We start from the raw sequence: 72,089 nt of genomic DNA on the forward strand, positions 1-72,089 counted from the left end.
GGGAAGAAGCAGGCAGCTGGTATTCTATCTGTAATGGAGTGGCCAGCGCAGTCACCAGATCTCAACCCCATTGAGCTGTTGTGGGAGCAGCTTGACCTTATGGTATGCAAAAAGTTCCCATCAAGCCAATCCAACTTGTGGGAGGGGCTTCAGGAAGCATGGGGTGAAACTTCTCAAGATTACCTCAGCAAATTAACAGCTAGAATGCCAAAGGTCTGCAATGCTGGAATTGCTGCAAAGGGAGCATTCTTTGACGAAAGCAAAGTTTGAAGGAGAAAATTATTCTTTCAAATAAAAATCATTATTTCTAACCTTGTCAATGTCTGGACTATATTTTCTATTCATTTTGCAACTCATTTTATAAATAAAGGTATGAGTTTTCATGGAAAACACAAAATTGTCTGGGTGACCCCAAACTTTTGAACGGTAGTGTACATGGAATGGGGGAAACAGCATATATACATGGAATGGGGGAGGGAACAGCATATATTAATGGAATGGGGGGCAGCATATATACATGGAATGGGGGGCAGCATATATATACAGTATAGGGAATGGGGGGAAAGTGCATATATACATGGAAAGGGGGGGAAAGAGCATATATACATGGAATGGGGGGGAAACAGCATATATACATGGAATGGGGGGACAGCGTATATACATGGAATGGGGGGAAACAGCATATATACATGGAATGGGGGGAAACAGCATAAATACATGGATTGGGGAGGGCAGCCATATATACATGGATTGGGAGAGGGCAGCCATATATACATGGATAGGGGCATATAACAAGATGGGGGTGAGCACATTCTTTATTTCTGCAGTCTCATACCCCTGGTTCTTTCTGTGGCTGCTCTATGCTACCCTTGTCTGCTCTCTGTATGAGTTGTTTTTTCTAAACTAAAACCTCAGTATTCCGGTTAATTTGCCGTGTTGGCACTTGGCGATAAATAAGTGGGTTTTTGATTGCAGTTTGGGCACTCGGTCCGTAAAACGTTCGCCATCACTGTCCGATGGGAATAAACAGGCTAGAAATAGGAGGAAACCACTATGGCTAAATAGAGCTGTAAGGGGCGCAATAAGTGACAAAAAGAAAGCATTTAGAGAACTAAAGCAAGTAGGTAGTGATGAGGCATTAAATAAATACAGAAAATTAAATAAATTCTGTAAAAACCAAATCAAGGCAGCAAAGATTGAGACATAGAGACTCATTGCCTAAGAAAGTAAAAATAATCCCAAAATATTCTTTAACTACATAAATAGTAAAAAACTAAAACATGATAGTGTTGGCCCCCTTAAAAATAGTCTGGGTGAAATGGTGGATGAGGATGAGGGAAAAGCCAATATGCTAAATGATTTTTTTTCAACCGTATTTACACAAGAAAATCATATGACAGAAAACATGATTAGTGATGACAAAAATTCTCCATTAAATGTCACTTGCTTAACCCAGCAAGAAGTACGGCGGCATCTAAAAATTACTAAAGTTGACAAATCCCCGGGCCCGGATGGGATACACCCGCGAGTACTGCAGGAATTAAGTAACGTCATAGATAGACCATTATTTTTAATCTTTAAAGATTTCATAATAACAGGGTCTGTACCACAGGACTGGCGTATAGAAAATGTGGTGCCAATATTCAAAAAGGGGATGAAAATCGAACATGGAAATTATAGGCCAGTAAGCTTAACCTCTACTGTGGGTAAAATCCTGGAAGGTTTCCTAAGAGATGCTATACTAGAGTATCTGAAGAAGAATAACCTCATGACCCAGTATCAACATGGGTTTACGAGGGACCGTTCCTGTCAAACTAATCTGATCACCTTCTATGAGGAGGCAAGTTCCGGACTGGACCAAGGAAATGCAGTGGATGTTGTGTATATGGACTTTTCAAAAGGTTTTGAAACGGTTCCACACAAAAGGTTGCTACATAAAATGGGAACAATGGGGATAGGGGAAAATATATGTATGTGGGTTAAGAACTAGCTCAGTGATAGGAAACAAAGGGTCGTTATTAATGGAACACACCCAGACTGGGTCTCAGTTACCAGTGGGGTACCACAGGGGTCAGTATTGGGCCCGCTTCTTTTTAACATATTTATTAATGACCTTGTAGGGGTCATACAGAGTAATATTTCAATATTTGCAGATGACACTAAACTCCGCAGGGTAATCAATACAGAGAGGACAATTTTATATTACAGGAGGATCTATGTAAACTAGAAGCTTGGGCTGATAAATGGCAAATGAACTTTAATGGGGATAAATGTAAGGTAATGCACTTGGGCAGAGGAAATAAAATGTATAATTACATGCTTATTGAAAAACACTGGGCAAAACTTTAACTAAAAAAGACCTGGGTGTATTGGTGGATGAGAAGCTCACGTTTGGTGGCCAGTGTCAGGCAGCTGATGCAAAGGCAAATAAAATAATGGGATGAATTAAAAGAGGCATAGATGCTCATGAGGAGAACATAATTTTACCTCTATACAAGTCACTGGTGCAACCACACTTAGAATACTGTGTACAGTTCTAGTCTCCGGTGTATAAGAAAGACATAGCTGAACTAGAGCGGGTGCAGAGAAGAGTGACCAAAGTTATTAAAGGACTTGGGGGTCTGCAATACCAGGACAGATTATTACACTTGGAGTTATTTACTTTGGAAAAACGAAGGCTTAGGGGTGATCTTATTACTATGTACAAGTATATGAGGGGACAGTACAAAGACCTTTCTACTGATCTTTTTACTCTGAGGCCTGAGACGGGGACAAGGGGGCATCTTCTACATCTGAAGGAAAGAAGGTTTAATCATAATCACAGACGCGGATTCTTTACTGTAAGAGCAGTGAGACTATGGAACTCTTTGCCGCATGATGTTGTAATGAGTGATTCACTACTAAAATTTATGTGGCGACTAGTGATGAGCGCAAGTGCACGCAAGTATCGCGGGTGCTCAAGTGACATGCTCGAGTCTCCGCCCCATATGCTTCGCAGCCAAAAAAACCTTGCGGGTATTGCCTGCCATGCACGAGCTATCCCCACATGTTTTTTTTTGGGTGTCTAATAACCACGAAACATGCGGGTGGGGACTCGAGCATGTCACTTCAGCACGCGCGATACATGGTGCATACCTGAGCACCCCATGCAAACTCAAGTAGCGAGCATTTACGCTCAAGACTAATGACAACTAATACAATATGATGACCTAATGTTATCAAATTCTGTGTCGTACATCTGGGTTCAAAATGTTCACTATACCCCCTGATAAAATCCTTGAGGGGTGTAGTTTCCAAAATGAGGTCACTTGTGGGGGGTTTCTACTATTTAGGCACATCAGGGGCTCTCCAAACGCGACATGGCGTCCGCTCTCGATTCCAGCCAATTTTGCGTTCAAAAAGTCACACAGTGCTCCTTCCCTTTTGAACTCTGCCCAGCGCCAAAACACTGTATTTTCCCCACATATTGGCGTACTCAGGAGAAATTGCACAAAAGTTTTTGGGGTCCATTTTCTCCTCTTACCCTTGCGGAAATAAAAAAATTGGGGCTAAAACATCATTTTTGTGGAAAAAGTTAGATTTTTTTTATTTTCACGCCTCCATGTTATAAACTTCTGTAAAGCATTTGGGGGTTCAGGGTGCTCCCCACAAATCTAGATAAGTTCCCTGAGGGGTCTAGTTTCCAAAATGGTGTCACTTGTGGGGAGTTTCCACTGTTTAGGCACACCAAGGGCTCTCCAAACACAACATGGCATCCGCTAATTATTCAAGCAAATTTTACAATCAAAAAGTCAAATGGCGCTCCTTTCCTTCTGAACCCTGCCGTGCACCCAACCAGTGGTTTTTCCCCACATATGGGGTATCTGCTTAATCAGGAGAAATTGCACAACAAATTGCATGGTGCAATTTCTCCTGTTACCCTTATGAAAATGCAAAATTGGGGGCTGAAAAAACATTTTTGTGGGAAAAATGTTATAAACTTCTATGAAGCACCTTGGGGTTCAAGGTGCTCACCACACATCAATATAAGTTCCCTGAGGGGTCTAGTTTCCAAAATGGTGTCGCTTGTGGGGGGTTTCCACTGTTTAGGCACATCAGGGGCTCTCCAAATGCAACATGGCGTCCGCTAATTATTCAAGCAAATTTTTACAATCAAAAAGTCAAATGGCGCTCCTTCCATTCCGAACCCTGCCTTGCGCCCAAACAGTAGTTTTCCCCCACATATGGGGTATCTGTGTGCTCAGAGGAAACTGCACAACAAATTTTGGGGTCCATTTTTTCCTGTTACCCCTGCAAAAATAAAAAAAATTGGGTCTAAAGTAACATTTTTGTGAAAAAAGTTAAATGTTAATTTTTTTCTTCCACATTCCAAAAATTCCTGTGAAGCACCTGAAGGGTTAATAAAGTTCTTGAATGTGGTTTTGAGCACCTTGAGGGTGTTTTTAGAATGGTGTCACTTTTGGGTATTTTCTGTCATAAAGACCCCTCAAAGTGACTTCAAATGTGATGTGGTCCCTAAAAAAATGGTTTTGTAAATTTTGTTGGAAAAATGAGAAATCACTTGTCAACTTTTAATCCTTATAGCTCCCTAATAAAAAAAAATTTTGGTTCCAAAATTATGCTGATGTAAAGTAGACATGTGGGAAATGTTATTTATTAACTATTTTGTGTGACATATCTCTCTGATTTAAGGTCATAAAAATTCAAATTTTGAAAATTGCAAAATTTTCAACATTTTTGCCAAATTTCCATTTTATTTCACAAATAAACGCAAGTGACATCGAAGAAATTTTACCACAATCATGAAGTACAATATGTCACGAAAAAAAAGTCTCAAAATCAGTGGGATCCGTTGAAGCGTTCCAGAGTAATTACCTCATAAAGTGACAGTGGTCAGAATTGTAAAAATTGGCCTGGTCATTAACGTGCAAATCACCTTGGGGACTAAAGGGGTTAATGGAGGCCAGAAATGGCAGTATTTTCTGAAAACGTATATGTGATCCGTGTGACGGAGAAAACACAGTTTTAAATACCTGGCCTGTAGGTAACTATTTTGAACAGCAAACTGGTGTCAATTGCTTCACTGACACACTGAAACAAATTTTTAATGGAGGCCAGAAATGTCAGTATTTTCTGAAAACGTATATGTGATCCGTGTGACGGACAAACCACAGTTTTAAATAGCTGGATTTTTAGTGCTGTAATATGGAAAGGACCTGGCTGTACTCTGCAGTGCCAACAAGCAAAAGAAAAACGGTGTTCTCTGGATTGCTTTTTAAGCAAATAATGATTAAGATCCAATTAAAAATTATTCCTGGCCCTTGAGAACTGGTGCTATTTCTAGAAATATCTAACAGCAGCTGCAGACAAAACTGGAATGGAGCCTCTTATGCTATGTGCACTGGAGTCTGCTATATACCCTGCCTACCTAAATACACTGCCTGCCTGATATCTCTGCAGATGGCTTAGTCCTCAGAAGGACTGTTTGTTCAGATGGATATGTGTCTCTAATATACACGGCTCAAAAAAATAAAGGGAACACTTAAACAACAACACTTAAACAAGTAAATCAAACTTCTGTGAAATTATCAAGACACCCGCAATAAAGGAGTGGTTCTGCGGGGGGGGGGGGGGGGGCACAGACCTCATCTCAGTACCAATGCTTTCTGGCTGATGTTTTGGTCACTTTTGAATGTTGGTTGTGCTTTCACACTCGTGGTAGCATGAGACGGACTCTACAAACCACAGAAGTAGTGCAGCTGATCCAGGATGGCACATCAATGCAAGCTGCTTTGTCTGTTAGCGTAGTGTCCAGAGGCTGGAGGCGCTACCAGGAGAGAGGCCAGTACACCAGGAGACGTGGAGGGGGCCGTAGGAGGGCAACAACCCAGCAGCAGGACCTCCGCCTTTGTGCAAGGAGGAACAGGAGGAGCACTACCAGAGCCCTGCAAAATGACCTCCAGCAGGACACAAATGTGTATGTGTCTGCACAAAAAGTTAGAAACCGACTCCATGAGGGTGGTATGAGGGCCCGACGTTCACAGATGGGGGTTGTGCTCACAGCACAACACTGTGCAGGATGCTTGGCATTTGCCACAGAACACCAGGATTAGCAAAGTGGTCACTGGCGCCCTGTGCTCTTCACAAATGAAAGCAGGTTCACACTGAGTACATGTGACAGATGTGACAGAGTCTGGAGACGCCGTGGAGAGCGATCTGCTGCATGCAACATCCTTCAGCATGACCGCTTTGGCAGTGGGTCAGTAATGGTGTGGGGTGGCATTTCTTTGGAGGGTCGCACAGCCCTCCATGTGCTCGCCAGAGGTAGCTTGACTGCCATTAGGTACCGAGATGAGATCCTCAGACCCCTTGTGAGGCCATATGCTGGTGCGGTTGGCCCTGGGTTCCTCCTAATGCAGGACAATGCCAGACCTCATGTGGCTGGAGTGTGTCAGCAGTTCCTGCAAGATTAAGGTATTGAAGCTATGGACTGGCCCGCCCGTTCCCATGTCTCGCTCCATCCACTGTCCAGGAGTTGGCGGATGCTTTAGTCCAGGTCTGCGAGGAGATCCCACAGGAGACCATCCGCAACCTCATCAGGAGCATGCCCAGGCATTGTAGGGAGGTCATACAGGCACGTGGAGGCCACACACAATACTGAGCCTCATTTTGACTTATTTAAAGGACATTACATCAAAGTTGAATCAGCCTGTAGTGTTTTTTTCCACTTTAAATTTGGGGGTGACTCCAAATCCAGGCCTCCATTGTTTAATAAATTTGATTTCCATTGATGATTTTTGTGTGATTTTGTTGTCAGCACATTCAACTTTGTAGAGAACAAAGTATTCAATGAGAATATTTCATTCATTCAGATCTAGGATGTGTTATTTGAGTGTTCCCTTTATTTTTTTGAGCAGTGTAGTTTGGTACATCTACACTAATGAGAAACAAGCAAATCTCTCCGTAGCTCAGCAGCATCTCTCCCTACACTGTCTGATTCCGGAGTGACTGTGATGAGCATGGCGGCGCCAGGTCTGATATAGACCTGATGACGCTGTGCGGCCAGCCAATCACTGTAATGCCACAACCAACATGGCTACGGCATTACAGTGAGTGGCAGGAAATCCCTGCATGTTCATTAGCTCTGTAAAGAGCGCCAAACATGCAGGGAGGAGACCCGAGCTCCCGCCGAGCAACCCTGGAAATACTCGGCAGTGAGATGCTCGGGTGAGCACCGAGCAGTAGCGAGCATGCTCGCTCATCACTAATTATTAGGTTATTAAACATTGCTATACAACTCAGCCAGTTGATGACGGGATCATGTATTGCTGTTGTACATATAATCCTTCCATTTTCCGTTTCCCATCCCTTGGTTGAACTTGATGGACACTTGTCTTTTATCAACCATGTTAACTATGTAACAGGTAAAGGTAATTCTCTGTTTGATACTAAGCACAATTCTTGTGATTTTACTCTACTGACTCTAACCCATTGCTCTGTTTATGCATGGTTTCATCCAGGATCATGTTGTTGCTCCAGCATTCCGGAGCCAACTAGTGGCTACTCTGGTAATCCTCAGTTTGGCCAACACTAGACCACACACTCAAAACCACATATATTCAGTGACAGTAATCCACGCTGAATACTCAAATAAAAGAGTACCTATTATCAGTTTTTGCCTGTCCTCTTTTTAAGAAAACAATGGGCAGCCAAAAGGCTGACAATTTTATTAGGTAACATTACCAAAAATGCTGACAAGTGCCCTAATGTCAGACTAAAGGACCCAGCTTTATAGCAAAAATCAAGTTCCGACCTTCCAAGTTCTAGAACCCCAGCATGTAGAGTGGGATACCACAACCCTCCATAACCATCCTCACTGTAAAAGTGTGAGATCTTGAGTGTTATTGAGAAATCTCATACTTTAAACTAAACCAGCATGCCTGTGTCCTTTTCCAAGCAATCACTGAGTAGTAACATTATTAGTAGTGTTGAGCCACCCCCGTAGTGTTCGAGTTCGGTTCGGTTCGTCGAACACCCGTGTGTTCGCCGAACTGTTCGTCGAACTGTTCGTCGAACACCTTCGAACACCGTTAAAACCAATGGCAGGCAAACAAAAACACATAGAAACACATAGAAAACACCTTCAAAGGTGTCCAAAAGCTGACAAACTGCTCAGAAGACATAACTAACACATGGAAAAGTGACAAGTACATATAGTCATGCGAAAATAAAAGAGGTGGAGGAGTAAAAGGAGGGGGAGACACAGATATAGGCATGTCATGCCCTTCTAAAATCCAAAAAGTGAGAAGCCGACACGGCCAGTCCGCTCCTGCCCGTGCCACCTCCGTGTCGCCGGGTTTGTGCCAGAGCCGCGGTGAACCCTGACGGCCAGCCCCCCTCTCCCAATACTGGTGCCTGTCCGCTGGTGGGTCGAGCGAGCCCCCCTGTGGTGGAGGCAGCTCTAAGCTTTTTAATTTAAATTGTCTCTCTAATTTGAATGAATACACTTTAAATCCATTTACAAGGATCTATTGGAGGGCAAGTCTCATGCCAGCAGCCGCGGTAATTCCAGCTCCAGTAGCGTCCACTAAAGCTGCTGCAGTTAAAAAGCTTTTATAAGGATCGAGCTCGGCTGTCCACCGCAAGGCATCCTACTGCCAGTCCCAGCCCCTATGCCTTGGGGTGCCTCCTGATGCTCTTCACTAAGTATCCCATGGTCCCGAAGCATTTCCTTTGAAAAAATTAAGTGTCTAAACTACAGGTGGTGCAGCTTGCTTAACAGCCGGGATAATCCGCTCACTAGCAGACACTGCTACTAGGCACAAAGTATTTCCTGGGCTAGATGCAGTTAAAAATTTGTAATTAGATACTCTCGTTGGATGCTGAGAAAGCATTCCATAGAGTCTCCTGGCACGCCATATATGATTCTCTTAAAAAGCTTGGGGTAGGGGTCTAGGGGACCCTTTTATAGCCAAAATCACGGCCCTGTATCGCAATACGTCACCTAGGCTGAAGATAAATGGAACTGTAGCACCCTGAGGGCTCGGTTGCTACAGACGTATTGCACCTCACCCAGAGGTGTGATATCTCACTCTCAGGTAAGGATGGAGTGTGGATCAGGACCCGACACCTGCATGCATTACACCACATTGCCGTGAGGCAGGGCGACCAATTTGCCCCTGAGATGGGCACGACAGTCCCTGTCCCTGGCTGGAGTGGGGGGAGGGAACACTGAGGAAGGGGAACCCTGTAGTGCAGGAGCAGGGAGGAAGCAGTTCCTGGGTGCATTGAGAAGGGAGTATAAAAGGTGGGCACCATCTTAGTTCAGTGCAGAGAAATCTGAGCAGAAGTGGCAGGGAGCAGGGGCTCTGCATGAGCTCTGCTCCGGAGGCGGGCCTAGTAACAGAGGCCCAGGCCTGGAAGAGGGAGAAGGAAGGAAGAGGAGCGGAGAAGGCTCCAGGAACGAGGAATGAAGGGATCCCAGGGGTGCGGACGGGCGAGTCGCCACCGCACGCCCGAATCCACCTGCGTGGAGGGGTCAGGCCAAAGGGGGAGACCGGTCCCCGAACAAGTGGAGGCAGGAAACACCCTCAGCTAGAAACCGGAGGCTCTGACATTTTATGTGGCGCAGCCCATCGCTACACCCGCTAGGAAGGCACCACATAGGGTCAGGGAAACTGGCGCCAAGTTTACCAAGAGGAGGCCCGAGGCAGCCGGACAGAAGTGTTGGTAAGAAAGGCCAGACAAAGGACACACAAAGGGGGTCCTGTGAAGTGCTCCAAAGTTATCTGGGAGTTGTCTGAGCCCCTCATCTGGTGAGCACAGTACGACGTGGGCAGCCGTTACCTGCAGACGTGGTCTGGATAATAAGAACTGTGAGTAAAGGCCCTGAACTGCATCACTGACTCCGTGTCGTTACTGCTGCTGCCCTGCACCATCACCCCCATCCTCCGCATACACTGCCCTGAGGCTATACTCCTCCCGTGGGGAGTTATGCTACGCTCTGCTGCACCCACAACACCAGCCTCAGTGGTCTGCCCTGTAGCGGCGGTTCACTCTGACCGCAATCCACGGGTGGCGTAGTCGGACATTTAAACATGAAAACCACATAAATAGTTCCGCCACTGGTTTGACCACCCTGAGCCACGGAACTGGGTCGCCGCCACGAAGACTACAACCACCAGCATCCACCAAAAAGGGTCCGGCTCCGGGTGTCCCAAGGCCCAGGGGGTGCGTCAGAACATTTTCATCACCTTTCACAATCAGCAATGGGACAAGGCAGTGATGTCCTCTGTCCCCTCTCTTATACATCCTAGTGACGGAGCACCTGCTCTCATCAATTCGCCATAACCCCAATATTAGGTGGATTGAGGTGGGAGGCACCGAGTACAAGTGCTCTCTATTTGCTGATGATGTCCTAGTATATATCACTCAATCACATATATCCATCCATGCTGTTATGGCTGAAATAGATCACTTTGTTACATGGTAAAATTTTAAAATCAATGCAGCGAAGTCTGAGGCCCTCGATGTCTCCCTCCCCAAATCCATATAGGATTCCATCCAGTCCAACTTTCCCTTTGCCTGGCCCTCACAGGGTATCAAATACTTAGGAATTCCTATTCATAGAGACCTCTCCCATCTATGCTATCTTAATTTTGAGCCCTTTATTGAACAACTCCATACAGACCACGGTTGGCAAGTTAGAACTGTAAGATTCACTACGTGAACCACTGGTGTTTTGTGGAAAAGCACATGTACACTGCGTTCCAAATTATTATACAAAAAGTGTTTAGGAGTGATAAGGGAAGAATTTGTTTGTTTGTCAGTTAAACTCATTGATGGTGATGTGTGTCAGGGCTCTTTATATCACTGTAAGCAATTGCAGACACCTGTGCTAATTAGTTTGGCAGGTGTGTCCAATGAAAGGCAAGACTACTTAAGAAGGCTCTCTCACATTATTAAGCAGCCTACATTTTCTGCCAAAATGGGAAAGAAAAAGGATGTGTCGGCTGCTGAGAAGCAACAAATTGTGGAGTGTTTAGGTCAAGGCATGACTACAATCAACATTGTGCGATGATCAGGATGAAGTGTCTTGGCAATCAAGAAGTATGTAGCTGATTCACAGTACACACGTGTGCGTGCTGATAAGGGCAAATTGAGGACTCTTTCCTACAGGCAATTACGTCAGGTTGAAAGAGCAGCGGCAAAAAAGCCTTGTCATAGCAGCAGACAAGTTTTTGAAGCTGCTTGTGCCTCCAACGTCCCCCGAACAACAAGATGCAGGGTCCTTCAGAGGTTTGCAGCTGTGCATGCGCCATCCTGTCGACCTCCTCTATCCACTTCACACAAGCAGAAACGGCTCCAGTGGGCCAAACATTACATGAAGACTGATTTCAAAACTGTTTTGTTCACGGATGAGTGCCGTGCAGCGCTCGATGGTCCAGATGGATGGAGTGGAGGATGGCTGGTTGATAGACACCCCACGCAAACACGGCTACAGCGCCAACAAGGAGGAGGTGGAGTAATGTTTTGGGCTGGAATCATGGGGAGAGAGATTGTCGGCCCCTTTAGGATCCCTGAAGGCGCTAAAGATGAACTCCATAATGTATGTGGATTTTCTCAAACAGCACTTCCTGCCATGGTTCAAGAAGAAGAACCGTGTATTTCACAGCAAGATCATTTTTCTGCATGATAATGCACCATCTCATGCTGCACATAAAACATCTGCATCTCTGGCTGATATGGGCATAAACGGGGACAAACTTATGGTGTGACCCCCATGCTCCCCTGACCTCTACCCCATTCAGAACCTTTGGAGCATCATTAAAAGGAGTGTCTATGATGGCGGGAGGCAGTTCACATCTAAGCAACAGCTCTGGGAGGGTATTCTGTCCTCATGCAAAACAATTGAAGCAGAAACCATCCAAAACCTGACAAATTCAATGGACGAGAGAGTTCAGAAGCTCCTTTCGAACAAGGGGTCCTATGTGAAAATGTAACATCACCTAGAATAAAGTTTTGAGTTGAAAACTGTTTGATTTCAGTTTCTAACAACCTGCTAATGCTTATAATTTCAAAAATGACCATTTTTTTGGTCTTTATTAAAATGAAAAGGTTGATCGAAAAGTTTGGGGGATCTAAGAGTGTGGCAACCCAGTAGTCATGATTACTTCGAATTCTGACAATATGAGGGTCATGCTGCAGGTAGTGCAGCAAGAAGGCACTTATGTGCCTTGCGCATCTCGGAGCCCCAAAATTATTTTCCGGGCTAGATGCAGCTAAAAATTATTTTTAATTTTAAATCTGGTGAAGCTTTAGTATAGATGGCCTAATAGGATCAGTGCTGCACACTGCTACAAAGCCCAAATTATTTTCCAGTCAAGATACAGATAAACATGATTAGTAATTTGAAAGCTTAAAACGGTTGGTAGGGTGATTTTAACCAATCATCAAGCTTTTACTCTCCCCAGGATGACACAGGGGTAGAAAAGTCGTTTCGGATCCATGATTTATTCATCTTTATGAACGTGAGTCTGTCTACATTATCAGTGGAGAGCCGCGTGCGCTTATCTGTCAGCACACCACCAGCAGCGCTGAACACACGTTCAGACAGAACGCTGGCTGCGGGGCATGACAAGATCTCCAAGGCGTAAGTGGCTAGCTCCGGCCATTTATCCAGATTGGAAGCCCAAAAAGAGCAAGGGTCCAGTGACACAGTCGTGGCTTCAATGTTTACTTGGAGATACTCCTGTACCATCGTCTCTAGGCGTTGACTATGTGTCAGACTTCTTGTCTCCTGTGGCCTTGCAAAGGATGGGCTAAAAAAGTGGTGAAATGATTCCGCAAAATTGATGTTACCAGCAGATACTGTGGTTCTGTTACGGTTTGAGTGCTAAACACTTGACGGTCCCACGGTTGGCAAGTTGGAACTGTGAGATTCACTACGTGCACCACTGGTATTTTGTGGAAAAGCACATGTAAGATTCTGCAACAGTCTCTGCTGATACTCCTGCATGCGTGCATCCCTTTCTATGGCAGGAATAATTTCTGCAAATTTACTTTTGTACCGGGGATCTAACAGTGTGGCAACCCAGTAGTCAGGATTATTTCTAATTCTCACAATTCGAGGGTCATGTTGCAGGTAGTGCAGCAAGAAGGCACTCATGTGTGTTGCGCATCCAGGAGCACCAAGTCCCTGTTGTGTTGGTGGCGAGGTAACAATCATGCTTCCTTCCTCTGTCCTCTCCCCCCAACCTCGCACAACAGAAATGTGATCAAGGTCTCCCTCATCTGATGAGTCTTCCATCAGTTCGTCCTCCACTTCTTCCTGGGCTACTGCACCTTCCTCACTAGTTTGGCTGCTACCATGCGCCCTGGTAAAACCATCTCCCCCACCCTCACATGCCTGCCGCCTTGGTGCTGCCGACCATCTGGACCTTGCAGATGTTAGCCCTTCCGCATACAACTCCTCCTCCTCTACTTCCTCCACCTCCTCTTGTGCCACCACCTGACTCCGAATTCTGTTTAACATGTGCTCCAGCATGTAAATCACCGGAATAGTCATGCTGATAATGGCATCGTCAGCACTAAACATCTTCGTCGCCATTTCAAAACTGTGCAGAAGGGTGCATAGGTCCCTGATCTGAGACCACTCCTCCAGCGTGATTTGCCCCACCTCTGAATCTCGTTGGCCCAGGCTATACGTCAGAACGTACTGCACCAGGGCTTGTCGGTGCTGCCACAGTCGCTGCAACATGTGCAGAGTTGAATTCCACCGGGTAGGCACATCGCATTTTAGCCGGTGAAGTGGCAGGCCCAACGACTTCTGTAGAGATGTAAGTCGCTGAGCTGCGGGATGCGAACGGCGGAAGTGAGCACACAGCGACCGTGCCCTCTGCAGAAGGCCATCTAGTCTGGGATAGTGGGCTAAAAATTGCTGGACAACCAGGTTCAACACGTGAGCCATACAAGGCACGTGTGTGACATTGCCCCGGCGAAGGGCCGCACCCAGGTTTGCAGCATTGTCGCACACGGCCTTCCCTGGTTTCAGGTCCAGTGGAGACAACCATTCATGAAATTGGTTCTCCAGAGCTGACCACAACTCCTCAGCTGTGTGACTCACATTTCCCAGACATTTCAATGTAAAAACCGCCTGATGACGTTGAGCCCTACTGCCAGCATAGTAAGGAGGTGTGCAGGATCCCTTCTGCGCAGTTAGAAAGCTTGTGGCATGACCAGACAGGCTTTGGGTGCAGGTGGAAGACCGAGAGGAGGTTGAGGAGGCAGAAGCAGTGGAGGAACTTTGACATAAAGAGGATTGACGCACAACTCGTGGGGACGGCAAGACTTGGACAGCAGCCCCTTGTCCTGCTGTCACCATAGTTACCCAGTGCCCAGTCAGCGACATGTAACGCCCCTGTCCATGCCTACTCGTCCAAGTGTCTGTGGTGAAATGCACCCTGTCACACACAGAGTTTCTCAAAGAAGCGGTGATGTTGTGTGCGACATGCTGGTGGAGCGCAGGCACACCTTTCTTTGAGAAGTAGTGCCGACTGGGCATCTGGTACTGGGGCACTGCGACGGACATAAGGTCTCGAAAATCCTCTGTGTCCACCAGGCGGAAAGGCAGCATTTCTGTAGCCAAGAGCTTGCAGATGGTGAAATTCAACCTCTTAGCTTTCTCATGGCTAGGAGGAAATGGTCTTTTACTTGTCCACATCTGAGGGACCGAGGGCTGGCTATTGTGCTTAGACGGGGTTGATAAGGGTGTCCCCGGCAAACTGCCGGTCTGTGAGGAAGATGCAGGCGGACATGTTAGGTTGCCTTGATCCAAAGGTGGTGCTATCGATGTCGGACAGCGCTCAACACCAGCTGGTGTTACCACCTCCAAAGAAAATGATGACCTGCCAATCACGCTGGCTGTTGCGGGTAAAGAGGTGGTAGGTCTGCGCCCCAAAACAGGTGTGACTGCTGTCCCCCCAGTCACAGAGGATGAAGAGGCCGCGCATGCACAAGATATGGCAGACGGCGATTGGCCCGGCCGGCTAGGCCGCATTGTAGCACACTGAGCTTCCCACTGCAACTTATGCTTCATGTCCATGTGCCGGTTCATGCATGAAGTACTCAAACTATGTATTTTTTGGCCTCTACTTAGCTTTTGCTGACAAATGTTACAGATAACACGAGTTGGGTCATCTTTATCGATCTGAAAAAATGCCCAGGCTATGCAAGGCTTAGCACCCATGCGACCTGAAGAGCCACCACGACTTGTGGTGAGAGGCAGAGTTGTGTTTGAGGATGCAGTTGTTGACGTGCTTCCAGTACTACGTCTCTGTCCAGGAAGGCGCAACCTGACTTCGTCGTCACTAGCATCTTCCTCCACCTCCTCTGCTGACCTCATCTCTTGGCTGACTGTGGGTTGACAGTAAGTGGGATCTCCGACCTCATCATCATCACCCTGTGCGTTATCACACCCGTCGTCCTCAGAGCCAACCTGTTCCTGCCCTGACAAAAAACTAAAGTTGTCGCTCCAATCAGGTATTTGAGTCTTATCATCGTCTTCCTCATTGTCTCCACCAACAGGAGTTACAGTTTGGGAATGAGGGTCTACATTATGGTCAGAACCTTCTGCGTCTGGTCCTGGATCTGACTCATAAAGATTCTGGGCATCAGTGCAGATCATTTCCTCGTCTGGATTCACAGAAGCGCTGGAGTCGACCTCTGATTCCCAGGCTATAGTATGAGTAAACAGCTCTGCAGACTCAACCATCTGTTCTACCTCATACTCAGACGGGCAGCTGGAGATTTGGGAGCTGTGAGGAAGCAAGTGCGATTTGGGTGACACCTTTGAGGACTGGAATATTTGTGATGTTGAAGTTGATGTGGAGGAGAGCCCACTTAAAGGAGCACTTGATATCCGTTGAAGCACCTGCTGTTTTTGTGCCTCATCTGGAATTTGTAGCGATTGGCGTGGCCGTAAGAAAGGGATCTTATCACATTGTCCGCTAAAAGAAGTAGACATTTTAGTTTGGCTGGAAGATGGTCTTTCTTCTGCAGATGTTACTGTTGCTTTAACACCTACCCCACGGACACAACCTTTTTTCCCCTTCCCAACACGCCTATTCCCCTTTCCACCAGCAGCAGGCCTTTTTCCACTCATTTTGGTGGTTAACTAATTCACAACTCTGGAGTTGTTTGCACAAAAAAACAATGGATGGTAACCGAGCAGAGCTGAGTGGCCAAACTGTGGTATTAGGCCAAAACTATTGGCTGGGTGGGTTAGATGCAGAAAAAAATTATTTTGAATTTGCAACCTGATGGAGGTCAGTATAGATGGACTAATACAAATAGTCCCACACACTGCTAGAAGCCCAAATATTTTTTCAGAGGTACTGTAGATGCAGATAAAAATTATTTTTAATTTGCAACCTGATGGAGGTCAGTATAGATGGACTAATAGACCAAGTCCCACACACTGCTAGAAGCCCAAATATTTTTTCAGAGCTAGATGCAGAAAAAAATTATTTTTAATTTGCAACCTGATGGAGGTCAGTATAGATGGACTAATAGACCAAGTCCCACACACCGCTAGAAGCCCAACTATTTTTTCAGAGCTAGATGCAGAAAAAAATTATATTCAATTTGCAACCTGCTGGAGGTCAGTATAGAAGGACTAATAGAACAAGTCCCACACACTGCCAGAAGCCCAAATATTTTTTCAGAGCTAAATGAAGAAAAAAATTATTTTTAATTTGCAACCTGATGGAGGTCAGTATAGATGGACTAATAGACCAAGTCCCACACACTGCTAGAAGCCCAAATATTTTTTCAGAGCTAGATGCAGAAAAAAATTATTTTTAATTTGCAACCTGATGGAGGTCAGTATAGATGGACTAATAGACCAAGTCTCACACACTGCTAGAAGCCCAAATATTTTTTCAGAGCTAGATGCAGAAAAAAATTATTTTTAATTTGCAACCTGATGGAGGTCAGTATAGATGGACTAATAGACCAAGTCCCACACACTGCTAGAAGCCCAAATATTTTTTCAGAGCTAGATGCAGAAAAAAAATATTTTTAATTTGCAACCTGATGGAGGTCAGTATAGATGGACTAATAGACCAAGTCCCAAACACCGCTAGAAGCCCAACTATTTTTTCAGAGCTAGATGCAGAAAAAAATTATATTCAATTTGCAACCTGCTGGAGGTCAGTATAGAAGGACTAATAGAACAAGTCCCACACACTGCTAGAAGCCCAAATATTTTTTCAGAGCTAAATGAAGAAAAAAATTATTTTTAATTTGCAACCTGATGGAGGTCAGTATAGATGGACTAATAGACCAAGTCCCACACACTGCTAGAAGCCCAAATATTTTTTCAGAGCTAGATGCAGAAAAAAATTATATTCAGTTTGCAACCTGATGGAGGTCAGTATAGATGGACTAATAGAATGATGCTATGCCCAAAAGATTTTACTTCACTAGGTGCAGTAAAAAAATTGGTATTCTATACACAGGTGTTATATCTTGCAACACAGATAGGCTACTCCACTGACTAACACACTCTGCAATAGGCCAAAAAGGATTAGCTTTGCTAGATTCAGCCAAATGCTGTGAAAAAAACTTGCACAGCACTGGCACAGACCTGCCTGGCAAAAACTGATAGGAACTCATGTAACCTAGTCCTGAAAAGGACTCCAATTACAATTAGTCTTTACTCCCACAACCTATCTATTTAAGAGCACAGACCTCCCTGATAAAAGTCGTAGGAAATGCTGTAACCTAGTCCTTAAAAGGACTGCAATCACAACTACTCCCTACTCCCAAGCTATCTGTATATTTGTGCGAAAATTGGCTTGAAATTAACAAGGTATAGCGCACACAGCAACAGTGGTGCCGTCTAACACGCAGCTGCAGCAGTGAGAAAATGGTGGCGACGGGGAAAATGGCTTGGTCTTATAGGGCAAGGACATGTGACATACACTGCCAATCACACATGCCCTTGCTTGTGTGAAAAAAAGCACTTCGCTCCGTGTGTGCGCTGCTGATAGGCTGACAGATTGCACCTCCCCACTGCAAATGCGGGAAAGAGAAAAAAAAATGGAGATCTTCATTGTTCCTGCAGAGATCCATCCCCTGCCCCTCCCCCCACCCCGCTGTACACTCAAACTGCGTATTAACATTAATTTTCATCATTACTGAGAAAAAATACAGTTATGATTTTGGTGCACGAACAGTTATCGAACATAACCTCGAACAGCCGAATTTTTCTCAAATTGTTCGTGTTCGCCGAACGGCTTGAACACCGCCCAAAACAGCTCGAATTTGAGATTGGCGAACAGTTCGAGTAGAACAACGCTCATCTCTAATTATTAGCTTGATTACCAATCAATGACTAGTTAGTAAAGATGCAGCATCCCTGTTTAGTTTAAAGTATGAGATCTCATGATAAAACATGAGATCTCAGTCACTTTCGCAGTGATGGTGATTCGGAGACTTGTGGGCGCCCTCTCTGCATGCCAGGATCCCACAACTCCAAAATTTGAAGGACGCTGAATAAAATGATACCATGATATCTGAGATTGAATGTCTTATTCCAGAGAAATCCACGTTTTTATTTTATGTAAATGAGCTGTTCCAAGCTATGGGCCGGACACTGATCTATATGAGAATCTGCCTCTAGAGATTATTTTAAACTAAAAGGGGCCATCACTAGTGTTGAGCGAGCATGCTCGACACTGCTCGGTACTCGCCCGAGCATCACGCTACTCGGGATGTTCGGCGAGTACCGAGCATTACCGGGTTACTCGGGCGGAAGGGATTGCCAGCCAGTCACTATAATGCCGCAGCCATGTTGGTTGTGGGCATTACATTGATTGGCTGGCCGCACAGCGTCACCTCGAGTATTTAAAACTGGGCGCCGCCATCTCAGACACAGACGGCTGGGATCAGACAGTGTAGAGACAGCGCTGCTGATTTAGGGAGAGATCTATACTGCGAAATAGTTAGTTTAGGGTCTGTACAGGCTCCCAGATCAAACAAACAGTCCTTCTCAGGACTAATATCCATCCCAGATATCAGGCAGGCAGGCAGGCAGTACAGGAGACGCAGTGGGTATACCAGCAAACGCTGCATTACAGTCCTGTGTGATCCTGTTGCTGAAATCGCTGGACTTAGCTCCAGGTCTCGGGGGCCAGGAAAAATCCTTTTTTTTCATCTAAATCCTCTTTTTTTTTTCCTCCTTCACACTGTACAAATAACTGTCGTATTAACCTTTTGGTGTCCACCCCCCCTGCCCCCCCAAAAAAGTGTGTCTCTGATTTTTCAAATATATCTGTTGAAAATAGTTTGGTGTAGGCTACAGAAACAGAAGTGTGGTTTTGCAGTTCCACGGTTCAAACCTCTGTATTATCCTGCTTTTGGGCCATTTGTATCTAAAAAAAAAACAGTTTGAGTGTGTCGCTCACTGTTCAGCCGCAAATATATATATTTAAAAAAATCTGGTATACACCAGTAAATTATAACTGGGTTTTGCTGTTCCACGGTAAAAAATCTCTATTATCCTGCTTTTGGCATTTTTTGCCGTAAAAAAAAAACTAATAGTGTCTCCCTGATTTTTCAGACACAAATATATCTGTTGAAAATAGTCTGGTGTAGGCCCGAGAAATAGAAGTGTGGTTTTGCAGTTCCACGGGTCAAATCTCTGTATTATCCTGCTTTTGGCATTTTTTGCCGTAAAGAAAAACTAATAGTGTCTCCCTGATTTTTCAGACACAAATATATCTGTTGAAAATAGTCTGGTGTAGGCCCGAGAAATAGAAGTGTGGTTTTGCAGTTCCACGGGTCAAATCTCTGTATTATCCTGCTTTTGGCATTTTTTGCCGTAAAGAAAAAGTAATAGTGTCTCCCTGATTTTTCAGACACACATATATCTGTTGAAAATAGTCCGGTGTAGGCCAGAGAAATAGAAGTGTGGTTTTGCAGTTCCACGGTTCAAATCTCTGTATTATCCTGCTTTTGGCATTTTTTGCCGTAAAGAACAACTAATAGTGGCTCCCTGATTTTACAGACATAAATATATCTGTTGAAAATAGTCTGGTGTAGGCCCGAGAAATAGAAGTGTGTTCTTGCAGTTCCACGGGTCAAATCTCTGTATTATCCTGCTTTTGGCATTTTTTGCCAAAAAGAAAAACTAATAGTGTCTCCCTGATTTTTCAGACACACATATATCTGTTGAAAATAGTCTGGTGTAGGCCAGAGAAATAGAAGTGTGGTTTTGCAGCTCCACGGTTCAAATCTCTGTATTATCCTGCTTTTGTCATTTTTTGCCGTAAAGAACAACTAATAGTGGATCCCTGATTTTACAGACATAAATATATCTGTTGAAAATAGTCTGGTGTAGGCCAGAGAAATAGAAGTGTGGTTTTGCAGTTCCACGGTTCAAATCTCTGTATTATCCTGCTTTTGGCATTTTTTGCCGTAAAGAACAAATAATAGTGGCTCCCTGATTTTACAGACATAAATATATCTGTTGAAAATAGTCTGGTGTAGGCCCGAGAAATAGAAGTGTGTTCTTGCAGTTCCACGGGTCAAATCTCTGTATTATCCTGCTTTTGGCATTTTTTGCCATAAAGAAAAACTAATAGTGTCTCCCTGATTTTTCAGACATAAATATATCTGTTGAAAATAGTCTGGTGTAGGCCCGAGAAATAGAAGTGTGGTTTTGTAGTTCCACGGTTCAAACCTCTGTATTATCCTGCTTTTGGCAGTTTTTGCTGTAATGAAAAACTAATAGTGTCTCCCTCATTTTTCAGACACAAATATATCGGTTGAAAATAGTCTGGCGTAGGCTCGAGAAATAGAAGTGCGGTTTTACATTTTAAAGGGTTAAATCTCTGTATTATCCTGCTTTTGGCATTTTTTGCCGTAAAGAAAAACTAATAGTGTCTCCCTGATTTTTAAGACACAAATATATCTGTTGAAAATAGTCTGGTGTACGCCCGAGAAATAGAAGTGTGGTTTTGGAGTTCCATGAGTCAAATCTCTGTATTATCCTGCTTTTGGCATTTTTTGACATAAAAAAAAACTAATAGTGTCTCCCTGATTTTTCAGACACAAATATATCTGTTGAAAATAGTCTGGTGTAGGTCCGAGAAATAGAAGTGTGATTTTGCAGTTCCACGGGTCAAATCTCTGTGTTATCCTGCTTTTGGCATTTTTTGCCGTAAAGAAAAACTAATAGAGTCTCCCTGATTTTTCAGACACAAATATATCTGTCGAAAATAGTCTGGTGTAGGCCAGAGAAACAGAAGTGTAGTTTTGCAGTTCCACGGTTCAAACCTCTGTATTATCCTGCTTTTGGGCCATTTGTATCTAAAAAAAAACAGTTTGAGTGTGTCGCTCACTGTTGAGCCGCAAATATATATATTTAAAAAAGTCTGGTATACACCAGTAAATAATAACTGTGGTTTTGCTGTTTCACGGTAAAAAATGTCTATTATTCTGCTTTTGGCATTTTGTGCCGTAAAAAAAACACTAATAGTGTCTCCCTGATTTTTCAGACACAAATATATCTTTTGAAAATAATCTGGTGTAGGCCCGAGAAGGAAGTGTGGTTTTGCAGTTCCACGGGTCAAATCTCTGTATTATCCTGCTTTTGGAATTTTTTGCCGTAAAGAAAAACTAATAGTGTCTCCCTGAATTTTCAGACACAAATATATCTGTTGAATATAGTCTGGTGTAGGCCAGAGAAACAGAAGTGTAGTTTTGCAGTTCCACAGTTCAAACCACTGTATTATCCTGCTTTTGGGCCATTTGTATCTAAAAAAAAACAGTTTGCGTGTGTCGCTCACTGTTCAGCCGCAAATATATATATTTAAAAAAGTCTGGTATACACCAGTAAATTATAACTGTGGTTTAGCTGTTTCACAGTAAAAAATCTCTATTATCCTGCTTTTGGCATTTTTTGCCGTAAAAAAAAAACTAATAGTGTCTCCCTGATTTTTCAGACACAAATATATCTGTTGAAAATAGTCTGGTGTATGCCCAAGAAATAGAAGTGTGGTTTTGCAGTTCCATGGTTCAAATCTCTGTATTATCCTGCTTTTGACATTTTTTTGCCGTAAAGAAAAAGTAATAGTGTCTCCCTGATTTTTCAGACACACATATATCTGTTGAAAATAGTCTGGTGTAGGCCAGAGAAATAGAAGTGTGGTTTTGCAGTTCCACGGTTCAAATCTCTGTATTATCCTGCTTTTGGCATTTTTTGCCATAAAGAAAAACTAATAGTGTCTCCCTGATTTTTCAGACATCAATATATCTGTTGAAAATAGTCTGGTGTAGGCCTGAGAAATAGAAGTGTGGTTTTGCAGTTCCACGGTTCAAACCTCTGTATTATCCTGCTTTTGGCATTTTTTGCTGTAATGAAAAACTAATAGTGTCTCCCTCATTTTTCAGACACAAATATATCTGTTGAAAATAGTCTGGCGTAGGCTCGAGAAATAGAAGTGCGGTTTTACATTTTAAAGGGTTAAATCTCTGTATTATCCTGCTTTTGGCATTTTTTGCCGTAAAGAAAAACTAATAGTGTCTCCCTGATTTTTCAGACACAAATATATCTGTTGAAAATAGTCTGGTGTACGCCCGAGAAATAGAAGTGTGGTTTTGGAGTTCCATGAGTCAAATCTCTGTATTATCCTGCTTTTGGCATTTTTTGACATAAAAAAAAACTAATAGTGTCTCCCTGATTTTTCAGACACAAATATATCTGTTGAAAATAGTCTGGTGTAGGCCCGAGAAATAGAAGTGTGATTTTGCAGTTCCACGGGTCAAATCTCTGTGTTATCCTGCTTTTGCCATTTTTTGCCGTAAAGAAAAACTAATAGAGTCTCCCTGATTTTTCAGACACAAATATATCTGTCAAAAATAGTCTGGTGTAGGCCAGAGAAACAGAAGTGTAGTTTTGCAGTTCCACGGTTCAAACCTCTGTATTATCCTGCTTTTGGGCCATTTGTATCTAAAAAAAAACAGTTTGAGTGTGTCGCTCACTGTTGAGCCGCAAATATATATATTTAAAAAGGTCTGGTATACACCCGTAAATAATAACTGTGGTTTTGCTGTTTCACGGTAAAAAATGTCTATTATTCTGCTTTTGGCATTTTGTGCCGTAAAAAAAAAACTAATAGTGTCTCCCTGATTTTTCAGACACAAATATATCTTTTGAAAATAATCTGGTGTAGGCCCGAGAAGGAAGTGTGGTTTTGCAGTTCCACGGGTCAAATCTCTGTATTATCCTGCTTTTGGCATTTTTTACCGTAAAGAAAAACTAATAGTGTCTCCCTGAATTTTCAGACACAAATATATCTGTTGAAAATAGTCTGGTGTAGGCCAGAGAAACAGAAGTGTAGTTTTGCAGTTCCACAGTTCAAACCACTGTATTATACTGCTTTTGGGCCATTTGTATCTAAAAAAAAACTGTTTGAGTGTGTCGCTCACTGTTCAGCCCCAAATATATATATTTAAAAAAGTCTGGTATACACCAGTAAATTATAACTGTGGTTTAGCTGTTTCACAGTAAAAAATCTCTATTATCCTGCTTTTTTCATTTTTTGCCGTAAAAAAAAAACTAATAGTGTCTCCCTGATTTTTCAGACACAAATATATCTTTTGAAAATAATCTGGTGTAGGCCCGAGAAGGAAGTGTGGTTTTGCAGTTCCACGGGTCAAATCTCTGTATTATCCTGCTTTTGTCATTTTTTGCCGTAAAGAAAAACTAATAGTGTCTCCCTGAATTTTCAGACACAAATATATCTGTTGAATATAGTCTGGTGTAGGCCAGAGAAACAGAAGTGTAGTTTTGCAGTTCCACAGTTCAAACCACTGTATTATCCTGCTTTTGGGCCATTTGTATCTTAAAAAAAACAGTTTGCGTGTGTCGCTCACTGTTCAGCCGCAAATATATATATTTAAAAAAGTCTGGTATACACCAGTAAATTATAACTGTGGTTTAGCTGTTTCACAGTAAAAAAATCTCTATTATCCTGCTTTTGGCATTTTTTGCCGTAAATAAAAAACTAATAGTGTCTCCCTGATTTTTCAGACACAAATATATCTGTTGAAAATAGTCTGGTGTATGCCCAAAAAATAGAAGTGTGGTTTTGCAGTTCCATGGTTCAAATCTCTGTATTATCCTGCTTTTGACATTTTTTGCCGTAAAGAAAAAGTAATAGTGTCTCCCTGATTTTTCAGACACACATATATCTGTTGAAAATAGTCTGGTGTAGGCCCGAGAAATAGAAGTGTGGTTTTGCAGTTCCACGGTTCAAATCTCTGTATTATCCTGCTTTTGGCATTTTTTGCCGTAAAGAAAAACTAATAGTGTCTCCCTGATTTTTCAGACATAAATATATCTGTTGAAAATAGTCTGGTGTAGGCCTGAGAAATAGAAGTGTGGTTTTGCAGTTCCACGGTTCAAACCTCTGTATTATCCTCCTTTTGGCATTTTTTGCTGTAATGAAAAACTAATAGTGTCTCCCTCATTTTTCAGACACAAATATATCTGTTGAAAATAGTCTGGCGTAGGCTCGAGAAATAGAAGTGCGGTTTTACATTTTAAAGGGTTAAATCTCTGTATTATCCTGCTTTTGGCATTTTTTGCCGTAAAGAAAAACTAATAGTGTCTCCCTGATTTTTCAGACACAAATATATCTGTTGAAAATAGTCTGGTGTACGCCCGAGAAATAGAAGTGTGGTTTTGGAGTTCCATGAGTCAAATCTCTGTATTATCCTGCTTTTGGCATTTTTTGACATAAAAAAAAACTAATAGTGTCTCCCTGATTTTTCAAACACAAATATATCTGTTGAAAATAGTCTGGTGTAGGCCCGAGAAATAGAAGTGTGGTTTTGCAGTTCCACGGGTTAAATCTCTGTTTTACCCTGCTTTTCTCATTTTTTGCCGTAAAGAAAAACTAATAGTGTCTCCCTTATTTTTCAAACACAAATATATCTTTTTAAAATTGTCTGGTGTAGGCCCGAGAAATAGAAGTGTGGTTTTGCAGTTCCACGGGTCAAATGTCTGTATTATCCTGCTTTTGGCATTTTTTGCTGTAAAAAAAAAACTAATAGTGTCTCGCTGATTTTTCAGACACAAATATATCTGTTGAAAATAGTTTGGTGTAGGCCAGAGAAACAGAAGTGTGGTTTCGCAGTTCCACGGTTCAAACCTCTGTATTATCCTGCTTTTGGGCCATTTGTATCTTAAAAAAAACAGTGTGAGTGTGTCGCTCACTGTTCAGCCACAAATATACAGTACAGACCAAAAGTTTGGACACACCTTCTCATTTAAAGATTTTTCTGTATTTTCATGACTATGAAAATTGTACATTCACACTGACGGCATCAAAACTATGAATTAACACATGTGGAATTATATACCTAACAAAAAAGTGTGAAACAACTGAAAATATGTCTTATATTCTATTTTCTTCAAAGTAGCCACCTTTTGCTTTGATGACTGCTTTGCACACTCTTGGCATTTTCTTGATGAGGTTCAAGAGGTAGTCACCGGAAATTGTTTTCACTTCACAGGTGTGCCCTGTCAGGTTTAATAAGTGGGATTTCTTGCCTTATAAATGAGTGGTTTTGCAGTTCTACGGGTCAAATCTCTGTATTATCCTGCTTTTGGCATTTTTTGCCGTAAAAAAAAACTAATGGTGTCTCCCTGATTTTTTAGACACAAATATATCTGTTGAAAATATTCTGGTGTAGGCCAGAGAAACAGAAGTGTGGTTTTGCAGTTCCACGGTTCAAACCTCTGTATTATCCTGCTTTTGGGCCATTCGTATCTAAAAAAAACAGTTTGAGTGTGTCCCTCACTGTTCAGCCGCAAATATATATATTTAAAATAGTCTGGTATACACCAGTAAATTATAACTGTGGTTTTGCTGTTCAACGGTAAAAAATCTCTGTATTATCCTGCTTTTGGCATTTTTTGCTGTGAAAAAAAACTAATAGTGTCTCCCTGATTTTTCAGACACAAATATATCTTGTGAAAATAATCTAGTGTAGGCCCGAGAAATAGAAGTGTGGTTTTGCAGTTCCACGGGTCAAATCTCTGTACTATCCTGCTTTTGGCATTTTTTGCCGTAAAGAAAAACTAATAGTGTCTCCCTGATTTTTCAGACACAAATATATCTGTTGAAAATATTCTGGTGTAGACCCGAGAAATAGAAATGTGGTTTTGCAGTTCCACGGGTCAAATCACTGCATTGTCCTGCTTTTGGCATTTTTTGCCATGAAGAAAAACTAATAGTGTCGCCCTGATTTTTCAGACACAAATATATTTGTTGAAAATAGTCTGGTGTAGGCCCGAGAAATAGAAGTGTGGTTTTGAAGTTCCTTGGTTCAAATCTCGGTATTATCCTGCTTTTGGCATTTTTTGCCGTAAAGAAAAACTAATAGTGTCTCCCTGATTTTTCAGACACAAATATATCTGTTGAAAATAGTCTGGTGTATGCCCAAGAAATAGAAGTGTGGTTTTGCAGTTCCATGGTTCAAATCTCTGTATTATCCTGCTTTTGACATTTTTTGCCGTAAAGAAAAAGTAATAGTGTCTCCCTGATTTTTCAGACACACATATATCTGTTGAAAATAGTCTGGTGTAGGCCAGAGAAATAGAAGTGTGGTTTTGCAGTTCCACGGTTCAAAACTCTGTATTATCCTGCTTTTGGCATTTTTTGCCGTAAAGAAAAACTAATAGTGTCTCCCTGATTTTTCACACATAAATATATCTGTTGAAAATAGTCTGGTGTAGGCCTGAGAAATAGAAGTGTGGTTTTGCAGTTCCACGGTTCAAACCTCTGTATTATCCTGCTTTTGGCATTTTTTGCTGTAATGAAAAACTAATAGTGTCTCCCTCATTTTTCAGACACAAATATATCTGTTGAAAATAGTCTGGCGTAGGCTCGAGAAATAGAAGTGCGGTTTTACATTTTAAAGGGTTAAATCTCTGTATTATCCTGCTTTTGGCATTTTTTGCCGTAAAGAAAAACTAATAGTGTCTCCCTGATTTTTCAGACACAAATATATCTGTTGAAAATAGTCTGGTGTACGCCCGAGAAATAGAAGTGTGGTTTTGGAGTTCCATGAGTCAAATCTCTGTATTATCCTGCTTTTGGCATTTTGTGCCGTAAAAAAAAAACTAATAGTGTCTCCCTGATTTTTCAGACACAAATATATCTTTTGAAAATAATCTGGTGTAGGCCCGAGAAGGAAGTGTGGTTTTGCAGTTCCACGGGTCAAATCTCTGTATTATCCTGCTTTTGGCATTTTTTGCCGTAAAGAAAAACTAATAGTGTCTCCCTGAATTTTCAGACACAAATATATCTGTTGAAAATAGTCTGGTGTAGGCCAGAGAAACAGAAGTGTAGTTTTGCAGTTCCACAGTTCAAACCACTGTATTATCCTGCTTTTGGGCCATTTGTATCTAAAAAAAAAACAGTTTGAGTGTGTCGCTCACTGTTCAGCCGCAAATATATATATTTAAAAAAGTCTGGTATACACCAGTAAATTATAACTGTGGTTTAGCTGTTTCACAGTAAAAAATCTCTATTATCCTGCTTTTGGCATTTTTTGCCATAAAAAAAAAACTAATAGTGTCTCCCTGATTTTTCAGACACAATATATCTGTTGAAAATAGTCTGGTGTAGGCCCGAGAAATAGAAGTGTGGTTTTGCAGTTCCACGGGTCAAATCTCTGTATTATCCTGCTTTTGGCATTTTTTGCCGCAAAGAAAAACTAATAGTGTCTCCCTGATTTTTCAAACACAAATATATCTGTTGAAAATAGTCTGGTGTAGGCCCGAGAAATAGAAGTGTGGTTTTGCAGTTCCACGGGTCAAATCTCTGTTTTACCCTGCTTTTCTCATTTTTTGCCGTAAAGAAAAACTAATAGTGTCTCCCTTATTTTTCAAACACAAATATATCTTTTTAAAATTGTCTGGTGTAGGCCCGAGAAATAGAAGTGTGGTTTTGCAGTTCCACGGGTCAAATGTCTGTATTATCCTGCTTTTGGCATTTTTTGCTGTAAAAAAAAAACTAATAGTGTCTCGCTGATTTTTCAGACACAAATATATCTGTTGAAAATAGTCTGGTGTAGGCCAGAGAAACAGAAGTGTGGTTTTGCAGTTCCACGGTTCAAACCTCTGTATTATCCTGCTTTTGGGCCATTTGCATCTTAAAAAAAACAGTGTGAGTGTGTCGCTCACTGTTCAGCCACAAATATACAGTACAGACCAAAAGTTTGGACACACCTTCTCATTTAAAGATTTTTCTGTATTTTCATGACTATGAAAATTGTACATTCACACTGACGGCATCAAAACTATGAATTAACACATGTGGAATTATATACTTAACAAAAAAGTGTGAAACAACTGAAAATATGTCTTATATTCTAGGGTCTTCAAAGTAGCCACCTTTTGCTTTGATGACTGCTTTGCACACTCTTGGCATTTTCTTGATGAGGTTCAAGAGGTAGTCACCGGAAATGGTTTTCACTTCACAGGTGTGCCCTGTCAGGTTTAATAAGTGGGATTTCTTGCCTTATAAATGAGTGGTTTTGCAGTTCTACGGGTCAAATCTCTGTATTATCCTGCTTTTGGCATTTTTTGCCGTAAAAAAAAACTAATGGTGTCTCCCTGATTTTTTAGACACAAATATATCTGTTGAAAATATTCTGGTGTAGGCCAGAGAAACAGAAGTGTGGTTTTGCAGTTCCATGGTTCAAACCTCTGTATTATCCTGCTTTTGGGCCATTCGTATCTAAAAAAAACAGTTTGAGTGTGTCCCTCACTGTTCAGCCGCAAATATATATATTTAAAATAGTCTGGTATACACCAGTAAATTATAACTGTGGTTTTGCTGTTCCACGGTAAAAAATCTGTATTATCCTGCTTTTGGCATTTTTTGCTGTGAAAAAAAACTAATAGTGTCTCCCTGATTTTTCAGACACAAATATATCTGGTGAAAATAATCTAGTGTAGGCCCGAGAAATAGAAGTGTGGTTTTGCAGTTCCACGGGTCAAATCTCTGTATTATCCTGCTTTTGGCATTTTTTGCCGTAAAGAAAAACTAATAGTGTCTCCCTGATTTTTCAGACACAAATATATCTGTTGAAAATATTCTGGTGTAGACACGAGAAATAGAAATGTGGTTTTGCAGTTCCACTGGTCAAATCTCTGTATTATCCTGCTTTCGGCATTTTTTGCCGTAAAGAAAAACTAATAGTGTCTCCCTGATTTTTCAGACACAAATATATCTGTTGAAAATAGCCTGGTGTATTACCGAGAAATAGAAGTGTGGTTTTGCAGTTCCACGGGTCAAATCACTGCATTGTCCTGCTTTTGGCATTTTTTGCCATGAAGAAAAACTAATAGTGTCGCCCTGATTTTTCAGACACAAATATATTTGTTGAAAATAGTCTGGTGTAGGCCCGAGAAAAAGAAGTGTGGTTTTGAAGTTCCTTGGTTCAAATCTCGGTATTATCCTGCTTTTGGCATTTTTTGCCGTAAAGAAAAACTAATAGTGTCTCCCTGATTTTTCAGACACAAATATATCTGTTGAAAATAGTCTGGTGTAGACTCGAGAAATATAAGTGTGGTTTTGCAGTTCCACAGGTCAAATCTCTGTATTATCCTGCTTTTGGCATTTTTTGCCGTAAAGAAAAACTAATAGTGTCTCCCTGATTTTTCAGACACAAATATATCTGTTGAAAATAGTCTGGTGTTGGCCCGAGAAATAGAAGTCTGGTTTTGCAGTTCCACTGGTGAAATCTCTGTATTATCCTGCTTTTGGCATTTTTTGCCATAAAAAAAAACTAATAGTGTCTCCCTGATTTTTCAGACACAAATATATCTGTTGAAAATAGTTGAAAATAGTCTGGTGTATGCCAGAGAAACAGAAGTGTGGTTTTGCAGTTCCACGGTTTAAACCACTGTATTATCCTGCTTTTGGGCGATTTGTATCTAAAAAAAAACTGTTTGAGTGTGTCGCTCACTGTTCAGCCGCAAATATATATATTTTAAAAAGTCTGGTATACACCAGTAAATTATAACTGTGGTATTGCTGTTCCACGGTAAAAAAATCTCTATTATCTGGCTTTTGCCATTTTTTGCAGTAAAAAAAAAACTAATAGTGTCTCCTGATTGTTCAGACACAAATATATCTGTTGAAAATAGTCTGGTGTAGGCCCGAGAAATAGAAGTGTGCTTTTGCAGTTCCACGGGTCAAATCTCTGTATTATCCTGCTTTTGGCATTTTTTGCCGTAAACAAAAACTATTAGTGTCTCCTTCATTTTTCAGACAAAAATATATCTGTTGAAAATAGCCTGGTGTAGGCCCGAGGAACAGAAGTGTGGTTTTGCAGTTCCACGGGTCAAATCTCTGTATTATCCTGCTTTTGGCATTTTTTGCCGTAAAGAAAAACTAATAGTGTCTCCCTGATTTTTCAAACACAAATATATCTGTTGAAAATAGTCTGGTGTAGGCCCGAGAAAAAGAAGTGTGGTTTTACAGTTCCACGGGTCAAATCTCTGTATTATCCTGCTTTTGACATTTTTTGGCGTAAAGAGAAACTAATAGTGTCTCCCTGATTTTTCAGACACAAATATATCTGTTGAAAATAGTCTGGTGTAGGCCCGAGAAAAAGAAGTGTGGTTTTGCAGTTACACGGGTCAAATTTCTGTATTATCCTGCTTTTGACATTTTTTGACATAAAAAAAAACTAATAGTGTCTCCCTGATTTTTCAAACACAAATATATCTGTTGAAAATAGTCTGGTGTAGGCCCGAGAAATAGAAGTGTGGTTTTGCAGTTCCACGGGTTAAATCTCTGTTTTACCCTGCTTTTCTCATTTTTTGCCGTAAAGAAAAACTAATAGTGTCTCCCTTATTTTTCAAACACAAATATATCTTTTTAAAATTGTCTGGTGTAGGCCCGAGAAATAGAAGTGTGGTTTTGCAGTTCCACGGGTCAAATGTCTGTATTATCCTGCTTTTGGCATTTTTTGCTGTAAAAAAAAAACTAATAGTGTCTCGCTGATTTTTCAGACACAAATATATCTGTTGAAAATAGTTTGGTGTAGGCCAGAGAAACAGAAGTGTGGTTTCGCAGTTCCACGGTTCAAACCTCTGTATTATCCTGCTTTTGGGCCATTTGTATCTTAAAAAAAACAGTGTGAGTGTGTCGCTCACTGTTCAGCCACAAATATACAGTACAGACCAAAAGTTTGGACACACCTTCTCATTTAAAGATTTTTCTGTATTTTCATGACTATGAAAATTGTACATTCACACTGACGGCATCAAAACTATGAATTAACACATGTGGAATTATATACCTAACAAAAAAGTGTGAAACAACTGAAAATATGTCTTATATTCTATTTTCTTCAAAGTAGCCACCTTTTGCTTTGATGACTGCTTTGCACACTCTTGGCATTTTCTTGATGAGGTTCAAGAGGTAGTCACCGGAAATTGTTTTCACTTCACAGGTGTGCCCTGTCAGGTTTAATAAGTGGGATTTCTTGCCTTATAAATGAGTGGTTTTGCAGTTCTACGGGTCAAATCTCTGTATTATCCTGCTTTTGGCATTTTTTGCCGTAAAAAAAAACTAATGGTGTCTCCCTGATTTTTTAGACACAAATATATCTGTTGAAAATATTCTGGTGTAGGCCAGAGAAACAGAAGTGTGGTTTTGCAGTTCCACGGTTCAAACCTCTGTATTATCCTGCTTTTGGGCCATTCGTATCTAAAAAAAACAGTTTGAGTGTGTCCCTCACTGTTCAGCCGCAAATATATATATTTAAAATAGTCTGGTATACACCAGTAAATTATAACTGTGGTTTTGCTGTTCAACGGTAAAAAATCTCTGTATTATCCTGCTTTTGGCATTTTTTGCTGTGAAAAAAAACTAATAGTGTCTCCCTGATTTTTCAGACACAAATATATCTTGTGAAAATAATCTAGTGTAGGCCCGAGAAATAGAAGTGTGGTTTTGCAGTTCCACGGGTCAAATCTCTGTATTATCCTGCTTTTGGCATTTTTTGCCGTAAAGAAAAACTAATAGTGTCTCCCTGATTTTTCAGACACAAATATATCTGTTGAAAATATTCTGGTGTAGACCCGAGAAATAGAAATGTGGTTTTGCAGTTCCACGGGTCAAATCACTGCATTGTCCTGCTTTTGGCATTTTTTGCCATGAAGAAAAACTAATAGTGTCGCCCTGATTTTTCAGACACAAATATATTTGTTGAAAATAGTCTGGTGTAGGCCCGAGAAATAGAAGTGTGGTTTTGAAGTTCCTTGGTTCAAATCTCGGTATTATCCTGCTTTTGGCATTTTTTGCCGTAAAGAAAAACTAATAGTGTCTCCCTGATTTTTCAGACACAAATATATCTGTTGAAAATAGTCTGGTGTATGCCCAAGAAATAGAAGTGTGGTTTTGCAGTTCCATGGTTCAAATCTCTGTATTATCCTGCTTTTGACATTTTTTGCCGTAAAGAAAAAGTAATAGTGTCTCCCTGATTTTTCAGACACACATATATCTGTTGAAAATAGTCTGGTGTAGGCCAGAGAAATAGAAGTGTGGTTTTGCAGTTCCACGGTTCAAAACTCTGTATTATCCTGCTTTTGGCATTTTTTGCCGTAAAGAAAAACTAATAGTGTCTCCCTGATTTTTCACACATAAATATATCTGTTGAAAATAGTCTGGTGTAGGCCTGAGAAATAGAAGTGTGGTTTTGCAGTTCCACGGTTCAAACCTCTGTATTATCCTGCTTTTGGCATTTTTTGCTGTAATGAAAAACTAATAGTGTCTCCCTCATTTTTCAGACACAAATATATCTGTTGAAAATAGTCTGGCGTAGGCTCGAGAAATAGAAGTGCGGTTTTACATTTTAAAGGGTTAAATCTCTGTATTATCCTGCTTTTGGCATTTTTTGCCGTAAAGAAAAACTAATAGTGTCTCCCTGATTTTTCAGACACAAATATATCTGTTGAAAATAGTCTGGTGTACGCCCGAGAAATAGAAGTGTGGTTTTGGAGTTCCATGAGTCAAATCTCTGTATTATCCTGCTTTTGGCATTTTGTGCCGTAAAAAAAAAACTAATAGTGTCTCCCTGATTTTTCAGACACAAATATATCTTTTGAAAATAATCTGGTGTAGGCCCGAGAAGGAAGTGTGGTTTTGCAGTTCCACGGGTCAAATCTCTGTATTATCCTGCTTTTGGCATTTTTTGCCGTAAAGAAAAACTAATAGTGTCTCCCTGAATTTTCAGACACAAATATATCTGTTGAAAATAGTCTGGTGTAGGCCAGAGAAACAGAAGTGTAGTTTTGCAGTTCCACAGTTCAAACCACTGTATTATCCTGCTTTTGGGCCATTTGTATCTAAAAAAAAAACAGTTTGAGTGTGTCGCTCACTGTTCAGCCGCAAATATATATATTTAAAAAAGTCTGGTATACACCAGTAAATTATAACTGTGGTTTAGCTGTTTCACAGTAAAAAATCTCTATTATCCTGCTTTTGGCATTTTTTGCCATAAAAAAAAAACTAATAGTGTCTCCCTGATTTTTCAAACACAAATATATCTGTTGAAAATAGTCTGGTGTAGGCCCGAGAAATAGAAGTGTGGTTTTGCAGTTCCACGGGTCAAATCTCTGTATTATCCTGCTTTTGGCATTTTTTGCCGCAAAGAAAAACTAATAGTGTCTCCCTGATTTTTCAAACACAAATATATCTGTTGAAAATAGTCTGGTGTAGGCCCGAGAAATAGAAGTGTGGTTTTGCAGTTCCACGGGTCAAATCTCTGTTTTACCCTGCTTTTCTCATTTTTTGCCGTAAAGAAAAACTAATAGTGTCTCCCTTATTTTTCAAACACAAATATATCTTTTTAAAATTGTCTGGTGTAGGCCCGAGAAATAGAAGTGTGGTTTTGCAGTTCCACGGGTCAAATGTCTGTATTATCCTGCTTTTGGCATTTTTTGCTGTAAAAAAAAAACTAATAGTGTCTCGCTGATTTTTCAGACACAAATATATCTGTTGAAAATAGTCTGGTGTAGGCCAGAGAAACAGAAGTGTGGTTTTGCAGTTCCACGGTTCAAACCTCTGTATTATCCTGCTTTTGGGCCATTTGCATCTTAAAAAAAACAGTGTGAGTGTGTCGCTCACTGTTCAGCCACAAATATACAGTACAGACCAAAAGTTTGGACACACCTTCTCATTTAAAGATTTTTCTGTATTTTCATGACTATGAAAATTGTACATTCACACTGACGGCATCAAAACTATGAATTAACACATGTGGAATTATATACTTAACAAAAAAGTGTGAAACAACTGAAAATATGTCTTATATTCTAGGTTCTTCAAAGTAGCCACCTTTTGCTTTGATGACTGCTTTGCACACTCTTGGCATTTTCTTGATGAGGTTCAAGAGGTAGTCACCGGAAATGGTTTTCACTTCACAGGTGTGCCCTGTCAGGTTTAATAAGTGGGATTTCTTGCCTTATAAATGAGTGGTTTTGCAGTTCTACGGGTCAAATCTCTGTATTATCCTGCTTTTGGCATTTTTTGCCGTAAAAAAAAACTAATGGTGTCTCCCTGATTTTTTAGACACAAATATATCTGTTGAAAATATTCTGGTGTAGGCCAGAGAAACAGAAGTGTGGTTTTGCAGTTCCATGGTTCAAACCTCTGTATTATCCTGCTTTTGGGCCATTCGTATCTAAAAAAAACAGTTTGAGTGTGTCCCTCACTGTTCAGCCGCAAATATATATATTTAAAATAGTCTGGTATACACCAGTAAATTATAACTGTGGTTTTGCTGTTCCACGGTAAAAAATCTGTATTATCCTGCTTTTGGCATTTTTTGCTGTGAAAAAAAACTAATAGTGTCTCCCTGATTTTTCAGACACAAATATATCTGGTGAAAATAATCTAGTGTAGGCCCGAGAAATAGAAGTGTGGTTTTGCAGTTCCACGGGTCAAATCTCTGTATTATCCTGCTTTTGGCATTTTTTGCCGTAAAGAAAAACTAATAGTGTCTCCCTGATTTTTCAGACACAAATATATCTGTTGAAAATATTCTGGTGTAGACACGAGAAATAGAAATGTGGTTTTGCAGTTCCACTGGTCAAATCTCTGTATTATCCTGCTTTCGGCATTTTTTGCCGTAAAGAAAAACTAATAGTGTCTCCCTGATTTTTCAGACACAAATATATCTGTTGAAAATAGCCTGGTGTATTACCGAGAAATAGAAGTGTGGTTTTGCAGTTCCACGGGTCAAATCACTGCATTGTCCTGCTTTTGGCATTTTTTGCCATGAAGAAAAACTAATAGTGTCGCCCTGATTTTTCAGACACAAATATATTTGTTGAAAATAGTCTGGTGTAGGCCCGAGAAAAAGAAGTGTGGTTTTGAAGTTCCTTGGTTAAAATCTCGGTATTATCCTGCTTTTGGCATTTTTTGCCGTAAAGAAAAACTAATAGTGTCTCCCTGATTTTTCAGACACAAATATATCTGTTGAAAATAGTCTGGTGTAGACTCGAGAAATATAAGTGTGGTTTTGCAGTTCCACAGGTCAAATCTCTGTATTATCCTGCTTTTGGCATTTTTTGCCGTAAAGAAAAACTAATAGTGTCTCCCTGATTTTTCAGACACAAATATATCTGTTGAAAATAGTCTGGTGTTGGCCCGAGAAATAGAAGTCTGGTTTTGCAGTTCCACTGGTGAAATCTCTGTATTATCCTGCTTTTGGCATTTTTTGCCATAAAAAAAAACTAATAGTGTCTCCCTGATTTTTCAGACACAAATATATCTGTTGAAAATAGTTGAAAATAGTCTGGTGTATGCCAGAGAAACAGAAGTGTGGTTTTGCAGTTCCACGGTTTAAACCACTGTATTATCCTGCTTTTGGGCGATTTGTATCTAAAAAAAAACTGTTTGAGTGTGTCGCTCACTGTTCAGCCGCAAATATATATATTTTAAAAAGTCTGGTATACACCAGTAAATTATAACTGTGGTATTGCTGTTCCACGGTAAAAAAATCTCTATTATCTGGCTTTTGCCATTTTTTGCAGTAAAAAAAAAACTAATAGTGTCTCCTGATTGTTCAGACACAAATATATCTGTTGAAAATAGTCTGGTGTAGGCCCGAGAAATAGAAGTGTGCTTTTGCAGTTCCACGGGTCAAATCTCTGTATTATCCTGCTTTTGGCATTTTTTGCCGTAAACAAAAACTATTAGTGTCTCCTTCATTTTTCAGACAAAAATATATCTGTTGAAAATAGCCTGGTGTAGGCCCGAGGAACAGAAGTGTGGTTTTGCAGTTCCACGGGTCAAATCTCTGTATTATCCTGCTTTTGGCATTTTTTGCCGTAAAGAAAAACTAATAGTGTCTCCCTGATTTTTCAAACACAAATATATCTGTTGAAAATAGTCTGGTGTAGGCCCGAGAAAAAGAAGTGTGGTTTTACAGTTCCACGGGTCAAATCTCTGTATTATCCTGCTTTTGACATTTTTTGCCGTAAAGAGAAACTAATAGTGTCTCCCTGATTTTTCAGACACAAATATATCTGTTGAAAATAGTCTGGTGTAGGCCCGAGAAAAAGAAGTGTGGTTTTGCAGTTACACGGGTCAAATTTCTGTATTATCCTGCTTTTGACATTTTTTGCCGGAAAGAGAAACTAATAGTGTCTTCCTGATTTTTCGGACACAAATATATCTGTTGAAAATAGTCTGGTGTTGGCCCGAGAAATAGAAGTGTGGTTTTGCAGTTCCACGGGTCAAATCTCTGTATTATCCTGCTTTTAGCATTTTTTGCCGTAAAGAAAAACTAATAGTGTCTCCCTGATTTTTCAGACACAAATATATCTGTTGAAAATAGTCTGGTATAGGCCCGAGAAATAGAAGTGTGGTTTTGCTGTTCCACGGGTCAAATCTCTGTATTATCCTGCTTTTGGCTTTTCTTGCCGTAAAGAAAAACTAATAGTGTCTCCCTGATTTTTTAGACACAAATATATCTGTTGAAAATAGTCTGGTGTAGGCCTGAGAAATAGAAGTGTGGTTTTGAAGCTCCACGGTTCACATCTCTGTATTATCCTGCTTTTGGCATTTTTCGCCGTAAAGAAAAACTAATAGTGTCTCCCTGATTTTTCAGACAAAAATATATCTGTTGAAAATAGTCTGGTGTACGCCCGAGAAATAGAAGTGTGGTTTTGGAGTTCCATGAGTCAAATCTCTGTATTATCCTGCTTTTGGCATTTTGTGCCGTAAAAAAAAAACTAATAGTGTCTCCCTGATTTTTCAGACACAAATATATCTTTTGAAAATAATCTGGTGTAGGCCCGAGAAGGAAGTGTGGTTTTGCAGTTCCACGGGTCAAATCTCTGTATTATCCTGCTTTTGGCATTTTTTGCCGTAAAGAAAAACTAATAGTGTCTCCCTGAATTTTCAGACACAAATATATCTGTTGAAAATAGTCTGGTGTAGGCCAGAGAAACAGAAGTGTAGTTTTGCAGTTCCACAGTTCAAACCACTGTATTATCCTGCTTTTGGGCCATTTGTATCTAAAAAAAAAACAGTTTGAGTGTGTCGCTCACTGTTCAGCCGCAAATATATATATTTAAAAAAGTCTGGTATACACCAGTAAATTATAACTGTGGTTTAGCTGTTTCACAGTAAAAAATCTCTATTATCCTGCTTTTGGCATTTTTTGCCATAAAAAAAAAACTAATAGTGTCTCCCTGATTTTTCAGACACAAATATATCTGTTGAAAATAGTCTGGTGTAGGCCCGAGAAATAGAAGTGTGGTTTTGCAGTTCCACTGGTCAAATCTCTGTATTATCCTGCTTTTGGCATTTTTTGCCGCAAAGAAAAACTAATAGTGTCTCCCTGATTTTTCAAACACAAATATATCTGTTGAAAATAGTCTGGTGTAGGCCCGAGAAATAGAAGTGTGGTTTTGCAGTTCCACGGGTCAAATCTCTGTTTTACCCTGCTTTTCTCATTTTTTGCCGTAAAGAAAAACTAATAGTGTCTCCCTTATTTTTCAAACACAAATATATCTTTTTAAAATTGTCTGGTGTAGGCCCGAGAAATAGAAGTGTGGTTTTGCAGTTCCACGGGTCAAATGTCTGTATTATCCTGCTTTTGGCATTTTTTGCTGTAAAAAAAAAACTAATAGTGTCTCGCTGATTTTTCAGACACAAATATATCTGTTGAAAATAGTCTGGTGTAGGCCAGAGAAACAGAAGTGTGGTTTTGCAGTTCCACGGTTCAAACCTCTGTATTATCCTGCTTTTGGGCCATTTGTATCTTAAAAAAAACAGTGTGAGTGTGTCGCTCACTGTTCAGCCACAAATATACAGTACAGACCAAAAGTTTGGACACACCTTCTCATTTAAAGATTTTTCTGTATTTTCATGACTATGAAAATTGTACATTCACACTGACGGCATCAAAACTATGAATTAACACATGTGGAATTATATACTTAACAAAAAAGTGTGAAACAACTGAAAATATGTCTTATATTCTAGGTTCTTCAAAGTAGCCACCTTTTGCTTTGATGACTGCTTTGCACACTCTTGGCATTTTCTTGATGAGGTTCAAGAGGTAGTCACCGGAAATGGTTTTCACTTCACAGGTGTGCCCTGTCAGGTTTAATAAGTGGGATTTCTTGCCTCATAAATGAGTGGTTTTGCAGTTCTACGGGTCAAATCTCTGTATTATCCTGCTTTTGGCATTTTTTGCCGTAAAAAAAAACTAATGGTGTCTCCCTGATTTTTTAGACACAAATATATCTGTTGAAAATATTCTGGTGCAGGCCAGAGAAACAGAAGTGTGGTTTTGCAGTTCCACGGTTCAAACCTCTGTATTATCCTGCTTTTGGGCCATTCGTATCTAAAAAAAAACAGTTTGAGTGTGTCCCTCACTGTTCAGCCGCAAATATATATATTTAAAATAGTCTGGTATACACCAGTAAATTATAACTGTGGTTTTGCTGTTCCACGGTAAAAAATCTGTATTATCCTGCTTTTGGCATTTTTTGCTGTGAAAAAAAACTAATAGTGTCTCCCTGATTTTTCAGACACAAATATATCTGGTGAAAATAATCTAGTGTAGGCCCGAGAAATAGAAGTGTGGTTTTGCAGTTCCACGGGTCAAATCTCTGTATTATCCTGCTTTTGGCATTTTTTGCCGTAAAGAAAAACTAATAGTGTCTCCCTGATTTTTCAGACACAAATATATCTGTTGAAAATATTCTGGTGTAGACACGAGAAATAGAAATGTGGTTTTGCAGTTCCACTGATCAAATCTCTGTATTATCATGCTTTCGGCATTTTTTGCCGTAAAGAAAAACTAATAGTGTCTCCCTGATTTTTCAGACACAAATATATCTGTTGAAAATAGCCTGGTGTATTACCGAGAAATAGAAGTGTGGTTTTGCAGTTCCACGGGTCAAATCACTGCATTGTCCTGCTTTTGGCATTTTTTGCCATGAAGAAAAACTAATAGTGTCGCCCTGATTTTTCAGACACAAATATATTTGTTGAAAATAGTCTGGTGTAGGCCCGAGAAAAAGAAGTGTGGTTTTGAAGTTCCTTGGTTCAAATCTCGGTATTATCCTGCTTTTGGCATTTTTTGCCGTAAAGAAAAACTAATAGTGTCTCCCTGATTTTTCAGACACAAATATATCTGTTGAAAATAGTCTGGTGTAGGCTCGAGAAATATAAGTGTGGTTTTGCAGTTCCACAGGTCAAATCTCTGTATTATCCTGCTTTTGGCATTTTTTGCCGTAAAGAAAAACTAATAGCGTCTCCCTGATTTTTCAGACACAAATATATCTGTTGAAAATAGTCTGGTGTTGGCCCGAGAAATAGAAGTCTGGTTTTGCTGTTCCACTGGTGAAATCTCTGTATTATCCTGCTTTTGGCATTTTTTGCCATAAAAAAAAACTAATAGTGTCTCCCTGATTTTTCAGACACAAATATATCTGTTGAAAATAGTTGAAAATAGTCTGGTGTATGCCAGAGAAACAGAAGTGTGGTTTTGCAGTTCCACGGTTTAAACCACTGTATTATCCTGCTTTTGGGCGATTTGTATCTAAAAAAAAACTGTTTGAGTGTGTCGCTCACTGTTCAGCCGCAAATATATATATTTTAAAAAGTCTGGTATACACCAGTAAATTATAACTGTGGTATTGCTGTTCCACGGTAAAAAAATCTCTATTATCTGGCTTTTGCCATTTTTTGCAGTAAAAAAAAAACTAATAGTGTCTCCTGATTGTTCAGACACAAATATATCTGTTGAAAATAGTCTGGTGTAGGCCCGAGAAATAGAAGTGTGCTTTTGCAGTTCCACGGGTCAAATCTCTGTATTATCCTGCTTTTGGCATTTTTTGCCGTAAACAAAAACTATTAGTGTCTCCTTCATTTTTCAGACAAAAATATATCTGTTGAAAATAGCCTGGTGTAGGCCCGAGGAACAGAAGTGTGGTTTTGCAGTTCCACGGGTCAAATCTCTGTATTATCCTGCTTTTGGCATTTTTTGCCGTAAAGAAAAACTAATAGTGTCTCCCTGATTTTTCAGACACAAATATATCTGTTGAAAATAGTCTGGTGTAGGCCCGAGAAAAAGAAGTGTGGTTTTACAGTTCCACGGGTCAAATCTCTGTATTATCCTGCTTTTGACATTTTTTGCCGTAAAGAGAAACTAATAGTGTCTCCCTGATTTTTCAGACACAAATATATCTGTTGAAAATAGTCTGGTGTAGGCCCGAGAAAAAGAAGTGTGGTTTTGCAGTTACACGGGTCAAATCTCTGTATTATCCTGCTTTTGACATTTTTTGCCGTAAAGAGAAACTAATAGTGTCTTCCTGATTTTTCGGACACAAATATATCTGTTGAAAATAGTCTGGTGTTGGCCCGAGAAATAGAAGTGTGGTTTTGCTGTTCCACGGGTCAAATCTCTGTATTATCCTGCTTTTGGCTTTTCTTGCCGTAAAGAAAAACTAATAGTGTCTCCCTGATTTTTAGACACAAATATATCTGTTGAAAATAGTCTGGTGTAGGCCTGAGAAATAGAAGTGTGGTTTTGAAGCTCCACGGTTCAAATCTCTGTATTATCCTGCTTTTGGCATTTTTTGCCGTAAAGAAAAACTAATAGTGTCTCCCTGATTTTTCAGACACAAATATATCTGTTGAAAATAGTCTGGTGTTGGCCCGAGAAATATAAGTCTGGTTTTGCAGTTCCACGGGTGAAATCTCTGTATTATCCTGCTTTTGGCATTTTTTGCCATAAAAAAAAACTAATAGTGTCTCCCTGATTTTTCAGACACAAATATATCTTTTGAAAATAGTTGAAAATAGTCTGGTGTATGCCAGAGAAACAGAAGTGTGGTTTTGCAGTTCCACGGTTTAAACCACTGTATTATCCTGCTTTTGGGCGATTTGTATCTAAAAAAAAACTGATTGAGTGTGTCGCTCACTGTTCAGCCGCAAATATATATATTTTAAAAAGTCTGGTATACACCAGTAAATTATAACTGTGGTATTGCTGTTCCACGGTAAAAAAATCTCTATTATCTGGCTTTTGCCATTTTTTGCAGTAAAAAAAAAACTAATAGTGTCTCATGATTGTTCAGACACAAATATATCTGTTGAAAATAGTCTGGTCTAGGCCCGAGAAATAGAAGTGTGCTTTTGCAGTTCCACGGGTCAAATCTCTGTATTATCCTGCTTTTGGCATTTTTTGCCGTAAACAAAAACTATTAGTGTCTCCTTGATTTTTCAGACAAAAATATATCTGTTGAAAATAGCCTGGTGTTGGCCCGAGAAATAGAAGTGTGGTTTTGAAGTTCCATGGGTCAAATCTCTGTATTATTCTGCTTTTGGCATTTTTTGCCATAAAAAAAAACTAATAGTGTCTCCCTGATTTTTCAGACACAAATATATCTGTTGAAAATAGTCTGTTGTAGGCCCGAGAAAAAGAAGTGTGGTTTTGCAGTTCCACGGGTCAAATCTCTGTATTATCCTGATTTTGACATTTTTTGCCGTAAAGAGAAACTAATAGTGTCTTCCTGATTTTTCAGACACAAATATATCTGTTGAAAATAGTCTGGTGTAGGCCCGAGAAATAGAAGTGTGGTTTTGCAGTTCCACGGGTCAAATCTTTGTATTATCCTGCTTTTGGGCCATTTGTATCTAAAAAAAAAACAGTTTGAGTGTGTCGCTCACTGTTCAGCCCCAAATATATATATTTAAAAAAGTCTGGTATACACCAGCAAATTATAACTGTGGTTTTGCTGTTCCATGGTAAAAAATCTCTATTATCCTGCTTTTGGCATTTTTTGCCGTAAAGAAAAACTAATACTGTCTCCCTGATTTTTCATTCACAAATATATCTGTTGAAAATAGTCTGGTGTAGGCCCAAGAAATAGAAGTGTGGCTTTGCAGTTCCACGGGTCAAATCTTTGTATTATCCTGCTTTTGGCATTTTTTGGGTAAAAAAAAAACTAATAGTGTCTCCCTGATTTTTCAGACACAAATATATCTGTTGAAAATAGTTGAAAATAGTCTGGTGTAGGTCAGAGAAACAGTAGTGTGGTTTTGCAGTTCCACGGTTCAAACCACTGTATTATCCTGCTTTTGGGCGATTTGTATCTAAAAAAAAACGGTTTGAGTGTGTCGCTCACTTTTCAGCAGCAAATATATATATTTAAAAAGTCTGGTATACACCAGTAAATTATAACTGTGGTTTTGCTGTTCCACGGTAAAAAATCTCTATTATACTGCTTTTGGCATTTTTTTCACCAGCAAATTATAACTGTGGTTTTGCTGTTCCATGGTAAAAAATCTCTATTATCCTGCTTTTGGCATTTTTTGCCGTAAAGAAAAACTAATACTGTCTCCCTGATTTTTCATACACAAGTATATCTGTTGAAAATAGTCTGGTGTAGGCCCAAGAAATAGAAGTGTGGTTTTGCAGTTCCACGGGTCAAATCTTTGTATTATCCTGCTTTTGGCATTTTTTCTGGTAAAAAAAAACTAATAGTGTCTCCTTGATTTTTCAGACACAAATATATCTGTTGAAAATAGTTGAAAATAGTCTGGTGTAGGTCAGAGAAACAGTAGTGTGGTTTTGCAGTTCCACGGTTCAAACCACTGTATTATCCTGCTTTTGGGCGATTTGTATCTAAAAAAAAACGGTTTGAGTGTGTCGCTCACTTTTCAGCAGCAAATATATATATTTAAAAAGTCTGGTATACACCAGTAAATTATAACTGTGGTTTTGCTGTTCCACGGTAAAGAAAAACTAATAGGGTCTCCCTGATTTTTCAGACACAAATATATATTTTGAAAATAGTCTGGTGTAGGCCCGAGAAATAGAAGTGTGGTTTTGCAGTTCCACGGGTCAAATCTCTGTATTATCCAGCTTTTGGCATTTTTTGCTGTAAAGAATAACTAATAGTGTCTCCCTGATTTTTCAGACAGAAATATATCTGTTGAAAATAGTCTGGTGTAGGCCCGAGAAAAAGAAGTGTGGTTTTGCAGTTGCACGGGTCAAATCTCTGTATTATCCTGCTTTTGACATTTTTTGCCGTAAAGAGAAACTAATAGTGTCTCCCTGATTTTTCAGACACAAATTTATCTGTTGAAAATAGTCTGGTGTAGGCCCGAGAAATAGAAGTGTGGTTTTGCAGTTCCACGGGTCAAATGTCTGTATTATCCTGCTTTTGGGATTTTTTGCCGTAAAGAAAAACTAATAGTGTCTCCTGATTGTTCAGACACAAAAATATCTGTTGAAAATAGTCTGGTGTAGGCCCGAGAAATAGAAGTGTGGTTTTGCAGTTCCACGGGTCAAACCTCTGTATTATCCTGCTTTTAGCATTTTTTGCCGTAAAGAAAAACTAATAGTGTCTCCCTGATTTTTCAGACACAAATAAATCTGTTGAAAATAGCCTGGTATAGGCCCGAGAAATAGAAGTGTGGTTTTGCTGTTCCACGGGTCAAATCTCTGTATTATCCTGCTTTTGGCTTTTCTTGCCGTAAAGAAAAACTAATAGTGTCTGCCTGATTTTTCAGACACAAATATATCTGTTGAAAATAGTCTGGTGTAGGCCTGAGAAATAGAAGTGTGGTTTTGAAGCTCCACGGTTCACATCTCTGTATTATCCTGCTTTTGGCATTTTTTGCCGTAAAGAAAAACTAATAGTGTCTCCCTGATTTTTCAGACAAAAATATATCTGTTGAAAATAGTCTGGTGTACGCCCGAGAAATAGAAGTGTGGTTTTGGAGTTCCATGAGTCAAATCTCTGTATTATCCTGCTTTTGGCATTTTGTGCCGTAAAAAAAAAACTAATAGTGTCTCCCTGATTTTTCAGACACAAATATATCTTTTGAAAATAATCTGGTGTAGGCCCGAGAAGGAAGTGTGGTTTTGCAGTTCCACGGGTCAAATCTCTGTATTATCCTGCTTTTGGCATTTTTTGCCGTAAAGAAAAACTAATAGTGTCTCCCTGAATTTTCAGACACAAATATATCTGTTGAAAATAGTCTGGTGTAGGCCAGAGAAACAGAAGTGTAGTTTTGCAGTTCCACAGTTCAAACCACTGTATTATCCTGCTTTTGGGCCATTTGTATCTAAAAAAAAAACAGTTTGAGTGTGTCGCTCACTGTTCAGCCGCAAATATATATATTTAAAAAAGTCTGGTATACACCAGTAAATTATAACTGTGGTTTAGCTGTTTCACAGTAAAAAATCTCTATTATCCTGCTTTTGGCATTTTTTGCCATAAAAAAAAAAACTAATAGTGTCTCCCTGATTTTTCAGACACAAATATATCTGTTGAAAATAGTCTGGTGTAGGCCCGAGAAATAGAAGTGTGGTTTTGCAGTTCCACTGGTCAAATCTCTGTATTATCCTGCTTTTGGCAATTTTTGCCGCAAAGAAAAACTAATAGTGTCTCCCTGATTTTTCAAACACAAATATATCTGTTGAAAATAGTCTGGTGTAGGCCCGAGAAATAGAAGTGTGGTTTTGCAGTTCCACGGGTCAAATCTCTGTTTTACCCTGCTTTTCTCATTTTTTGCCGTAAAGAAAAACTAATAGTGTCTCCCTTATTTTTCAAACACAAATATATCTTTTTAAAATTGTCTGGTGTAGGCCCGAGAAATAGAAGTGTGGTTTTGCAGTTCCACGGGTCAAATGTCTGTATTATCCTGCTTTTGGCATTTTTTGCTGTAAAAAAAAAACTAATAGTGTCTCGCTGATTTTTCAGACACAAATATATCTGTTGAAAATAGTCTGGTGTAGGCCAGAGAAACAGAAGTGTGGTTTTGCAGTTCCACGGTTCAAACCTCTGTATTATCCTGCTTTTGGGCCATTTGTATCTTAAAAAAAACAGTGTGAGTGTGTCGCTCACTGTTCAGCCACAAATATACAGTACAGACCAAAAGTTTGGACACACCTTCTCATTTAAAGATTTTTCTGTATTTTCATGACTATGAAAATTGTACATTCACACTGACGGCATCAAAACTATGAATTAACACATGTGGAATTATATACTTAACAAAAAAGTGTGAAACAACTGAAAATATGTCTTATATTCTAGGTTCTTCAAAGTAGCCACCTTTTGCTTTGATGACTGCTTTGCACACTCTTGGCATTTTCTTGATGAGGTTCAAGAGGTAGTCACCGGAAATGGTTTTCACTTCACAGGTGTGCCCTGTCAGGTTTAATAAGTGGGATTTCTTGCCTCATAAATGAGTGGTTTTGCAGTTCTATGGGTCAAATCTCTGTATTATCCTGCTTTTGGCATTTTTTGCCGTAAAAAAAAACTAATGGTGTCTCCCTGATTTTTTAGACACAAATATATCTGTTGAAAATATTCTGGTGCAGGCCAGAGAAACAGAAGTGTGGTTTTGCAGTTCCACGGTTCAAACCTCTGTATTATCCTGCTTTTGGGCCATTCGTATCTAAAAAAAAACAGTTTGAGTGTGTCCCTCACTGTTCAGCCGCAAATATATATATTTAAAATAGTCTGGTATACACCAGTAAATTATAACTGTGGTTTTGCTGTTCCACGGTAAAAAATCTGTATTATCCTGCTTTTGGCATTTTTTGCTGTGAAAAAAAACTAATAGTGTCTCCCTGATTTTTCAGACACAAATATATCTGGTGAAAATAATCTAGTGTAGGCCCGAGAAATAGAAGTGTGGTTTTGCAGTTCCACGGGTCAAATCTCTGTATTATCCTGCTTTTGGCATTTTTTGCCGTAAAGAAAAACTAATAGTGTCTCCCTGATTTTTCAGACACAAATATATCTGTTGAAAATATTCTGGTGTAGACACGAGAAATAGAAATGTGGTTTTGCAGTTCCACTGATCAAATCTCTGTATTATCCTGCTTTCGGCATTTTTTGCCGTAAAGAAAAACTAATAGTGTCTCCCTGATTTTTCAGACACAAATATATCTGTTGAAAATAGCCTGGTGTATTACCGAGAAATAGAAGTGTGGTTTTGCAGTTCCACGGGTCAAATCACTGCATTGTCCTGCTTTTGGCATTTTTTGCCATGAAGAAAAACTAATAGTGTCGCCCTGATTTTTCAGACACAAATATATTTGTTGAAAATAGTCTGGTGTAGGCCCGAGAAAAAGAAGTGTGGTTTTGAAGTTCCTTGGTTCAAATCTCGGTATTATCCTGCTTTTGGCATTTTTTGCCGTAAAGAAAAACTAATAGTGTCTTCCTGATTTTTCAGACACAAATATATCTGTTGAAAATAGTCTGGTGTAGGCTCGAGAAATATAAGTGTGGTTTTGCAGTTCCACAGGTCAAATCTCTGTATTATCCTGCTTTTGGCATTTTTTGCCGTAAAGAAAAACTAATAGCGTCTCCCTGATTTTTCAGACACAAATATATCTGTTGAAAATAGTCTGGTGTTGGCCCGAGAAATAGAAGTCTGGTTTTGCAGTTCCACTGGTGAAATCTCTGTATTATCCTGCTTTTGGCATTTTTTGCCATAAAAAAAAACTAATAGTGTCTCCCTGATTTTTCAGACACAAATATATCTGTTGAAAATAGTTGAAAATAGTCTGGTGTATGCCAGAGAAACAGAAGTGTGGTTTTGCAGTTCCACGGTTTAAACCACTGTATTATCCTGCTTTTGGGCGATTTGTATCTAAAAAAAAACTGTTTGAGTGTGTCGCTCACTGTTCAGCCGCAAATATATATATTTTAAAAAGTCTGGTATACACCAGTAAATTATAACTGTGGTATTGCTGTTCCACGGTAAAAAAATCTCTATTATCTGGCTTTTGCCATTTTTTGCAGTAAAAAAAAAACTAATAGTGTCTCCTGATTGTTCAGACACAAATATATCTGTTGAAAATAGTCTGGTGTAGGCCCGAGAAATAGAAGTGTGCTTTTGCAGTTCCACGGGTCAAATCTCTGTATTATCCTGCTTTTGGCATTTTTTGCCGTAAACAAAAACTATTAGTGTCTCCTTCATTTTTCAGACAAAAATATATCTGTTGAAAATAGCCTGGTGTAGGCCCGAGGAACAGAAGTGTGGTTTTGCAGTTCCACGGGTCAAATCTCTGTATTATCCTGCTTTTGGCATTTTTTGCCGTAAAGAAAAACTAATAGTGTCTCCCTGATTTTTCAGACACAAATATATCTGTTGAAAATAGTCTGGTGTAGGCCCGAGAAAAAGAAGTGTGGTTTTACAGTTCCACGGGTCAAATCTCTGTATTATCCTGCTTTTGACATTTTTTGCCGTAAAGAGAAACTAATAGTGTCTCCCTGATTTTTCAGACACAAATATATCTGTTGAAAATAGTCTGGTGTAGGCCCGAGAAAAAGAAGTGTGGTTTTGCAGTTACACGGGTCAAATCTCTGTATTATCCTGCTTTTGACATTTTTTGCCGTAAAGAGAAACTAATAGTGTCTTCCTGATTTTTCGGACACAAATATATCTGTTGAAAATAGTCTGGTGTTGGCCCGAGAAATAGAAGTGTGGTTTTGCTGTTCCACGGGTCAAATCTCTGTATTATCCTGCTTTTGGCTTTTCTTGCCGTAAAGAAAAACTAATAGTGTCTCCCTGATTTTTTAGACACAAATATATCTGTTGAAAATAGTCTGGTGTAGGCCTGAGAAATAGAAGTGTGGTTTTGAAGCTCCACGGTTCAAATCTCTGTATTATCCTGCTTTTGGCATTTTTTGCCGTAAAGAAAAACTAATAGTGTCTCCCTGATTTTTCAGACACAAATATATCTGTTGAAAATAGTCTGGTGTTGGCCCGAGAAATATAAGTCTGGTTTTGCAGTTCCACGGGTGAAATCTCTGTATTATCCTGCTTTTGGCATTTTTTGCCATAAAAAAAAACTAATAGTGTCTCCCTGATTTTTCAGACACAAATATATCTTTTGAAAATAGTTGAAAATAGTCTGGTGTATGCCAGAGAAACAGAAGTGTGGTTTTGCAGTTCCACGGTTTAAACCACTGTATTATCCTGCTTTTGGGCGATTTGTATCTAAAAAAAAACTGATTGAGTGTGTCGCTCACTGTTCAGCCGCAAATATATATATTTTAAAAAGTCTGGTATACACCAGTAAATTATAACTGTGGTATTGCTGTTCCACGGTAAAAAAATCTCTATTATCTGGCTTTTGCCATTTTTTGCAGTAAAAAAAAAACTAATAGTGTCTCATGATTGTTCAGACACAAATATATCTGTTGAAAATAGTCTGGTCTAGGCCCGAGAAATAGAAGTGTGCTTTTGCAGTTCCACGGGTCAAATCTCTGTATTATCCTGCTTTTGGCATTTTTTGCCGTAAACAAAAACTATTAGTGTCTCCTTGATTTTTCAGACAAAAATATATCTGTTGAAAATAGCCTGGTGTTGGCCCGAGAAATAGAAGTGTGGTTTTGAAGTTCCATGGGTCAAATCTCTGTATTATTCTGCTTTTGGCATTTTTTGCCATAAAAAAAAACTAATAGTGTCTCCCTGATTTTTCAGACACAAATATATCTGTTGAAAATAGTCTGTTGTAGGCCCGAGAAAAAGAAGTGTGGTTTTGCAGTTCCACGGGTCAAATCTCTGTATTATCCTGCTTTTGACATTTTTTGCCGTAAAGAGAAACTAATAGTGTCTTCCTGATTTTTCAGACACAAATATATCTGTTGAAAATAGTCTGGTGTAGGCCCGAGAAATAGAAGTGTGGTTTTGCAGTTCCACGGGTCAAATCTTTGTATTATCCTGCTTTTGGGCCATTTGTATCTAAAAAAAAAACAGTTTGAGTGTGTCGCTCACTGTTCAGCCCCAAATATATATATTTAAAAAAGTCTGGTATACACCAGCAAATTATAACTGTGGTTTTGCTGTTCCATGGTAAAAAATCTCTATTATCCTGCTTTTGGCATTTTTTGCCGTAAAGAAAAACTAATACTGTCTCCCTGATTTTTCATTCACAAATATATCTGTTGAAAATAGTCTGGTGTAGGCCCAAGAAATAGAAGTGTGGTTTTGCAGTTCCACGGGTCAAATCTTTGTATTATCCTGCTTTTGGCATTTTTTGGGTAAAAAAAAAACTAATAGTGTCTCCCTGATTTTTCAGACACAAATATATCTGTTGAAAATAGTTGAAAATAGTCTGGTGTAGGTCAGAGAAACAGTAGTGTGGTTTTGCAGTTCCACGGTTCAAACCACTGTATTATCCTGCTTTTGGGCGATTTGTATCTAAAAAAAAACGGTTTGAGTGTGTCGCTCACTTTTCAGCAGCAAATATATATATTTAAAAAGTCTGGTATACACCAGTAAATTATAACTGTGGTTTTGCTGTTCCACGGTAAAAAATCTCTATTATACTGCTTTTGGCATTTTTTTCACCAGCAAATTATAACTGTGGTTTTGCTGTTCCATGGTAAAAAATCTCTATTATCCTGCTTTTGGCATTTTTTGCCGTAAAGAAAAACTAATACTGTCTCCCTGATTTTTCATACACAAGTATATCTGTTGAAAATAGTCTGGTGTAGGCCCAAGAAATAGAAGTGTGGTTTTGCAGTTCCACGGGTCAAATCTTTGTATTATCCTGCTTTTGGCATTTTTTCTGGTAAAAAAAAACTAATAGTGTCTCCTTGATTTTTCAGACACAAATATATCTGTTGAAAATAGTTGAAAATAGTCTGGTGTAGGTCAGAGAAACAGTAGTGTGGTTTTGCAGTTCCACGGTTCAAACCACTGTATTATCCTGCTTTTGGGCGATTTGTATCTAAAAAAAAACGGTTTGAGTGTGTCGCTCACTTTTCAGCAGCAAATATATATATTTAAAAAGTCTGGTATACACCAGTAAATTATAACTGTGGTTTTGCTGTTCCACGGTAAAGAAAAACTAATAGGGTCTCCCTGATTTTTCAGACACAAATATATATTTTGAAAATAGTCTGGTGTAGGCCCGAGAAATAGAAGTGTGGTTTTGCAGTTCCACGGGTCAGATCTCTGTATTATCCAGCTTTTGGCATTTTTTGCTGTAAAGAATAACTAATAGTGTCTCCCTGATTTTTCAGACAGAAATATATCTGTTGAAAATAGTCTGGTGTAGGCCCGAGAAAAAGAAGTGTGGTTTTGCAGTTGCACGGGTCAAATCTCTGTATTATCCTGCTTTTGACATTTTTTGCCGTAAAGAGAAACTAATAGTGTCTCCCTGATTTTTCAGACACAAATTTATCTGTTGAAAATAGTCTGGTGTAGGCCCGAGAAATAGAAGTGTGGTTTTGCAGTTCCACGGGTCAAATGTCTGTATTATCCTGCTTTTGGGATTTTTTGCCGTAAAGAAAAACTAATAGTGTCTCCTGATTGTTCAGACACAAATATATCTGTTGAAAATAGTCTGGTGTAGGCCCGAGAAATAGAAGTGTGGTTTTGCAGTTCCACGGGTCAAACCTCTGTATTATCCTGCTTTTAGCATTTTTTGCCATAAAGAAAAACTAATAGTGTCTCCCTGATTTTTCAGACACAAATAAATCTGTTGAAAATAGCCTGGTATAGGCCCGAGAAATAGAAGTGTGGTTTTGCTGTTCCACGGGTCAAATCTCTGTATTATCCTGCTTTTGGCTTTTCTTGCCGTAAAGAAAAACTAATAGTGTCTGCCTGATTTTTCAGACACAAATATATCTGTTGAAAATAGTCTGGTGTAGGCCTGAGAAATAGAAGTGTGGTTTTGAAGCTCCACGGTTCAAATCTCTGTATTATCCTGCTTTTGGCATTTTTTGCCGTAAAGAAAAACTAATAGTGTCTCCCTGATTTTTCAGACACAAATATATCTGTTGAAAATAGTCTGGTGTAGGCTCGAGAAATAAAAGTGTGGTTTTGCAGTTCCACAGGTCAAATCTCTGTATTATCCTGCTTTTGACATTTTTTGCCGTAAAGAGAAACTAATAGTGTCTCCCTGATTTTTCAGACACAAATATATCTGTTGAAAATAGTCTGGTGTAGGCCCGAGAAATAGAAGTGTGGTTTTGCAGTTCCACGGGTCAAATCTCTGTATTATTCTGCTTTTGGCATTTTTTGCCGTAAAAAAAAAACTAATAGTGTCTCCCTGATTTTTAAGACACAAATATATCTTTTGAAAATAGTCTGGTGTAGGCCAGAGAAACAGAAGTGTGGTTTTGTAGTTCCACGGATCAAACCTCTGTATTATCCTGCTTTTGGGCCATTTGTATCTAAAAAAAAACAGTTTCAGTGTGTCGCTCACTGTTCAGACGCAAATATATATATTTAAAAAAGTCTGGTATATACCAGTAAATTATAACTGTGGTTTTGCTGTTCCACGGTAAAAAATCTCTATTATCCTGCTTTTGGCATTTTTTGCCGTAAAATCAAAATAATAATGTCTCCCTGATTTTTCAGACACAAATATATCTGTTGAAAATAGTCTGGTGTAGGCCCGAGAAAAAGAAGTGTGGTTTTGCAGTTCCATGGGTCAAATCTCTGTATTATTCTGCTTTTGGCATTTTTTGCCATAAAAAAAAACTAATAGTGTCTCCCTGATTTTTCAGACACAAATATATCTGTTGAAAATAGTCTGGTGTAGGCCAGAGAAACAGAAGTGTGGTTTTGCAGTTCCACGGTTCAAACCTCTATATTATCCTGCTTTTGGGCCATTTGTATCTAAAAAAAAACAGTTTGAGTGTGTCGCTCACTGTTCAGCCGCAAATATATATATTTAAAAAAGTCTGCTATACACCAGTAAATTATAACTGTGGTTTTGCTGTTCCATGGTAAAAAATCTCTATTATCCTGCTTTTGGCATTTTTTGCCGTAAAGAAAAACTAATACTGTCTCCCTGCTTTTTTAGACACAAGTATATCTGTTGAAAACAGTCTGGTGTAGGCCCAAGAAATAGAAGTGTGGTTTTGCAGTTCCACGGTCAAATCTCTGTATTATCCTGCTTTTGGCATTTTTTGCTGTAAAAAAAAACTAATCGTGTCTCCCTGATTTTTCAGATTCAAATATATCTGTTGAAAATAGTCTGGTGTAGGCCCAAGAAATAGAAGTGTGGTTTTGCAGTTCCACGGGTCAAATCTCTGTATTATCCTGCTTTTGGCATTTTTTGCCGTAAAAAAAAAACGAATAGTGTCTCCCTGATTTTTCAGACACAAATATATCTTTTGAAAATAGTCTGGTGTAGGCCAGAGAAACAGAAGTGTGGTTTTGTAATTCCACGGTTCAAACCTATGTATTATCCTGCTTTTGGGGTATTTGTATCTAAAAAAAACAGTTTGAGTCTGTCTCTCACTGTTCAGCCGCAAATATATATATTTAAAAAAGTCTCGTATACACCAGTAAATTATAACTGTGGTTTTGCTGTTCCACGGTAAAAAATCTCTATTATCCTGCTTTTGGCATTTTTTGCCGTAAAGAAAAACTAATACTGTCTCCCTGATTTTTTAGACACAAGTATATCTGTTGAAAACAGTCTGGTGTAGGCCCAAGAAATAGAAGTGTGGTTTTGCAGTTCCACGGTCAAATCTCTGTATTATCCTGCTTTTGGCATTTTTTGCCGTAAAAAAAAACTAATCGTGTCTCCCTGATTTTTCAGATTCAAATATATCTGTTGAAAATAGTCTGGTGTAGGCCCAAGAAATAGAAGTGTGGTTTTGCAGTTCCACGGGTCAAATCTCTGTATTATCCTGCTTTTGGCATTTTTTGCCGTAAAAAAAAAACGAATAGTGTCTCCCTGATTTTTCAGACACAAATATATTTGTTGAAAATAGTTGAAAATAGTCTGGTGTAGGCCAGAGAAACAGAAGTGTGGTTTTGTAGTTCCACGGTTCAAACCTCTGTATTATCCTGCTTTTGGGCCATTTGTATCTAAAAAAAAACAGTTTGAGTGTGTCGCTCACTGTTCAGCCGCAAATATATATATTTAAAAAAGTCTGGTATACACCAGTAAATTATAACTGTGGTTTTGCTGTTCCACAGTAAAAAATCTCTATTATCCTGCTTTTGGCATTTTTTGCCGTAAAATCAAAATAATAGTGTCTCCCTGATTTTTCAGACACAAATATATCTGTTGAAAATAGTCTGGTGTAGGCCCGACAAAAAGAAGTGTGGTTTTGCAGTTCCACGGGTCAAATCTCTGTATTATCCTGCTTTTGACATTTTTTGCCGTAAAGAGAAACTAATAGTGTCTCCCTGATTTTTCAGACACAAATATATCTGTTGAAAATAGTCTGGTGTAGGACCGAGAAATAGAAGTGTGGTTTTGCAGTTCCATGGGTCAAATCTCTGTATTATTCTGCTTTTGGCATTTTTTGCAATAAAAAAAAACGAATAGTGTCTCCCTGATTTTTCAGACACAAATATATCTGTTGAAAATAGTCTGGTGTAGGCCAGAGAAACAGAAGTGTGGTTTTGCAGTTCCACGGTTCAAACCTCTATATTATTGTAACATACCTGGCGGCGTCCTTGCATAGTGGTCCATCTCCCACTGTGCAAGAGCGCGCACTTGATCTCCTGTCCAGAATGTCTCTCTGGCTTCCCTCCATGCTGTCTGTTTGTGTCTGTTTCTGCTGCTTAAAGGGCGGCGCCCGATCACTTCCTGCTTTTTGTACCTGCTGTGGGTCACACCCCTTGTGCGTCCTCAGCCTATTGCTGTCTGTCACCTGGTATATAGCTCAGCTGCTCCCATCTATCCCTGCCTGAGCATAGTGTTTCATTCAGTGTGTGCTTGCACTCTGAAGGTGCCAGGTCCCGTTCTGTGTTCTCTTGTCTGCCTATCCTGGAGGCTGTATTTCCAGGCCTGTCTGAACACGCTCCTAGCCTGTTCCTCCTGCCTTCTAGGGGCCGATTACCTAGACCCGTTCCTGTATCTTGTCTGACCTGTCTGAACACGCTCCTAGCCTGTTCCTCCTGCCTTCTAGGGGCCGATTACCTAGACCTGCTCCTGTATCTTGTCTGTCCTGTCTGAACACGCACCTTGCCTGTTCGTCCTGCCTCTCTGGGGGCCGTATTCCCAGACCCGCTCCTGTATTCCGCTGCAGTGTCGGTCTCCTCCGTACACTCAGTTCCAGTCTGAACTCTCTCCTATCCTTTACCTGTTTTGCCTCTATGTCCGTTCCCTTCCTTTTTCTGCAGAGTCTGAACTCGTACCTAACTCCTGCTTGTTGTCTCTGTACTCCCGTTTGTGAGTTTGTGGTCCACTCGCTACTTTTCTGCTAGTACCCTGTGGGTGTCTGGCTCTGCCTTTCCCTTCCTGTCTGTTCCGTGTGAACAGAGCCCTGTCCCCCCTACTCAGCCTAGCCTGCTCTGACTCCTTTGCTCACCGCTCCGGTGGTTCTAGCCTGCCCTGCTTCTGCCCACTGCTCCGGCAGTCCTGTCCTGCCCTGCTTCTGCCCGCTGCTCCGGCAGTCCTGTCCTGCCCTGCTTCTGCCCGCTGCTCCGGCAGTCCTGTCCTGCCCTGCTTCTGCCCGCTGCTCCGGCAGTCCTGTCCTGCCCTGCTTCTGCCCGCTGCTCCGGCAGTCCTGTCCTGCCCTGCTTCTGCCCGCTTCTCCGGCAGTCCTGTCCTGTCATGCTTCTGCCCGCTGCTCCGGCAGTCCTGTCCTGCCCTGCTTCTGCCTGCTGCTCCGGCAGTCCTGTCCTGCCCTGCTTCTGCCCGCTGCTCCGGCAGTCCTGTCCTGCCCTGCTTCTGCCCGCTGCTCCGGCAGTCCTGTCCTGCCCTGCTTCTGCCCGCTGCTCCGGCAGTCCTGTCCTGCCCTGCTTCTGCCCGCTGCTCCGGCAGTCCTGTCCTGCCCTGCTTCTGCCCGCTGCTCCGGCAGTCCTGTCCTGCCCTGCTTCTGCCCGCTGCTCCGGCAGTCCTGTCCTGCCCTGCTTCTGCCCGCTGCTCCGGCAGTCCTTTCCTGCCCTGCTTCTGCCCGCTGCTCCGGCAGTCCTGTCCTGCCCTGCTTCTGCCCGCTGCTCCGGCAGTCCTGTCCTGCCCTGCTTCTGCCCGCTGCTCCGGCAGTCCTGTCCTGCCCTGCTTGTGCTCGCTGCTCCTGCAGCCCCGTCCTGCTCTGTTCTTGCCCACCGCTTCGGGCGTTCCCTCTCTGCTGTGGTTGTCTACCGCATCTGCGGTTCTGTGACCCAGTCTGTACTGGGTCTTAACCTTTCTGTGCTCCAGCCCGTCCTTTCGGCCAGTACCTCCCTGCCTGCATACTCGCCTGTATCCACCCATCTGCATACCTGCCGTGTTTGCTTATATCCACCAGTCTGCGCCAGCCTAACCAGCCTGATCCAGTAATCCCTGTGTGGGTCAACCCCCGAGTCCGGAGTTTGACCTGGAGTAGCACCTGGTCCCTCTGCCCGGTTTCTCCCTGGTGCACTGGCGTCGTATGCCGTCGTGCCATCTTGGTCGGATCGGCCAGATACTTAGTCACGCCCCTCCAGGCACTCTCCGGTTCATGGTCCAGTGGAATCACTACAATCACACGCACACGCCGCTCAGCCCGGGCGTGTGCATAACAGCATGCTCAGGCCATGGTTCCCGTTGAGCCCCACGGCCTTCGCTCTCTGAGAAGTTTTCCAGCGAATACATGCATTAAAATAAATAAATAAATATTTTTTTTTCCTTTAGCTGAGTTCCAGGCGAATTACGCACCCGTCCAGATGGATCTATCTGCTCTCGTTCCCGCGGATCCGCTACGTTATTATGGGGATCCTAGACAAAGTCGTGCATTTGTGGAGCAATGCATGCTACACTTCAAGTTCTACCCTCTATGTTTTCCCACCGATCGGGTTAAGGTGGCATTCATTATGTCTTACCTGGCGGGTGATGTCTTGGAATGGATCAACCCCCTATATGAAACACAGGATCCGATCCTCCTGGACCTAATGGCCTTCCTGGTGGCCTTTCTAATGGTCTTCGATGATCCTAACCCGGAGGCTCCTGCTGAAGCTTCACTTCCCAATATCCCGGAGCAGCCCCAATGGGTAATGTGTGTGGGTAGCGCAATAGTCCTCCAGCCCAATGAGACTACTGCCCACCCAGAATCCTCACAGGGTGACTACGCTTTCCGGAATACTTCTCCCAACCTCAAGAGGCAGTCCAGACGTGCTAGACGTAGAGGCAAGCCGTCACGCCAGGGTCTGTCCTCCCTGAGACCTCCTGACCCCAACCTTGAAGTCCCTACTGAAGCTTCATCTCCCTGTATCCCGGAGAAGCCCCAACGGGTAATGTGCGTGGGTAGTGCACCAGTTCTCCTGCCCGAAGAGACTTCTGCCCATCCAGACTCCACACAGGAGAACTTCCTGCACCCGGCATCAGATGCTTCACCCACTTTAACCGGTGTGCATGTCCAAGGATGCTCCAAAGCTGTGGTTACCTCAGAGTCTGTGCACCTCTACTACCTGGCGGAGGACCCCCTGTTGCCTCCTGAATCCTCCGGGATACCACTCGATGACAAATGGAGAGAGAATTCTCTACACCCGGTACTCGATACTTTGTCCGCTTCGTCCTGTGAGCCTGACAATGGGTACCCCAAAGTGGTAGTTACCCCCGAGTCTCTACACCCCTCCGACCAGGCGGAGGACCTCCAGTTGTCTCCTGAACCCTTCGGGGTGCTACCTGGTAGCGAAAGGACAGAGACTCTCCTATACTCTGTACCTGATACCTCGCTCGCTTCGTCCAGTGAGTCCAACCTAGTGTACTCCGAAGCAGAGGTTACTCCCGAGTCTCTACACCCCTCCGACCAGGCGGAGGACCTCCAGTTGTCTCCTGAACCCTTCGGGGTGCTACATGGTAGCGAAAGGACAGAGACTCTCCTATACTCTGTACCTGATACCTCGCTCGCTTCGTCCAGTGAGTCCAACCTAGTGTACTCTGAAGCAGTGGTTACTCCCGAGTCTCTACACTCCTCTGACCAGGCGGAGGACCTCCAGTTGTCTCCAGAACCCTTCGGGGTGCCACCTGGTGGTAAATGGACAGAGACTTTCCTATATCCTGGATCTGATACCTCGCTTGCTTCGTCCAGTGAGTCCGACCTAGTGTACTCTGAAGCAGAGGTTACCCGTGAGTCTCTACACCCCTCTGACCAGGCGGAGGACCGCCAGTTGTCTCCAGAACCCTTCGGGGTGCCACCTGGTGGAGAATGGACAGAGACTTTCCTATACTCGGTACCCGATACCTCGCCTGCTTCGTCCAGTGAGTCCGACCTAGTGTACTCTGAAGCAGATGTTTTCTCTGAGCCTCTGCACTCTTCTGACCCGGCGGAGGACCTCCAGTTGTTTCCTGAATCCTCCGGGGTACCACCAGAAAACAAAGAGACAGTGACTTTTCCTCATTATGTACCTGATAACCCGTCTATTTCTTCCTGTGAGCTTGACAAGATGTACCTCGAAGCAGAGATTACCCCCAAGTCTCTGTCCCCCTCCAACCCGGTGGAGGACTTCCAGTTGTCTCCTGTACCCTCTGGGGTGCCACCTGAAAATATGTGGACAGAGACTTCCTTGTGTGCTGTTCCTGGTACTCCACCCGTTTCGTCTGTTGCTAAGGGTGGCTGGATGGGAGGTAGCATCCTAGCTACCCAGAGGAGACCAGTTTTTCCGGTGGACAGGGGAAGTGATCTCTTCGAAGTGAAGAATTGGCCCTCGAATTCCCTGCGGAAGATTCTGGCAGGCCTGAAGAAGAGGGGGCGTAAGGGGGGGGTACTGTAACATACCTGGCGGCGTCCTTGCATAGTGGTCCATCTCCCACTGTGCAAGAGCGCGCACTTGATCTCCTGTCCAGAATGTCTCTCTGGCTTCCCTCCATGCTGTCTGTTTGTGTCTGTTTCTGCTGCTTAAAGGGCGGCGCCCGATCACTTCCTGCTTTTTGTACCTGCTGTGGGTCACACCCCTTGTGCGTCCTCAGCCTATTGCTGTCTGTCACCTGGTATATAGCTCAGCTGCTCCCATCTATCCCTGCCTGAGCATAGTGTTTCATTCAGTGTGTGCTTGCACTCTGAAGGTGCCAGGTCCCGTTCTGTGTTCTCTTGTCTGCCTATCCTGGAGGCTGTATTTCCAGGCCTGTCTGAACACGCTCCTAGCCTGTTCCTCCTGCCTTCTAGGGGCCGATTACCTAGACCCGTTCCTGTATCTTGTCTGACCTGTCTGAACACGCTCCTAGCCTGTTCCTACTGCCTTCTAGGGGCCGATTACCTAGACCTGCTCCTGTATCTTGTCTGTCCTGTCTGAACACGCACCTTGCCTGTTCGTCCTGCCTCTCTGGGGGCCGTATTCCCAGACCCGCTCCTGTATTCCGCTGCAGTGTCGGTCTCCTCCGTACACTCAGTTCCAGTCTGAACTCTCTCCTATCCTTTACCTGTTTTGCCTCTATGTCCGTTCCCTTCCTTTTTCTGCAGAGTCTGAACTCGTACCTAACTCCTGCTTGTTGTCTCTGTACTCCCGTTTGTGAGTTTGTGGTCCACTCGCTACTTCTCTGCTAGTACCCTGTGGGTGTCTGGCTCTGCCTTTCCCTTCCTGTCTGTTCCGTGTGAACAGAGCCCTGTCCCCCCTACTCAGCCTAGCCTGCTCTGACTCCTTTGCTCACCGCTCCGGTGGTTCTAGCCTGCCCTGCTTCTGCCCACTGCTCCGGCAGTCCTGTCCTGCCCTGCTTCTGCCCGCTGCTCCGGCAGTCCTGTCCTGCCCTGCTTCTGCCCGCTGCTCCGGCAGTCCTGTCCTGCCCTGCTTCTGCCCGCTGCTCCGGCAGTCCTGTCCTGCCCTGCTTCTGCCCGCTGCTCCGGCAGTCCTGTCCTGCCCTGCTTCTGCCCGCTTCTCCGGCAGTCCTGTCCTGCCCTGCTTCTGCCCGCTGCTCCGGCAGTCCTGTCCTGCCCTGCTTCTGCCCGCTGCTCCGGCAGTCCTGTCCTGCCCTGCTTCTGCCCGCTGCTCCGGCAGTCCTGTCCTGCCCTGTTTCTGCCCGCTGCTCCGGCAGTCCTGTCCTGCCCTGCTTCTGCCCGCTGCTCCGGCAGTCCTGTCCTGCCCTGCTTCTGCCCGCTGCTCCGGCAGTCCTGTCCTGCCCTGCTTCTGCCCGCTGCTCCGGCAGTCCTGGCCTGCCCTGCTTCTGCCCGCTGCTCCGGCAGTCCTGTCCTGCCCTGCTTCTGCCCGCTGCTCCGGCAGTCCTGTCCTGCCCTGCTTCTGCCCGCTGCTCCGGCAGTCCTGTCCTGCCCTGCTTCTGCCCGCTGCTCCGGCAGTCCTGTCCTGCCCTGCTTCTGCCCGCTGCTCCGGCAGTCCTTTCCTGCCCTGCTTCTGCCCGCTGCTCCGGCAGTCCTGTCCTGCCCTGCTTCTGCCCGCTGCTCCGGCAGTCCTGTCCTGCTTCTGCCCGCTGCTCCGGCAGTCCTGTCCTGCCCTGCTTGTGCTCGCTGCTCCTGCAGCCCCGTCCTGCTCTGTTCTTGCCCACCGCTTCGGGCGTTCCCTCTCTGCTGTGGTTGTCTACCGCATCTGCGGTTCTGTGACCCAGTCTGTACTGGGTCTTAACCTTTCTGTGCTCCAGCCCGTTCTTTCGGCCAGTACCTCCCTGCCTGCATACTCGCCTGTATCCACCCATCTGCATACCTGCCGTGTTTGCTTATATCCACCAGTCTGCGCCAGCCTAACCAGCCTGATCCAGTAATCCCTGTGTGGGTCAACCCCCGAGTCCGGAGTTTGACCTGGAGTAGCACCTGGTCCCTCTGCCCGGTTTCTCCCTGGTGCACTGGCGTCGTATGCCGTCGTGCCATCTTGGTCGGATCGGCCAGATACTTAGTCACGCCCCTCCAGGCACTCTCCGGTTCATGGTCCAGTGGAATCACTACAATCACACGCACACGCCGCTCAGCCCGGGCGTGTGCATAACAATTATCCTGCTTTTGGGCCATTTGTATCTAAAAAAAAACAGTTTGAGTGTGTCGCTCACTGTTCAGCCGCAAATATATATATTTAAAAAAGTCTGGTATACACCAGTAAATTATAACTGTGGTTTTGCTGTTCCACGGTAAAAAATCTCTATTATCCTGCTTTTGGCATTTTTTGCCGTAAAGAAAAACTAATACTGTCTCCCTGATTTTTTAGACACAAGTATATCTGTTGAAAACAGTCTGGTGTAGGCCCAAGAAATAGAAGTGTGGTTTTGCAGTTCCACGGTCAAATTTCTGTATTATCCTGCTTTTGGCATTTTTTGCCGTAAAAAAAAACTAATCGTGTCTCCCTGATTTTTCAGATTCAAATATATCTGTTGAAAATAGTCTGGTGTAGGCCCAAGAAATAGAAGTGTGGTTTTGCAGTTCCACGGGTCAAATCTCTGTATTATCCTGCTTTTGGCATTTTTTGCCGTAAAAAAAAAACTAATAGTGTCTCCCTGATTTTTCAGACACAAATATATCTGTTGAAAATAGTTGAAAATAGTCTGGTGTCGGCCAGAGAAACAGTAGTGTGGTTTTGCAGTTCCACGGTTCAAACCACTGTATTATCCTGCTTTTGGGCGATTTGTATCTAAAAAAAAACGGTTTGAGTGTGTCGCTCACTGTTCAGCCGCAAATATATATATTTAAAAAGTCTGGTATACACCAGTAAATTATAACTGTGGTTTTGCTGTTCCACGGTAAAAAATCTCTATTATACTGCTTTTGGCATTTTTTGCCGTAAAGAAAAACTAATAGTGTCTCCCTGATTTTTCAGACACAAATATATCTGTTGAAAATAGTCTGGTGTAGGCCAGAGAAACAGAAGTGTGGTTTTGTAGTTCCACGGTTCAAACCTCTGTATTATCCTGCTTTTGGGCCATTTGTATCTAAAAAAAAACAGTTTGAGTGTGTCGCTCACTGTTCAGTCGCAAATATATATATTTAAAAAAGTCTGGTATACACCAGCAAATTATAACTGTGGTTTTGCTGTTCCATGGTAAAAAATGTCTATTATCCTGCTTTTGGCATTTTTTGCCGTAAAGAAAAACTAATACTGTCTCCCTGATTTTTCAGACACAAGTATATCTGTTGAAAATAGTCTGGTGTAGGCCCAAGAAATAGAAGTGTGGTTTTGCAGTTCCACGGGTCAAATCTCTGTATTATCCAGCTTTTGGCATTTTTTGCTGGAAAGAATAACTAATAGTGTCTTCCTGATTTTTCAGACAGAAATATATCTGTTGAAAATAGTCTGGTGTAGGCCCGAGAAAAAGAAGTGTGGTTTTGCAGTTGCACGGGTCAAATCTCTGTATTATCCTGCTTTTGACATTTTTTGCCGTAAAGAGAAACTAATAGTGTCTCCCTGATTTTTCAGACACAAATATATCTGTTGAAAATAGTCTGGTGTAGGCCCGAGAAATAGAAGTGTGGTTTTGCAGTTCCACGGGTCAAATGTCTGTATTATCCTGCTTTTGGGATTTTTTGCCGTAAAGAAAAACTAATAGTGTCTCCTGATTGTTCAGACACAAATATATCTGTTGAAAATAGTCTGGTGTAGGCCCGAGAAATAAAAGTGTGGTTTTGCAGTTCCACGGGTCAAATCTCTGTATTATCCTGCTTTTGGCATTTTTTGCCGTAAAGAAAAACTAATAGTGTCTCCCTGATTTTTCAGACACAAATATATCTGTTGAAAATAGCCTGGTGCAGGCCCGAGAAATAGAAGTGTGGTTTTGCTGTTCCACGGGTCAAATCTCTGTATTATCCTGCTTTTGGCTTTTCTTGCCGTAAAGAAAAACTAATAGTGTCTCCCTGATTTTTTAGACACAAATATATCTGTTGAAAATAGTCTGGTGTAGGCTTGAGAAATAGAAGTGTGGTTTTGAAGCTCCACGGTTCAAATCTCTGTATTATCCTGCTTTTGGCATTTTTTGCCGTAAAGAAAAACTAATAGTGTCTCCCTGATTTTTCAGACACAAATATATCTGTTGAAAATAGTCTGGTGTAGGCTCGAGAAATAGAAGTGTGGTTTTGCAGTTCCACAGGTCAAATCTCTGTATTATCCTGTTTTTGACATTTTTTGCCGTAAAGAGAAACTAATAGTGTCTCCCTGATTTTTCAGACACAAATATATCTGTTGAAAATAGTCTGGTGTAGGCTCGAGAAATAGAAGTGTGGTTTTGCAGTTCCACAGGTCAAACCTCTATATTATCCTGCTTTTGGGCCATTTGTATCTAAAAAAAAACAGTTTGAGTGTGTCGCTCACTGTTCAGCCGCAAATATATATATTTAAAAAAGTCTGGTATACACCAGTAAATTATAACTGTGGTTTTGCTGTTCCATGGTAAAAAATCTCTATTATCCTGCTTTTGGCATTTTTTGCCGTAAAGAAAAACTAATACTGTCTCCCTGATTTTTTAGACACAAGTATATCTGTTGAAAACAGTCTGGTGTAGGCCCAAGAAATAGAAGTGTGGTTTTGCAGTTCCACGGTCAAATCTCTGTATTATCCTGCTTTTGGCATTTTTTGCCTAAAAAAAAAACTAATCGTGTCTCCCTGATTTTTCAGACACAAATATATCTTTTGAAAATAGTCTGGTGTAGGCCAGAGAAACAGAAGTGTGGTTTTGTAGTTCCACGGTTCAAACCTCTGTATTATCCTGCTTTTGGTCCATTTGTATCTAAAAAAAAACAGTTTGAGTGTGTCGCTCACTGTTCAGCCGCAAATATATATATTTAAAAAAGTCTGGTATACACCAGTAAATTATAACTGTGGTTTTGCTGTTCCACGGTAAAAAATCTCTATTATCCTGCTTTTGGCATTTTTTGCCGTAAAATCAAAATAATAGTGTCTCCCTGATTTTTCAGACACAAATATATCTGTTGAAAATAGTCTGGTGTAGGCCCGAGAAAAAGAAGTGTGGTTTTGCAGTTCCATGGGTCAAATCTCTGTATTATCCTGCTTTTGACATTTTTTGCCGTAAAGAGAAACTAATAGTGTCTCCCTGATTTTTCAGACACATATATATCTGTTGAAAATAGTCTGGTGTAGGCCCGAGAAATAGAAGTGTGGTTTTGCAGTTCCATGGGTCAAATATCTGTATTATTCTGCTTTTGGCATTTTTTGCCATAAAAAAAAACTAATAGTGTCTCCCTGATTTTTCAGACACAAATATATCTGTTGAAAATAGTCTGGTGTAGGCAAGAGAAACAGAAGTGTGGTTTTGCAGTTCCACGGTTCAAACCTCTATACTATCCTGCTTTTGGGCCATTTGTATCTAAAAAAAACCAGTTTGAGTGTGTCGCTCACTGTTCAGCCGCAAATATATATATTTAAAAAAGTCTGGTATACACCAGTAAATTATAACTGTGGTTTTGCTGTTCCACGGTAAAAAATCTCTATTATCCTGCTTTTGGCATTTTTTGCCGTAAAATCAAAATAATAGTGTCTCCCTGATTTTTCAGACACAAATATATCTGTTGAAAATAGTCTGGTGTAGGCCCGAGAAAAAGAAGTGTGGTTTTGCAGTTCCACGGGTCAAATCTCTGTATTATCCTGTTTTTGACATTTTTTGCCGTAAAGAGAAACTAATAGTGTCTCCCTGATTTTTCAGACACATATATATCTGTTGAAAATAGTCTGGTGTAGGCCCGAGAAATAGAAGTGTGGTTTTGCAGTTCCATGGGTCAAATATCTGTATTATTCTGCTTTTGGCATTTTTGCCATAAAAAAAAACTAATAGTGTCTCCCTGATTTTTCAGACACAAATATATCTGTTGAAAATAGTCTGGTGTAGGCAAGAGAAACAGAAGTGTGGTTTTGCAGTTCCACGGTTCAAACCTCTATATTATCCTGCTTTTGGGCCATTTGTATCTAAAAAAAAACAGTTTGAGTGTGTCGCTCACTGTTCAGCCGCAAATATATATATTTAAAAAAGTCTGGTATACACCAGTAAATTATAACTGTGGTTTTGCTGTTCCACGGTAAAAAATCTCTATTATCCTGCTTTTGGCATTTTTTGCCGTAAAGAAAAACTAATACTGTCTCCCTGATTTTTTAGACACAAGTATATCTGTTGAAAACAGTCTGGTGTAGGCCCAAGAAATAGAAGTGTGGTTTTGCAGTTCCACGGTCAAATCTCTGTATTATCCTGCTTTTGGCATTTTTTGCCGTAAAAAAAAACTAATCGTGTCTCCCTGATTTTTCAGATTCAAATATATCTGTTGAAAATAGTCTCGTGTAGGCCCAAGAAATAGAAGTGTGGTTTTGCAGTTCCACGGGTCAAATCTCTGTATTATCCTGCTTTTGGCATTTTTTGCCGTAAAAAAAAACTAATCGTGTCTCCCTGATTTTTCAGATTCAAATATATCTGTTGAAAATAGTCTCGTGTAGGCCCAAGAAATAGAAGTGTGGTTTTGCAGTTCCACGGGTCAAATCTCTGTATTATCCTGCTTTTGGCATTTTTTGCCGTAAAAAAAAACTAATAGTGTCTCCCTGATTTCTCAGACACAAATATATCTGTTGAAAATAGTTGAAAATAGTCTGGTGTAGGCCAGAGAAACAGTAGTGTGGTTTTGCAGTTCCATGGTTCAAACCACTGTATTATCCTGCTTTTGGGCGATTTGTATCTAAAAAAAAACGGTTTGAGTGTGTCGCTCACTGTTCAGCCGCAAATATATATATTTAAAAAGTCTGGTATACACCAGTAAATTATAACTGTGGTTTTGCTGTTCCACGGTAAAAAATCTCTATTATACTGCTTTTGGCATTTTTTGCCGTAAAGAAAAACTAATAGTGTCTCCCTGATTTTTCAGACACAAATATATCTGTTGAAAATAGTCTGGTGTAGGCCAGAGAAACAGAAGTGTGGTTTTGTAGTTCCACGGTTCAAACCTCTGTATTATCCTGCTTTTGGGCCATTTGTATCTAAAAAAAAACAGTTTGAGTGTGTCGCTCACTGTTCAGCCGCAAATATATATATTTAAAAAAGTCTGGTATACACCAGCAAATTATAACTGTGGTTTTGCTGTTCCATGGTAAAAAATGTCTAATATCCTGCTTTTGGCATTTTTTGCCGTAAAGAAAAACTAATACTGTCTCCATGATTTTTCAGACACAAGTATATCTGTTGAAAATAGTCTGGTGTAGGCCCAAGAAATAGAAGTGTGGTTTTGCAGTTCCACGGGTCAAACCTCTGTATTATCCAGCTTTTGGCATTTTTTGCTGTAAAGAATAACTAATAGTGTCTCCCTGATTTTTCAGACAGAAATATATCTGTTGAAAATAGTCTGGTGTAGGCCCGAGAAAAAGAAGTGTGGTTTTGCAGTTGCACGGGTCAAATCTCTGTATTATCCTGCTTTTGACATTTTTTGCCGTAAAGAGAAACTAATAGTGTCTCCCTGATTTTTCAGACACAAATATATCTGTTGAAAATAGTCTGGTGTAGGCCCGAGAAATAAAAGTGTGGTTTTGCAGTTCCACGGGTCAAATCTCTGTATTATCCTGCTTTTGGCATTTTTTGCCGTAAAGAAAAACTAATAGTGTCTCCCTGATTTTTCAGACACAAATATATCTGTTGAAAATAGCCTGGTGTAGGCCCGAGAAATAGAAGTGTGGTTTTGCTGTTCCACGGGTCAAATCTCTGTATTATCCTGCTTTTGGCTTTTCTTGCCGTAAAGAAAAACTAATAGTGTCTCCCTGATTTTTTAGACACAAATATATCTGTTGAAAATAGTCTGGTGTAGGCTTGAGAAATAGAAGTGTGGTTTTGAAGCTCCACGGTTCAAATCTCTGTATTATCCTGCTTTTGGCATTTTTTGCCGTAAAGAAAAACTAATAGTGTCTCCCTGATTTTTCAGACACAAATATATCTGTTGAAAATAGTCTGGTGTAGGCTCGAGAAATAGAAGTGTGGTTTTGCAGTTCCACGGGTCAAATCTCTGTATTATCCTGCTTTTGGCATTTTTTGCCATAAAAAAAAAACTAATAGTGTCTCCCTGATTTTTCAGACACAAATATATCTGTTGAAAATAGTTGAAAATAGTCTGGTGTAGGCCAGAGAAACAGTAGTGTGGTTTTGCAGTTCCATGGTTCAAACCACTGTATTATCCTGCTTTTGGGCGATTTGTATCTAAAAAAAAACGGTTTGAGTGTGTCGCTCACTGTTCAGCCGCAAATATATATATTTAAAAAGTCTGGTATACACCAGTAAATTATAACTGTGGTTTTGCTGTTCCACGGTAAAAAATCTCTATTATACTGCTTTTGGCATTTTTTGCCGTAAAGAAAAACTAATAGTGTCTCCCTGATTTTTCAGACACAAATATATCTGTTGAAAATAGTCTGGTGTAGGCCACAGAAATAGAAGTGTGGTTTTGTAGTTCCACGGTTAAAACCTCTGTATTATCCTGCTTTTGGGCCATTTGTATCTAAAAAAAAAACAGTTTGAGTGTGTCGCTCACTGTTCAGCCGCAAATATATATATTTAAAAAAGTCTGGTATACACCAGCAAATTATAACTGTGGTTTTGCTGTTCCATGGTAAAAAATCTCTATTATCCTGCTTTTGGCATTTTTTGCCGTAAAGAAAAACTAATACTGTCTCCCTGATTTTTCAGACACAAGTATATCTGTTGAAAATAGTCTGGTGTAGGCCCAAAAAATAGAAGTGTGGTTTTGCAGTTCCACGGGTCAAATCTCTGTATTATCCAGCTTTTGGCATTTTTTGCTGTAAAGAATAACTAATAGTGTCTCCCTGATTTTTCAGACAGAAATATATCTGTTGAAAATAGTCTGGTGTAGGCCCGAGAAAAAGAAGTGTGGTTTTGCAGTTGCACGGGTCAAATCTCTATATTATCCTGCTTTTGACATTTTTTGCCGTAAAGAGAAACTAATAGTGTCTCCCTGATTTTTCGGACACAAATATATCTGTTGAAAATAGTCTGGTGTAGGCCCGAGAAATAGAAGTGTGGCTTTGCAGTTCCACGGGTCAAATGTCTGTATTATCCTGCTTTTGAGATTTTTTGCCGTAAAGAAAAACTAATAGTGTCTCCTGATTGTTCAGACACAAATATATCTGTTGAAAATAGTCTGGTGTAGGCCCGAGAAATAAAAGTGTGGTTTTGCAGTTCCACGGGTCAAATCTCTGTATTATCCTGCTTTTGGCATTTTTTGCCGTAAAGAAAAACTAATAGTGTCTCCCTGATTTTTCAGATTCAAATATATCTGTTGAAAATAGTCTGGTGTAGGCCCAAGAAATAGAAGTGTGGTTTTGCAGTTCCACGGGTCAAATCTCTGTATTATCCTGCTTTTGGCATTTTTTGCCGTAAAAAAAAAACTAATAGTGTCTCCCTGATTTTTCAGACACAACTATATCTGTTGAAAATAGTCTGGTGTAGGCCAGAGAAACAGTAGTGTGGTTTTGCAGTTCCACGGTTCAAACCACTGTATTATCCTGCTTTTGGGCGATTTGTATCTAAAAAAAAACGGTTTGAGTATGTCGCTCACTGTTCAGCCGTAAATATATATATTTAAAAAGTCTGGTATACACCAGTAAATTATAACTGTGGTTTTGCTGTTCCACGGTAAAAAATCTCTATTATACTGCTTTTAGCATTTTTTGCCGTAAAGAAAAACTAATAGTGTCTCCCTGATTTTTCAGACACAAATATATCTGTTGAAAATAGTCTGGTGTAGGCCAGAGAAACAGAAGTGTGGTTTTGTAGTTCCACGGTTCAAACCTCTGTATTATCCTGCTTTTGGACCATTTGTATCTAAAAAAAAAACAGTTTGAGTGTGTCGCTCACTGTTCAGCCGCAAATATATATATTTAAAAAAGTCTGGTATACACAAGCAAATTATAACTGTGGTTTTGCTGTTCCATGGCAAAAAATCTCTATTATCCTGCTTTTGGCATTTTTTGCCGTAAAGAAAAACTAATACTGTCTCCCTGATTTTTCAGACACAAGTATATCTGTTGAAAATAGTCTGGTGTAGGTCCAAGAAATAGAAGTGTGGTTTTGCAGTTCCACGGGTCAAATCTCTGTATTATCCAGCTTTTGGCATTTTTTGCTGTAAAGAATACCTAATAGTGTCTCCCTGATTTTTCAGACAGAAATATATCTGTTGAAAATAGTCTGGTGTAGGCCCGAGAAAAAGAAGTGTGGTTTTGCAGTTGCACGGGTCAAATCTCTATATTATCCTGCTTTTGACATTTTTTGCCGTAAAGAGAAACTAATAGTGTCTCCCTGATTTTTCAGACACAAATATATCTGTTGAAAATAGTCTGGTGTAGGCCCGAGAAATAGAAGTGTGGTTTTGCAGTTCCACGGGTCAAATGTCTGTATTATCCTGCTTTTGGGATTTTTTGCCATAAAGAAAAACTAATAGTGTCTCCTGATTGTTCAGACACAAATATATCTGTTGAAAATAGTCTGGTGTAGGCCCGAGAAATAAAAGTGTGGTTTTGCAGTTCCACGGGTCAAATCTCTGTATTATCCTGCTTTTGGCATTTTTTGCCGTAAAGAAAAACTAATAGTGTCTCCCTGATTTTTCAGACACAAATATATCTGTTGAAAATAGCCTGGTGTAGGCCCGAGAAATAGAAGTGTGGTTTTGCTGTTCCACGGGTCAAATCTCTGTATTATCCTGCTTTTGTCTTTTCTTGCCGTAAAGAAAAACTAATAGTGTCTCCCTGATTTTTCAGACACAAATATATCTGTTGAAAATAGTCTGGTGTAGGCCCGAGAAATAGAAGTGTGGTTTTGCAGTTCCACAGGTTAAATCTCTGTATTATCCTCTTTTTGACATTTTTTGCCGTAAAGAGAAACTAATAGTGTCTCCCTGATTTTTCAGACACAAATATATCTGTTGAAAATAGTCTGGTGTAGGCTCGAGAAATAGAAGTGTGGTTTTGCAGTTCCACAGGTCAAACCTCTATATTATCCTGCTTTTGGGCCATTTGTATCTAAAAAAAAACAGTTTGAGTGTGTCGCTCACTGTTCAGCCGCAAATATATATATTTAAAAAAGTCTGGTATACACCAGTAAATTATAACTGTGGTTTTGCTATTCCACGGTAAAAAATCTCTATTATCCTGCTTTTGGCATTTTTTGCCGTAAAGAAAAACTAATACTGTCTCCCTGATTTTTTAGACAAAAGTATATCTGTTGAAAACAGTCTGGTGTAGGCCCAAGAAATAGAAGTGTGGTTTTGCAGTTCCACGGTCAAATCTCTGTATTATCCTGCTTTTGGCATTTTTTGCCGTAAAAAAATACTAATCGTGTCTCCCTGATTTTTCATATTCAAATATATCTGTTGAAAATAGTCTGGTGTAGGCCCAAGAAATAGAAGTGTGGTTTTGCAGTTCCACGGGTCAAATCTCTGTATTATCCTGCTTTTGGCATTTATTGCCGTAAAAAAAAAACTAATAGTGTCTCCCTGATTTTTCAGACACAAATATATCTGTTGAAAATAGTTGAAAATAGTCTGGTGTAGGCCAAAGAAACAGTAGTGTGGTTTTGCAGTTCCACAGTTCAAACCACTGTATTATCCTGCTTTTGGGCGATTTGTATCTAAAAAAAAACGGTTTGAGTGTGTCGCTCACTGTTCAGCCGCAAATATATATATTTAAAAAGTCTGGTATACACCAGTAAATTATAACTGTGGTTTTGCTGTTCCACGGTAAAAAATCTCTATTATACTGCTTTTGACATTTTTTGCCGTAAAGAAAAACTAATAGTGTCTCCCTGATTTTTCAGACACAAATATATCTGTTGAAAATAGTCTGGTGTAGGCCCGAGAAATAGAAGTGTGGTTTTGCAGTTCCACGGGTCAAATCTCTGTATTATCCAGCTTTTGGCATTTTTTGCTGTAAAGAATAACTAATAGTGTCTCCCTGATTTTTCAGACACAAATATATCTGTTGAAAATAGTCTGGTGTAGGCCCGAGAAATAGAAGTGTGGTTTTGCAGTTCCATGGTTCAAATTTCTGTATTATTCTGCTTTTGGCATTTTTTGCCATAAAAAAAAACTAATAGTGTCTCCCTGATTTTTCAGACACAAATATATCTGTTGAAAATAGTCTGGTGTAGGCCCGAGAAATAAAAGTGTGGTTTTGCTGTTCCACGGGTCAAATCTCTGTATTATCCTGCTTTTGGCATTTTTTGCCGTAAAGAAAAACTAATAGTGTCTCCCTGATTTTTCAGACACAAATATATCTGTTGAAAATAGCCTGGTGTAGGCCCGAGAAATAGAAGTGTGGTTTTGCTGTTCCACGGGTCAAATCTCTGTATTATCCTGCTTTTGTCTTTTCTTGCCGTAAAGAAAAACTAATAGTGTCTCCCTGATTTTTCAGACACAAATATATCTGTTGAAAATAGTCTGGTGTAGGCCCGAGAAATAGAAGTGTGGTTTTGCAGTTCCACAGGTTAAATCTCTGTATTATCCTCTTTTTGACATTTTTTGCCGTAAAGAGAAACTAATAGTGTCTCCCTGATTTTTCAGACACAAATATATCTGTTGAAAATAGTCTGGTGTAGGCTCGAGAAATAGAAGTGTGGTTTTGCAGTTCCACAGGTCAAACCTCTATATTATCCTGCTTTTGGGCCATTTGTATCTAAAAAAAAACAGTTTGAGTGTGTCGCTCACTGTTCAGCCGCAAATATATATATTTAAAAAAGTCTGGTATACACCAGTAAATTATAACTGTGGTTTTGCTGTTCCATGGTAAAAAATCTCTATTATCCTGCTTTTGGCATTTTTTGCCGTAAAGAAAAACTAATACTGTCTCCCTGATTTTTTAGACACAAGTATATCTGTTGAAAACAGTCTGGTGTAGGCCCAAGAAATAGAAGTGTGGTTTTGCAGTTCCAAGGTCAAATCTCTGTATTATCCTGCTTTTGGCATTTTTTGCCGTAAAAAAAAACTAATCGTGTCTCCCTGATTTTTCAGATTCAAATATATCTGTTGAAAATAGTCTGGTGTAGGCCCAAGAAATAGAAGTGTGGTTTTGCAGTTCCACGGGTCAAATCTCTGTATTATCCTGCTTTTGGCATTTTTTGCCGTAAAAAAAAAACTAATAGTGTCTCCCTGATTTTTCAGACACAAATATATCTGTTGAAAATAGTTGAAAATAGTCTGGTGTAGGCCAAAGAAACAGTAGTGTGGTTTTGCAGTTCCACGGTTCAAACCACTGTATTATCCTGCTTTTGGGCGATTTGTATCTAAAAAAAAACGGTTTGAGTGTGTCGCTCACTGTTCAGCCGCAAATATATATATTTAAAAAGTCTGGTATACACCAGTAAATTATAACTGTGGTTTTGCTGTTCCACGGTAAAAAATCTCTATTATACTGCTTTTGACATTTTTTGCCGTAAAGAAAAACTAATAGTGTCTCCCTGATTTTTCAGACACAAATATATCTGTTGAAAATAGTCTGGTGTAGGCCCGAGAAATAGAAGTGTGGTTTTGCAGTTCCACGGGTCAAATCTCTGTATTATTCAGCTTTTGGCATTTTTTGCTGTAAAGAATAACTAATAGTGTCTCCCTGATTTTTCAGACACAAATATATCTGTTGAAAATAGTCTGGTGTAGGCCCGAGAAATAGAAGTGTGGTTTTGCAGTTCCATGGTTCAAATTTCTG

This window comes from Phyllobates terribilis, unplaced genomic scaffold, assembly GCF_046119375.1.
Source record: "Phyllobates terribilis strain yellow unplaced genomic scaffold, ASM4611937v1 Scaffold_4__5_contigs__length_816908805, whole genome shotgun sequence".
In the NCBI taxonomy this organism is placed as follows: domain Eukaryota; kingdom Metazoa; phylum Chordata; class Amphibia; order Anura; family Dendrobatidae; genus Phyllobates; species Phyllobates terribilis.